The sequence below is a fragment of the Rutidosis leptorrhynchoides genome, chromosome 2 (assembly GCF_046630445.1).
Source record: "Rutidosis leptorrhynchoides isolate AG116_Rl617_1_P2 chromosome 2, CSIRO_AGI_Rlap_v1, whole genome shotgun sequence".
In the NCBI taxonomy this organism is placed as follows: Eukaryota; Viridiplantae; Streptophyta; class Magnoliopsida; order Asterales; family Asteraceae; genus Rutidosis; species Rutidosis leptorrhynchoides.
In genome coordinates this window covers 15,388,275-15,460,363 of record NC_092334.1, presented here as the reverse complement: position 1 = coordinate 15,460,363, position 72,089 = coordinate 15,388,275, and the positions used below count along the sequence as shown (strand labels likewise).

At 36.6% G+C, this 72,089-nt stretch overlaps 2 protein-coding genes across 2 annotated transcripts; both read left to right on the top strand.

Moving 5' to 3' along the window:
• Positions 1–20,587: 20,587 nt before the first annotated feature.
• LOC139887626 (probable receptor-like protein kinase At5g38990) lies at positions 20,588–22,487 on the top strand. Its single transcript, XM_071870701.1, has 2 exons — positions 20,588–20,742; positions 21,632–22,487. The coding sequence occupies exons 1-2, from the start codon at positions 20,588–20,590 to the stop codon at positions 22,485–22,487; spliced, it is 1,011 nt and encodes a 336-aa protein (XP_071726802.1).
• Positions 22,488–22,517: 30 nt separating this feature from the next.
• On the top strand, positions 22,518–56,393 carry LOC139890582 (calmodulin-binding receptor-like cytoplasmic kinase 3). The gene is made up of 6 exons (XM_071873471.1): positions 22,518–22,761; positions 23,589–23,848; positions 49,315–49,483; positions 49,685–49,774; positions 49,887–50,188; positions 56,018–56,393. Exons 1-6 carry the CDS (start codon positions 22,518–22,520, stop codon positions 56,225–56,227), a joined length of 1,275 nt encoding a protein of 424 aa, XP_071729572.1. The 3' UTR covers positions 56,228–56,393.
• Positions 56,394–72,089: the final 15,696 nt, after the last annotated feature.

Here is a 72,089-nt window from a genome sequence, read left to right as displayed (position 1 = left end):
GAATTAGGGAACAGACACCCTAATTGACGCGAACTCTAAAGATAGATCTATCGGGCCCAACAAGCCCCATCCAAAGTACCGGATGCTTTAGTACTTCAAAATTTATATCATGTCCGAAGGAGGATCCCGGAATGATGGGGATATTCTTATATGCATATTGTGAATGTCGGTTACCAGGTGTTCAATCCATATGAATGATATTTTTGTCTCTATGCATGGGACGTATGTTTATGAGAAATGGAAATATGAAATCTTGTGGTCTATCAAAATGATGAATTTTATTGTTTTATGATAAACTTATGAACTCACCAACCTTCTTGGTTGACACTTTATAGCATGTTTATTCTCAGGTATGAAAGAAACATTCCGCTGTGCATTTGCTCATTTTAAAGACAGTTTTTGGAGTCGATCATCGCAATGGAACCAGTTGTTGGTGACTTCGTCCAGATGGATTAGGACGGATCCTTTCTGTTGGTATCAGAGCGGTGGTCATAGCGAACCAGGTCTTGCATTAGTGTGTCTAACTAGTAGTCGTTAGGATGCATTAGTGAGTCTGGACTTCGACCTGGTCTGCATGTCAAAAAGTTTTGCTTATCATTTTGTGTCGAAAATTACCTGCTTATCATTCTTAAGGAATCATTTGATTTTCATCTTAAGTCTAGACACGTCTTACTGCATTTAGTGCATCGATAGTGTATAGACAAAATTCATATCTTAGCGTATCTGCTACTGTAGACTTTGCTTGACAGATTCCGTAGATTCCTCCGTAACTTATGGGATTTTAGTATTACATATGCATATATAAATTATGTATTGCAGGGTACTAATCTACATCCTACAATCTATTTCTTATCGAAAATCTTCATCTGATCGTACGAGATGAATCCCTTAACCCGTTCAAGTTCGTAGGATGCCGATAACTATTCCGATATGGATTTTCACTCAAGATCCGAAAGCCGTGTTACCGGAATGGAACAACTGATTAACCATCATCTATTCTGGAGGAATTGGGGCTGGGTTTGTGACCTCCTCAATCATTGAAGTCAAGAAGAAGGTGATCCTTTTCATCCACCACATTGCCCATTTGGCGAAGAACCTGAAGCACTTACCGGCAAACCTATTCGAAACACCATTTTCAACCTCATTTCCAGAGTAACTCGTCACGATTATATTCTATCAACAATTCTAAACCTTATTCATCCTCTCGTTCCGACCAATGATCAACCCGGAATAGTGGAAGAAGTCCACGAGCTTCGCACCCAAGTTATAGCCTTGGAAATTATGGTGCAAAACGTACCAGCTTCAGCAACATCATCGGCACCAACAGTACCATCAACAATCCATGCCTCAACATCTCATTATGTACCTCGAGTATAATCATCGTTCTACGTATCGTTCTACATCATTTATCTTCGTTCGACATGGCGATTATGTAATCTCTAAAATTTTAGAGATTATATACTATTGTTCTAACAGTAAATCAAATGGGATTAATATTATATTAACTCATTAAATCCATGATTACATCTGAAGAAAATATATAAGTATATATATATTTTCATAAGGATTGTAATTAAAACTTCTTTTGTACAAATTGTTAATGGTGAAAATATTTTAACGGGTAGGTAATACCCGAGGAATATTTATATTTCACATTAATGAGTTACACTGTACATTCTTCGAATCTGATTCAACGGTCATTTACTATCCTATTTACATCCACAGGTATACATATCTGTTCACCGCAGAAAAACCAATTTCATTCAATTTCATATTTGGATTTTGACCTATCAGAATCCAACAAGTGGCATAATGAAAAAATAATGGACACAATAAAAATTGATTAGAAAGAGACTAATTAACAATATAAAATTTTGTTAAGAAACCACGCTAACAAGATCCTAGCTAATTGTTCCTAGCTAACTAATTACACTTTATTTATCGCAATTTAATTATTGCAATCTACATTCTCGCAATTTTATTTATCGTCATTTAATTTCTGTTATTTACTTTACGCATTTTATTTATCGTCATTTAATTTCTGTTATTTACTTTACGCATTTTATTTATCGTCATTTAATTTCTGTATTTATTTTACGCACTTTAAATATCGGGACATGTATACAAGGTTTTGACATATCATATCGACGCATCTATATATATTATTTGGAATAACCATAGACACTCTATATGCAGTAATGATTGAGTTCTCTATACAGGGTTGAGGTTGATTCTACAATAATATATATAGTTTGAGTTGTGATCGAGTCTGAGACGAATACGGGTCACGATATGTATTAATTAATTCGAATATTATACATTAAACTATATATGAAATATTGGACTGTTAACTGTGGACTATCGACTGTGGACTAATAACATTGGACAATTAAAATGAAATAAAAATATTGATTATAATATATGAAACTAAACAACTCTTCAAGTTTGCCACTTGCTTTCATCTTAAACCTCATTTGTATCTTGACGATTACAATCTGCGTTCAAACCCTACATGATTCTTGAAAACACCTTAACCAAGAGGATGATCCAACCGCATGTTATCTACGAAAAGAAAGATTGATGCATATAGATATGCACCTGAAAACAATCAGAACCTGAGTAAACGTTTAACACGTAGCTGTGCTAATTCTTTTAGCGTTATTATTACCGAAAATAACTTTGCATCTGCTGTTTGAGATAGCCAGTTTTGTCACAGCTCCAACAAGACAACTTTGACTTTTTGTACGAAACAACCTTATTATAACGTGGATATATATACGCGTGCTCTTTTATTGTTACCAGGGAACCTTTCATATTCCACCATATTACCATCAGCGTTTAATCATCTAAAAACACAAATTTTCCTGAAACCACCTCATATTAATAACCGATGATTCAGATATCATAGCATTAAATGCAGAGGGAACAGAAAAATGGTAGATGGTCTAAACGACCAAAAGTTTGATGATAAAGAAAGGAGTGTTAGGATCGTTCGATAAAAAAATTGGGTATTGAAAAACAGATTGAGCTACTCATGAAGGAGACCAAGGACAAACACAAGGACCAAACCCTATATTCAAAGGATTCAGGTAATTCTTGTTCCGTTGAAATCTTTAGAGAATATCTTGCTCCGAGGTCATGTTAAAATCTTGCAGAAAATCTTTCTTCCTCAACCATCGAACTTATAAATTCCAAAATATCATTATAGATATCTTCGATATTTCTGAAGATATTTTCATAAATATTCTCATCTGAAATTATATACCTCCTCGTGTTTCCTGTGTATCACTATATTGGAAACATTCAATAAAAAATTTAGTACCGAAAAGCAGATTATGCGAAACTAGGAAGAAAGCCGTGGACAAATCACAAAGAATAAGTTTGACTTCAAAGAATCCAAATGATTCAATGTCTGCTAAAGTCTTTAGTGAATATCTTGCTCCTTACTCTAAACCCTTGCAGATAATAGTTTCTATCATCCTCTGATCTTAGATATTCCGAGATATTATCGTATCTTTCATTATAAATATCCTCCATATTTCTGGAGATATTTTTATAACTATACTTATCTGAAATCATTAATCTCTTCGTGCTATCAGTATTACATCATATAGAAACTGTTAGTTTCTATATTCTGTAAACTTTCGAGCTTAAAATATGAATGTTATTGAAGTAATGTTGGGAACTGATGCATGAGTTAGTATAATATAATGACACTTGATCAACGTGATTATATTACAGTAAGTCATGCTGAGTTTCTAATGGAACGTGATGATTCACAGATCATAACGTCATCATGTGCCATGTTACACGACTCGTTCATTCTACTTCACCTCCAAACATATCAAGAAAATATATTCTTGATAGATCTATTCTCAGTGATTCTAGTAATTTGACAAATCAAATCGTGCCATTACGATTTCATTCTTAGAACATTAACAATGTTCATTCCGAAGTTTATATCTGCGAATTTTGAACCATTACAAGCGGTGTTTAATCACAAGAAGAAGAAACGAAGGGACAAAGCTCCAAAATATGTGAGAAAATATAAAACCCAATAACAACACGGAGGTTACAAACCGTGGATATTAATACGAATAACAATATAAAGACATGGTATAATTAAGAATAGTATTACCCCAAGGTAATAGTAGGAGTAAACAGATTCTTCTGGTGGAAGATTGAAAAGAAGGATGACAGAAATGATAATTAAGAAAACATCAAGGATTAGAACGGAATTAAGCATTTCACAATCTTTTGGATGTATGGACCAAGAAAGAAAGTATATGAATGGTGAGAATAATAGAACGGAAGAGTGTGATTTATAAGGGAAATATCAGACAGAGTAATCGAGACAAATCACCGTATTTAATTATAGAGATCTTAATTTCCTTATTCGGCAAAGAATCAAATCTTATAGATTTTGAAGATTTTCTTTAATCCCTCGAATTCCGGAATTCAACCAAAACAACGTCAAAAGTTAAGACGCATCCTGTTTTCAAAATTCAACCCTGACCCTGTCAAAAGTTAAGATGAATCTTTACTTTCCTATTTCACTCATTGATGATAGCTTCATTCGTACTCTTCGAAGAAACGGATTATCTTTATCCATATTACTCAATGATGATAAAACTCTATTTATCAACTCATATTCGTCAGGAAAACATATTTATTGTTAGCCATGACGACCTCACTCAAATTTCGGGACGAAATTTCTTTAACGGGTAGGTACTGTGATGACTCGAGAATTTTCGACCAAATTTAAACTTAATTGTATATGATTTCGACACGATAAACAAAGTCTGTAATGTTGAGTCTCAAAAACTTTGAACTATTTTGTATATTCAATTGACCTTCGACCATTCTCGACGATTCACGAACAACTATATATAAATAGATACATACACATTAATTTGAAAATATTATTATTTGAAATAATATATGATTTAATTGTTGAAAATAAATATGAAAAATAATATGCGATGTAATGAAAACTATTATTATAAATATATAGATATATATTTATATATATAAATATGTATATAAATATTACTTGTAAATATATAAATTATATTAAATTCAATGGTTTAAAGATATATAATATAGTTATTTAATATTTAAACTTGTTATTTAAAACTCTTTATATATAGAAAGAGAATATATTAAAAATAAATGATTTCGAGTCTAATTAGTAAACGTCAGTAGCACTCGGTTGACGATTTGTTAGTTTTAATATAGATATTGTACATGTCCATGAAGGATTGAAATAAAAGTTGAACTGTAAATTGATTACGAAGATTTTAGATTTGTTAAAAATATTTTTACTCTTTTAAGATTAAATATTAGTACACCGTACATATAAATTGGTACAGAAAATAAATAATTACCGAACTTTTTTTGATCAGGTTTCAAACAGGTATTGAGTGAAATAATTGAATATGTTTACTCTAAAAATTTAGGATTTTTAGGAACACTTTATATTCTAACTGTTTAGCAATGGTCTCGATATAGCACAGTCCGTGGGAAAGTGTCGGTAATAAAGTCCAATTCTCTTACTGGATTCCATTTCAATTCTTTGTAGTACAATTATTAGGATATTTATTATAATATTATATATTACTACATTATTACATATTTATTATGATATATATATAAAAATGCATATGTACAATTATATGCAAGAACAAAACCACACCATGTGTAGTTTTTATTTTTCTTTCTCCTTCGAATAAACTCAACCATCGGCACCTTCAGCCTAGTCACAACCAGCCCGTCACCATGATCCGCCAGTCACCACCACTGACTATATATATTTCGATGGAAGAAATAAGCCACCACCACCGTACTGATATCCTCATCACCGAGAACACCATCTATCCCATCGACCACTATATTCACCTTCGCCGGACCACCACCTCCGGTCACCTCTGCTGCTCCAGCTATCCACTGCCTCCCATCACAACCACCATCCGCCACCTTTCAATCACCAAACTACCATAATACCCTTCGCCATTGTTGCTGCTACTCGAAAACTATCACCTTAAAGCAACCACATCATCATCAAGAATTACCTGGAACCACTATCGTTTATTTCTGTTTGTACCCGTTTCATATTTCTAATCGATATCTTCAAACCCCCACCTTAGTTTTGCTATTTTCTATCACCACTGTCAACCTACAAGGACTACAAAAATCATCCACCATTGTTGCCGTCTCACATACCACCATCTTTATTACGAGACTTTCCATCACTACCACGAACCACAAACACCAATTGTCTCCCCTTATATTTTTCAGTTTGATTCAAGATGTCATCACACCTCACGAATAATCATCACCTTCAATCCTGCAAACCAGAAACCCATCGAAATACTTCTGTACGAACTCCTTCTGCAACATTCTAGCTTCTGTTTGAAACCCCAACTAATCACCACCATGTTGTTGTAAAACTACTGCTACGCATAGTTTACTTCCGTTTCTTGTTTCTATTTGGACGCCAACCAAAAACTCATCACAAATCATCCCCGTATTTGCAAGAATTATTGCTGCTGCTTGCTTTTTATTTTCTGTTTCTAATTAATTGAATAATGATGATGATGATTCAAAGATGATATTTACACGATGATGATGATGATGACGTACAGGGATGATGATGACAACATGATTAGAGAAGATGACGACTTGATGATATTGAACCCGTGAATATGAGATAGCGAGTGTATTTTTTTTTCTTTCTTTGTTTCGGTTTTTATTAGATTAAGAAAAGTACCAGACTAAACCCTCAAGTGACTTGTGTATTTGGGCCGACTTTCCTTGGACTTCTATTGGGCCGAAAGTTATTATGTGTGTTGGGCTGAAATGAATAAGAAGATCATTAAAAATAAACGAGTTATAAATCTTCCAGTCGAGTTTGATATAGATATGGACGAATGGAGGAATGCTTTTGATCCAAGTATAATTATATACACTAAGAGATTAATAATTGTGATTGTGGTTAAAAGAATAAAAATAATAAATATATATATAGAAATGCTTATCGACATAAGTAGGGTTATAAAAATATTATGATTATGATCACAATCTCGATCATGAGCTTATTGTTGATAATAAGAAACATAATTATAATTATAAGTATAAATGTAATTATGATATAGGTATGGTTATTATAAAAATTTTATTTTTATAATAATAATAATTATTATTATTATTATTATTATCATTATCACTAATATCATCAGTAGTAAAATTATTATAATTATTATTATTATCAGTATTAGTATTATTAACAATACCATTATTACCTGAAATAATATTATTTTCAAACTTATCGTTTTTGTTAAAACTAATAGAATCATTAAAAATAACATCTTTACTATCATTATTATTATTAAACTTATTATCTTTATTATCATTTTGTTATCACTAAAACTATCTAAATTATCATAAAAAGATACTTTTATATAAACATACATTACGTCATACTTTTATTACTAAAAAGATATTAGCTAAGCTATATCAATTATTATATAAATATATACTAAACCTTAATATATAGTTTTTATTATTAATGATAGGTAATAGTTATATAAACTATATAAACTAAATATATTAAATTTATCTAAATACCATATAGTATAACAAGTATATTATTAATAACAAATATATATATATATATATATATATATATATATATATATATATATATATATATATATATATATATATATAATTGATCGCTTACAATTATGTGTATTAATATATCCACAAATGATATAGGTTCGTGAATCCGAGGCCAACCCTACATTTGTTCAATATCGTTATATGTATTTTTACTACAAAATACATTAGGTGAGTTTCATTTGCCCTTTTTACTCATTACATTTTTGGGCTGAGAATACATGTAAATGATTTATTAATTGTTTTACAATATTTATATGCGTGAGTTTTCATTATTCCCTTTTTAAATGCTTTTGCAATATATATTTTTGGGACTGAGAATACATGCGCTGCTTTTATAACTGTTTTACGAAATAGACACAAGTACGTGAAACTACATTCTATGGTTGAATGATCGAAACTGAATATGCCCCTTTTTATTAAGTCTGGTAATCTAAGAATTAGGGAACAGACACCCTAATTGACGCGAACTCTAAAGATAGATCTATCGGGCCCAACAAGCCCCATCCAAAGTACCGGATGCTTTAGTACTACGAAATTTATATCATGTCCGAAGAAGGATCCCGGAATGATGGGGATATTCTTATATGCATATTGTGAATGTCGGTTACCAGGTGTTCAATCCATATGAATGATATTTTTGTCTCTATGCATGGGACGTATGTTTATGAGAAATGGAAATATGAAATCTTGTGGTCTATCAAAATGATGAATTTTATTGTTTTATGATAAACTTATGAACTCACCAACCTTCTTGGTTGACACTTTATAGCATGTTTATTCTCAGGTATGAAAGAAACATTCCGCTGTGCATTTGCTCATTTTAAAGACAGTTTTTGGAGTCGATCATCGCAATGGAACCAGTTGTTGGTGACTTCGTCCAGATGGATTAGGACGGGTCCTTTCAATAGACATAGCCGCCTCAATAGTCTGGGGTTCACTAGACTCAACCCCGTGTTCAATCTTCTCGGACAAACCATCAATGTAAGCCTCAATTTTGCGGTCCTCATCCGCATAAACCCTAGGACACAGATAAGTTAACTCGAAAAACCTTCGTTCATAGGCATCTAACTCGGTGCCATGCATTTTCAAATTCTTGAGCTCAACCTCTAGCTTCTTAAGCTCACCCCGAGGTCTATAGCGGGTGATCAATCTCTCCTTAAAATCATTCCAGGCCAAACCATAAGCTACATCACTCCCCAAACTACTAACCAGATTGTTCCACCATGTCAAGGCACTATCCTTAAGAGTGCAACTAGCGAAACTAACTTTGTCCTCTTCACGGACCCGACTGACCCTGAAAATAGATTCGATTTTCTCGAACCATCGAGTGAGCCCTATTGGTCCTTCAGTACCACTGAATTCTTGGGGTCGACCAGCCATAAAAGTTTTGTGGGAGCATCCCACCTGGTTGTTGTTGTTGTTCACATTGGCGTTAACATTAGCATTTGCTGCCATAGCAGCAGCAATTCCTTTATTGATCAGGCGTTGCATACGCGCTTCAGTGGACTCTCTTGGAGGCATGATCTTCAAAATAGAATAACACATCCATTAGTACCAAGAATAATACTAGTGTCATAAAGAATAGATCAAACATGAAAAGATTAACCATCATAAATAATAGTTAACAAACACTATGAGTAATAACATGACAGTTATGATTGTTATAGAAATAACCATCACATGCATACATATTTTATGATAACATCATACAACATACATAGCACCTAACATACATGAACATATATTACGCATAATATAACATGCCAAGAGCCACAACATCAGAAATAAAACATGATAATGATAATAGATGTCATAAAAATAACCATCCATACATAATGAAAAATATCCCATAACAAAATCTTAATAAAATCCTCAGCAAAACGCCGTACATAACCCAAAATGTATGTATGAAAAGGACATTAAGTCTGATGAAATGGATAATCAATATGAATAATCACATCACATTCGCTTAGAGCGGGTGTGATAAGCTGGTCCAGCATGAGTCTCGGCAGGATCCTCATACTTACGCAACTTCCCTTTCACAACATCCAATTCTTCCTTCAACCCACGGACAGTGCTCTCGAGAGCCTCGAACTTAGCATCAACTTCTCGATCACGCTTACGGTTCCCATCCTCAACCTTAAACTTAAAACTGATGAATTCACCCATGTCGGCACGGATCTGGTCCATAACTTCATTATGTGGCAAAGTGCGCAAACAATCACTAAGGGCGTTAATACGTGTCACCTCATTATAAGCCCGGTTCATATGAGTAATGGTAGAAAAATAGTAATGAATAGGATCATCGATCTGGGGTTGATTAGCACGACGTCTAGCAGGAGACGGTGGAGTAGGAGCAGCAACGGAGTTATCGCTCGAAGTCGACATCTGCAAACAGCAAAACCGCAAACCACATACCAAAAAGATATAAAAGCTAATAATATAACTTATACGAAATGAATTGCATATTAATGCTATAGCAAAAGGTCGGGCTGTAGACTAGACTCTAATGCACCCTAAAACCACGGGTTGACCACATTAAGACCGCCTAGTTCTCTACAACCAACGCTCTGATACCACATGTGACGACCCCGTCAAAACACTTAACGGATCCGTCAGTTGGTCCCACAGCTTGATCGGACTTAAATGAATTAAATAAACAAAGTTGCATTCTTTTATTCCAAAAGTTTCCCAAAAAGGAAACAAACCAAAATATGTAGTTTTAAAACAACCAACCATAATAATGAACCAAAAGTTGACACAAAATCTTGCCAACAAACCCACAAGTTTAAATCATCCAAAAATAGAATGCAAGCTTAAGTTTCATAAATTGTTTCATAAAATCTGCCCAAATGCATGCAGACTCTTCTAAACACAGCGGAAGCATCACATAACTCAAGTACCTGTGAAAACATGCAAGTAAACTGTCAACACAAAGGTTGAGTGAATTATAGGTTTAAATAATAAGTAAACTTTAGACCACAAGATTTAAAAATGGTAGAAAACATTAAACATTATTCCATTATCAATGAGTCACCTGGTAACCACTTAACCCTTTATTTACCCTTGCCAAACACAATAAAAATATACACTTGGACAGTGTATCTACAACAAATTACGAAGTACTAAACATTCCGATTATAAATTGCTAGCGCGACTAGCTCGAAATGGGGTTGTCAAACCCGATAGATCTATCCATAGGATTCGCGTTCACCGGTAGAAACCAATGATTACAGTTACCAGACTAGGGAATATTTTTGTCCAACTCACAATGAATAATTAAATTTAACTGTTACTTGTGTCTAAACGTAAATAAAAATGCATGTAATCACATCTCAAAAATATACTTTGAAAAGTATGTAAAAATGGGACTATAACTCACCTTAAAAGCAACTGAAGAAACCACACAAACAAGCGAACAACAAAATAGAGTAAAGTGATCAAGAATGATCACAACGCCGACCTATAAATAAAGCAGGTTGATATAAATAACTAACTTAGGTCAAGTCTTAGTATGATAGCTATTGTACATGTTACAAGTAGACACAGAACAATACTCGGCAAGCATCGGTTTGACTGGAACAGCGTACGGACACATACTTTCTATTTTTAGAAAGTTTCTATTTTTAGCAGGTTTCCATTTTTGGAAAGTTTTCTATTTTAGGAAAGTTTCTATTTTTGGAAAGTTTCTATTTTTGGAAAGTTTTTAAGTTAGGAAAGTTTCTTTATTTAGAAAGTCAACAGAAGTCAACTGAAAGTCAAAGTCAACTAAAAGTCAACTTAAAAGTCAACCTTGGTCAAACATAGTCAACATTAATTTGAAAAGTGTAAATTATAATAATAACATAAGTTATAATGTTTATTAAAGTTAAAAGTGTACAATTAAGTCATAACATAAGTTTAATTAAATTAGAATGAATTATTAAAGTTAACATAAGTTGAAATGATATAATTAATATAACATAAGTATTTAATTAATTAATTAAATATTAATCATAATATAAGTATTATTAATTAATAATAAATTTTAAATCATATCATAAGTATTATTAATTAATACTGATTTATTAATCATATCATAAGTTTCTAATTATAATTATTAAATCATAAGTATTTAATAATTAAATCAAATAATAATCAAGTCTTATTATAATTAAATAATTATTTAATCTTTATTATAAGTCTTATAATAATATTCTCATAAAACTTGTAAAAACTATATGATGACATATATATGGTTATATATATAGTTAACATGATATTATGATAAGTAAACATATCATTAAATATATTAACAATGAACTACATATGTAAAAGCAAGACTACCAACTTAATGATTTTGAAACGAGACATATATGTAACGATTATCGTTGTAACGACATTTAATGTATATATATCATATTAAGAGATATTCATACATCATAATATCATGATAATATAATATCTTAAAATCTCATTTGATATTATAAACATTGGGTTAACAACATTTAACAAGATCGTTAACCTAAAGGTTTCAAAACAACACTTACATGTAACGACTAACGATGACTTAACGACTCAGTTAAAATGTATATACATGTAGTGTTTTAATATGTATTCATACACTTTTGAAAGACTTCAAGACACTTATCAAAATACTTCTACTTAACAAAAATGCTTACAATTACATCCTCGTTCAGTTTCATCAATAATTCTACTCGTATGCACCCGTATTCGTACTCGTACAATACACAGCTTTTAGATGTATGTACTATTGGTATATACACTCCAATGATTAGCTCTTAGCAGCCCATGTGATTCACCTAACACATGTGGGAACCATCATTTGGCGACTAGCATGAAATATCTCATAAAATTACAAAAATATGAGTAATCATTCATGACTTATTTACATGAAAATAAAATTACATATCCTTTATATCTAATCCATACACCAACGACCAAAAACACCTACAAACACTTTCATTCTTCAATTTTCTTCATCTAATTGATCTCTCTCAAGTTCTATCTTCAAGTTCTAAGTGTTCTTCATAAATTCTACAAGTTCTAGTTTCATAAAATCAAGAATACTTCCAAGTTTGCTAGCTTACTTCCAATCTTGTAGAGTGATCATCCAACCTCAAGAAATCTTTCTTATTTACAGTAAGATATCTTTCTAATATAAGGTAATACTCATATTCAAACTTTGGTTCAATTTCTATAACTATAACAATCTTATTTCGAGTGATGATCTTACTTGAACTTGTTTTCGTGTCATGATTCTGCTTAAAGAACTTCGAGCCATTCAAGGATCCATTGAAGCTAGATCCATTTTTCTCTTTTCCAGTAGGTTTATCCAAGGAACTTAAGGTAGTAATGATGTTCATAACATCATTCGATTCATACATGAAAAGCTATCATATTCGAAGTGGTAAACTTGTAATCACTAGAACATAGTTTAGTTAATTCTAAACTTGTTCGCAAATAAATTTAATCCTTCTAAATACACTTTTAAAATCAACTATACACATGTTCTATATCTATATGATATGCTAACTTAATGATTTAAAACCCGAAAACACGATAAACACCATAAAACCGGATTTACGCCGTCGTAGTTACAACTGGGGGCTGTTTTGGTTTGGATAATTAAAAACTATGAAAAACTTTGATTTAAAAGCTATACTTATGGGAAAATGATTTTTCTTATGAACATGAAACCATATCCAAAAATTATGGTTAAACTCAAAGTGAAAGTATGTTTTTCAAAACAGTCATCAAGATGTTGTTCTTTCGACGGAAATGACTATCTCTTTTAAAAACGACTTGTAACTTGTATTTCCAACTATAAACCTATACCTTTTCTGTTTAGTTTCATAAAGTCAAGTTCAATACGAAACCGTGGCTGCATAAATCACTCAAAACGGATTAGAAACGAAGAAATGGTGAGCAAAACAAAATTGGTAAAAACTACTCATTTTAGCTACGTGAAAATTGGTAACAAATCTATTCCAACCATAACTTAATCAAATTGTATTGTATATTATGTAAAAACTACTTATTTCGGTGAACATTTGAGAAAGGTGTTAGAAGTATTGAGGAAGGAAGAATTGTACGCTAAATTTTCAAAGTGTGCATTTTGGTTGGAAGAAGTTCAATTCCTCGATCACATAGTGAACAAAAAAGGTATTAAGGTGGATCCGGCAAAGATAGAAACTGTTGAAAAGTGGGAAACCCCGAAAACTCCGAAACACATACGCCAGTTTTTAGGACTAGCTGGTTACTACAGAAGGTTCATCCAAGACTTTTCCAGAATAGCAAAATCCTTGACTGCATTAACGCATAAAGGGAAGAAATTTGAATGGAAGGATGAACAAGAGAAAGCGTTTCAGTTATTGAAGAAAAAGCTAACTACGGCACCTATATTGTCATTGCCTGAAGGGAATGATGATTTTGTGATTTATTGTGACGCATCAAAGCAAGGTCTCGGTTGTGTATTAATGCAACGAACGAAGGTGATTGCTTATGCGTCTAGACAATTGAAGATTCACGAACAAAATTATACGACGCATGATTTGGAATTAGGCGCGGTTGTTTTTGCATTAAAGACTTGGAGGCACTACTTATATGGGGTCAAAAGTATTATATATACCGACCACAAAAGTCTTCAACACATATTTAATCAGAAACAACTGAATATGAGGCAGCGTAGGTGGATTGAATTATTGAATGATTACGACTTTGAGATTCGTTACCACCCGGGGAAGGCAAATGTGGTAGCCGACGCCTTGAGCAGGAAGGACAGAGAACCCATTCGAGTAAAATCTATGAATATAATGATTCACAATAACCTTACTACTCAAATAAAGGAGGCGCAACAAGGAATTTTAAAAGAGGGAAATTTAAAGGATGAAATACCCAAAGGATCGGAGAAGCATCTTAATATTCGGGAAGACGGAACCCGTTATAGGGCTGAAAGGATTTGGGTACCAAAATTTGGAGATATGAGAGAAATGGTACTTAGAGAAGCTCATAAAACCAGATACTCAATACATCCTGGAACGGGGAAGATGTACAAGGATCTCAAGAAACATTTTTGGTGGCCGGGTATGAAAGCCGATGTTGCTAAATACGTAGGAGAATGTTTGACGTGTTCTAAGGTCAAAGCTGAGCATCAGAAACCATCAGGTCTACTTCAACAACCCGAAATCCCGAAATGGAAATGGGAAAACATTACCATGGATTTCATCACTAAATTGCCAAGGACTGCAAGTGGTTTTGATACTATTTGGGTAATAGTTGATCGTCTCACCAAATCAGCACACTTCCTGCCAATAAGAGAAGATGACAAGATGGAGAAGTTAGCACGACTGTATTTGAAGGAAGTCGTCTCCAGACATGGAATACCAATCTTTATTATCTCTGATAGGGATGGCAGATTTATTTCAAGATTCTGGCAGACATTACAGCAATTATTAGGAACTCGTCTAGATATGAGTACTGCCTATCATCCACAAACTGATGGGCAGAGCGAAAGGATGATACAAACGCTTGAAGACATGCTACGAGCATGTGTTATTGATTTCGGAAACAGTTGGGATCGACATCTACCGTTAGCAGAATTTTCCTACAACAACAGCTACCATTCAAGCATTGAGATGGCGCCGTTTGAAGCACTTTATGGTAGAAAGTGCACGTCTCCGATTTATTGGAGTGAAGTGGGGGATAGACAGATTACGGGTCCGGAGATAATACAAGAAACTACCGAGAAGATCATCCAAATTCAACAACGGTTGAAAACTGCCCAAAGTCGACAAAAGAGCTACGCTGACATTAAAAGAAAAGATATAGAATTTGAAATTGGAGAGATTGTCATGCTTAAAGTTGCACCTTGGAAAGGCGTTGTTCGATTTGGTAAACGAGGGAAATTAAATCCAAGGTATATCGGACCATTCAAGATTATTGATCGTGTCGGACCAGTAGCTTACCGACTTGAGTTACCTCAACAACTCACGGCTGTACATAACACTTTCCACGTCTCGAATTTGAAAAAATGTTTTGCTAAAGAAGATCTCACTATTCCGTTAGATGAAATCCAAATCAACGAAAAACTTCAATTCATCGAAGAACCCGTCGAAATAATGGATCGTGAGGTTAAAAGACTTAAGCAAAACAAGATACCAATTATTAAGGTTCAATGGAATGCTCGTAGAGGACCCGAGTTCACCTGGGAATGAAAAGATCAAATGAAGAAGAAATACCCGCATTTATTTCCAGAAGATACGTCAACACCTCCAAATGCTTAAAATTTCGGGACGAAATTTATTTAACGGGTAGGTACTGTAGTGACCCGAACTTTTCCATGTTTTTATATATATTAAATGAAATTGTTATTTACATGATTAAGTGTTTCCAACATGTTAAGCAATCAAACTTGTTAAGACTTGATTAATTGAAATAGGTTTCATATAGACAATTGACCACCCAAGTTGACCGGTGATTCACGAACGTTAAAACTTGTAAAAACTATATGATGACATATATATGGTTATAAATATAGTTAACATGATATTATGATAAGTAAACATATCATTAAATATATTAACAATGAACTACATATGTAAAAGCAAGACTACCAACTTAATGATTTTGAAACGAGACATATATGTAACGATTATCGTTGTAACGACATTTAATGTATATATATCATATTAAGAGATATTCATACATCATAATATCATGATAATATAATATTTTAAAATCTCATTTGATATTATAAATATTGGGTTAACAATATTTAACAAGATCGTTAACCTAAAGGTTTCAAAACAACACTTACATGTAACGACTAACGATGACTTAACGACTCAGTTAAAATGTATATACATGTAGTGTTTTAATATGTATTCATACACTTTTGAAAGACTTCAAGACACTTATCAAAATACTTCTACTTAACAAAAATGATTACAATTACATCCTCGTTCAGTTTCATCAACAATTCTACTCGTATGCACCCGTATTCGTACTCGTACAATACACAGCTTTTAGATGTATGTACTATTGGTATATATACTCCAATGATCAGCTCTTAGCAGCCCATGTGAGTCACCTAACACATGTGGGAACCATCATTTGGCAACTTGCATGAAATATCTCATAAAATTACAAAAATATGAGTAATCATTCATGACTTATTTACATGAAAACAAAATTACATATTCTTTATATCTAATCCATACACCAACGACCAAAAACACCTACAAACACTTTAATTCTTCAATTTTCTTCATCTAATTGATCTCTCTCAAGTTCTATCTTCAAGTTCTAAGTGTTCTTCATAAATTCTACAAGTTCTAGTTTCATAAAATCAAGAATACTTCCAAGTTTGCTAGCTTACTTCCAATCTTGTAGAGTGATCATCCAACCTCAAGAAATCTTTCTTATTTACAGTAAGATATCTTTCTAATATAAGGTAATACTCATATTCAAACTTTGGTTCAATTTCTATAACTATAACAATCTTATTTCGAGTGATGATCTTACTTGAACTTGTTTTCGTGTCATGATTCTGCTTCAAGAACTTCGAGCCATCCAAGGATCCGTTGAAGCTAGATCCATTTTTCTCTTTTCCAGTAGGTTTATCCAAGGAACTTAAGGTAGTAATGATGTTCATAACATCATTCGATTCATACATGAAAAGCTATCATATTCGAAGTGGTAAACTTGTAATCACTAGAACATAGTTTAGTTAATTCTAAACTTGTTCGCAAATAAAGTTAATCCTTCTAACTACACTTTTAAAATCAACTATACACATGTTATATATCTATATGATATGCTAACTTAATGATTTAAAACCCGGAAACACGATAAACACCATAAAACCGGATTTACGCCGTCGTAGTTACAACCGGGGGCTGTTTTGGTTTGGATAATTAAAAACTATGAAAAACTTTGATTTAAAAGCTATACTTCTGGGAAAATGATTTTTCTTATGAACATGAAACCATATCCAAAAATCATGGTTAAACTCAAAGTGAAAGTATGTTTTTCAAAACAGTCATCAAGATGTCGTTCTTTCGACGGAAATGACTACCTCTTTTAAAAACAACTTGTAACTTGTATTTACAACTATAAACCTATACCTTTTCTGTTTAGTTTCATAAAGTCAAGTTCAATACGAAACCGTGGCCGCTTAAATCACTCAAAACGGATTAGAAACGAAGAAATGGTGAGCAAAACAAAATTGGTAAAAACTACTCATTTTAGCTACGTGAAAATTAGTAACAAATCTATTCCAACCATAACTTAATCAACTTGTATTGTATATTATGTAAAAACTGCATTCAAGAAACTTATTTCGTTGTAACATATTTGTATTGTAAACCATTATGTAATAGTCGTGTGTAAACAGGATATTTTAGATTATCATTATTTGATAATCTACGTAAAACTTTTTAAACCTATACTGATGAAATAAAGGTTATGGTTTGTTTTAAAATGAATGCAGTCTTTGAAAAACGTCTCATATAGAGGTCAAAACCTCGCAACGAAATTAATTAATATGGAACGTTTTTAATCAATAAGAACAGGACATTTCAACGAACGGTTTAGAGTTTAGGGTTTAGGGTTTAAGGTTTAGGGTTTGGTGTTTTGGGTTTATTCCATAAACCCAAAACACCAAACCCTAAACCTTAAACCCTAAACTCTAAATCGGGCTAAATTTTACTTCACAAAACATGAAAAAAAAACGTTCATATTCTTCACGAATAATATTATCTTGAATGTTATTTTTGTTGATCGTTTTCCCGCCTAAATAATAAAATTCATCACGAAGTGTCTCTTCTAAATGTTCATATTTTCGTGTGATCTTGATGCCGGAAAAAAAAATTCAAAAAAATGAAGAAAAAAAAATTTGCTTCCCCCCGCTTTCCCCGATTGATTACTTCCCCATTGATCCTGCACACACACACATACACACACACACACACATATATATATATATATATATATATATATATATATATATATATATATATATATATATATATATATATATATATATATATATATATATATATATGATTTCGAGCCTAATTTGTCAATGTTAGTAACACTCGGTTGTCGTTTCGTTGGATTTAATATAGATTTAATACATATTTATGAAGGTCTAAAATAAAAGTTAGTCCGTAAATAGATTATGGAGATTATAGGTTTGATAAAAATATTTTTATCTTTTTAGTTTAAATTTTAATACTCCGTACATATCACTTGAAACTAAAAACAAATAATGGACGAACCTTTTTGATTAGGTTTCACACAGTTAATGACCAAAATAAATAAATGTATTTATATAAAAATATGGGATTTTTCTGAATACTTTTATCTGTCACTGTTTAGCAACGGACTACGAAATATCACATGTGATAAAACTGTCGACAGATAAATTTAAAATTGGTGGATGCTAAATTTTATATATACACGTTTATGATTTATATTATTATTATTAATAGTATATTATAGTTATAGTTAGAGATAGAGATAGAGATAGATAATATATATGTGTATATATACATACAAATCACTTGACCACCAACTCAATCACAACTGCCACCACCACTCCCGGCTACCACCATCTTCACAACCACCACCACCTTCACCCTCAACCTTCCACCACCACCCATCGGCTACCACCACAATTGTAATCAGTTTTACTTCAATTGTAATCATTTTCAAATTAGAGACCTTTTTAAGTACCAAAGTGAAATCAAAGTCCTTTATAATAGGCAAAGAAAAAACGATATTCCATTTATTAGGAAATTGTGGCTTTAATGTTACCTTTTTAGACAATTTGCCCTGTATAAAAATATATGCTATGTATAATTGCAAGAAAAATGTTCTTTATACCTAATAAAGCGATTTTGAAGATTGTATGCATTCCAAATGAACTTTAAGAAACTTAAGCCTATATGTCGGGTTTTCTTTCTGGTTGTAAACCATCCCAAGATAGTACGGCATCTTGCGAGAGGTCACAGGTTCAAAATATTGGGGTGGCAGGAAACTGTCACGGACTATTTCGGATTGATATGTATATCAGACCCTCGCGAGTAACTCGAACAACAAAAACCTCATAACTTTCTTCCTAGTACTTCAGTAGTGGTACTAAGATACCTGGTCCAAAAACATGTTGTTTTACTTGTTCATACTAGATAAAAGTGGCGGAACTTGAACCCGACACAGATGAGGCGGATGCAAAAATTTAGTAAATTAATCATTTACAGCTGGGGAAATTACTAAAAAAAATCTTATTTTTTAGTAATCTTATTTTTAAGTGTAATTTTTTTTAAATCCAGCTAGGACGGGTGCCCCGCCTAGTCTATACTATCCTCCGCCCCTTTAGATAAAGTAAGAATCCACAGCATGTTGTACCTTGTGAATTGGTAGTTTTACCATGTCCAAAAGCATTATTTTGTTTTGACAGATCAGTTGGTATGTACCAGTTGGTTTTTAACCCACTCAACCCACTTTACATCCATGCATTCTCAAGTTGTACCTTATGCATTTAGTATGTATCCTGTTTAAAACATATTACGGAGTATTGCAAGTTTGCAACTGCCCAGACCGGACAGGAGTGGCACACCATTATGACGTACATTGTGCATAGATAGCTGTAAGTTGTCCAAAGATGATACCCTTATTTTCTTTCCTTGAGCTAGTGGTGTCAAAATGAGCGGCTCAGACATATTAGATGATGACAAGTGGTAAAAATGGGTACACTTTTTGTGCAGCCAAAATGGTTGGTTTGGTTAGGCGGCACAAACTGTATTTTTTACGCAACGTCTAAAGTTCGTGACTATGTTGGTGGTTGATTTCAGGTATTTGGGAAGTATAAAAATGGCGACATTATGGATCTGGTGACCCTCAAATGAAGGAAGCGGTAGACGGTGAAACATTTTCAAAGATGCTTGTTTTAGCTTTTCAATGTGTAGCCCCAACACGAGTGGACCGCCCGGAAATGAAGTCAGTTGGAGAGCAGTTATGGTTGATCAGAATGGATTATCTTAGACAAGGAAGAAAAGGGTAAACATGAGACTTATACTGTAACGTACAATCATATAAAAAGTATCAATAGGTGGTTGATTCCAAAATGGTTGCCTGCGGGCTTCATTTGTTGGATAAATATATCGTTTTTAATTGCGGATTAAAAGTTGTACCATGCGTGTAAATATTTCTTGTACTATTGTTTTGGTATCGATTAGGAATGGATGACATAGTAGAAGCAACATTATATTGAAATTTGGTTTATATATCTTTGTATGTAGATGTTTGAACTGTATTTTAACGTTCACTTGAATAATTTGGAGATGTTAGACGTAGGTTTGTTGAGGTTAAGGGTATAATAAATTTTAAAAAACACAATCTTCCACAAATACAATCCAAATACAACGATACGTTACTTATATTAGGTGGGCGATGATTCTTATACCAATATCTAGGCCTTGAGTTCAGAAGGTGTGCACATGAATACATTGTAACACAGGGCACAATGAATATTAAATGACATAAAATAGTCACTACTAATGTCGTGAATATATAATTCATATATATAACGCGATAAAAGTTGAATTAGAAAAGTAGGGTCGTTACAACGTTACCTAATATATATTGGAATCATGAAGTATGTGGTGGTGAAGTGTGTGGCGGTGATGTTGATTCACCGGAGTTAGCAAACCTCAACAGGATTTTACTAATGATCGTCAGCATCGGGGACTAATCGCGTAACTATTGCAAATCACGATGACCAACAAAGTTAAATTAAAGGTTTGGGCCTTTGGGGGCACCCTTGCAATATGTACAAACGAAAGTAACTAACCACATAATTTTTTATTTTTTTAAATTATTTTGTTTGAGTGACTTAGCTTTTCACTTTGCACTGATTGATCTTTTGTTTTTATTATGGCTTTTCTAGAACCTACCATTATTCAAAGCTTCAAATAATTGTAGGTAAGAGAGACTGTAAGGAAATTTTGTACAAAGTTAGAACTTATAACATATTGCTCACCAGAATTATGCAATCTGCAACTGGCGTGGCTGATACCTTGTCATCATCGACTTCAGCTTCTTTATGTAGACGTTTTACTCTTGAAGAGATTCAATCTGCAACTAACGACTTTGATGATGAACTAGTTATTGGTCAAGGAGGATTCGGAAAAGTATATAAAAGTCGAATTTCTATTGGTCATGTTTTGGCCATCAAGCGGTTGGATTGTATGTCCAACCAGGGTGCATCCGAGTTTAGGGCTGAAATCGAGATGCTTTCAAAGTTACGCCACTGTCACTTGGTGCCTCTGATTGGTTATTGTGATGCTGACAAAGAGATGATACTTGTTTACGAGTATATGCCCAATGGAACATTATATGATCATCTACACAAGGATGCTATTCCTTTAACATGGGTTGAACGACTCAAGATAGCAACAGGTGCTGGAAGTGGATTAGACTACCTTCACACTTGTTTTGGGGCCCGCCAAGGAGTCATACACCGTGATATCAAGAGCTCAAACATTCTTTTGAATGAGAATTGGGAAGCCATGCTTTCTGATTTTGGATTGTCAAAAATTGGTCCAGTCAATCAATCATTTGTTGATGCAAGTGTTAAAGGCACATTCGGGTATTTGGATCCAGAGTATTTCTATACCAGAAAACTGACTGTGAAAACAGATGTATATGCATTTGGGGTAGTATTATTTGAATTGTTATCAGGGAGGCTTGCCGTAGATGAACGCCAAGAAGAGGAGCAATGCAGTTTGGTCAGGTGGTCTTAAAAATGAGTGAAACAACGAAAATATGATCAAATGGTTGACCCTACCATACGGGGAACAATATCTTCCAAGTGTTTAAAACGGTTTGCTCAGATTGCCTATCGTTGTCTGCTTAGTGTTCCAAAAGAACGGTCATCTATGACTGAGGTTGTGGGATCACTCCAGGCTTTACCGGAAATACAAGAGAATTCAGACATTAATGACAGTTCACTAAGTGTAATGGGTTTCACTTGGAAGATCAATAAATATCTTGTTTATGCGACTAAACAAAACACTGGTATGCAAAATGTTTTTGTTATGTTCGTGTATAGGTGTGTGACCTATTTATTTTCTCCATGAATCGTGAATGGAAATCACTTTACAAAGACGATATTTCGACTCTAGAATTGTTTGGGTTCAAAATTTTGTTCTTGGACAAATCAAGAGAATAAAATAAGTTCCTGGCAGTTAAAACTCAATTCCTGTGTCTATAAATGTATTGTAATATTCATAATATAAGTGACAACCAAAATGGGCGGTTATAAAACAGTTTCAAGTCCGAAAACAGCTTCTCGATTTCATCGTACTCATGGTATTATTTTGACCCCGCTAGGGGCATCCCCCCACAACACAAAGAGGTTGCGACAAGGGGATGATAATGATTATAGTGAAATCGATAGAAAACCTAGCCCCTGTCCACTAATTCACCAATGCACTAAAATATATATGTATTATTCTTAAGTCTTAAATAAAATTTACATATTATTACGAGATAAAAAACCTATTGAAATCGTGCAACATATGTATAATTTTTTCAAAATTTAGAAAAGAGTTGTTGTATTATGTTTTGCTGAATTTAGGGCTTTCGTGTGACGTGCAGTAATTTAGTTACATCCTCGTCAAAATCTTTGTGCATAAGAGTTTTCATAGTTGGCTTTTTTTTCAAAAGCCGTATAATGTTATCGCTGAATTTTTTTTATATCTTTCATTCATCTCAAAATTATTTATTTGCTTTCACACGATGGCTGATATATGAGGAAAATTCTGATTCTATCTTCGAGCTTTAGAGTAATGTTTGCAAACTTTGTAAGCCTTTATTTTTACTATTTATTTTCTATTACCCAGGTGACACAAGTAGCATGAAGTGTGAACCTTCAACTGATGATGATTATAGTGATATCGATAGAGATTTAAGAATATTCACATTAGGTGAATTGAAACCTGGTACGATGATACACGGATCTGTTCATTTGACCATGAACCAGCTGGCAAAAGCTACCCAGAATTTTGCACCATCATTAAGGATAGGTGAAGGAGGGTTTGGAACCGTCTACAAAGCTCAGCTACCTGACGGTCAGGTTGTTGCCATAAAACGTGCACACAAGGTAATATGAATATTCATAGTGTCAGAGGTGGCAAGATGGTATTGTTGGTGATTTTAGTGTTATCAACAATCATTTTAGTTAATTGGGATTTACTAGAAAGCAAATGCTTATCGCATTAAGATCAATGACGAGTTTGGAGAGTGCGGAGTGCACGCTCGTTCGGGTTAATTCGATAAGGTCTTGAAAATTACATCATTTGATGAAAAGATAACCATGAATGGTTACATCATTTCATGAAAAGTGATGTTATTTTCTAATAGGTGTCAATGAAGAGTTGCACACTTTTATTGAAAGGTTGTGTCCTTTCATTACACCTTTCCATTTTCTATATATATGGGACTTTGCTTTCATTATACAAACAAGAAAAATGACATTCTCACTAATACTATAATTTGATCTCTTCTTGCCTAGAGTCAAATTGCGTTCTTGTCTTATCCCAATTAAGATTTCGTGTAACCCGAGGCAAGTAGGGTCGAAATACTTAATTAGGAAAGTGTTTCACGATTCAAGAATCAATCCGGGATTATCATTTACAACCCTAATTTCTAACAAACTAATTAAGTATTTTACGGATGGATAATCTTTGGATGCACCGTGGAAAAGACAGGGTATTTTGATGGAAAAGTTATTCCATGATTTTGGTATCCATATTGGAACGTGAAACATCAATTGTGTATGGAGAAAATTCTCAAGTTGTTGGTTCAAAGTGATTCGGATTTCATACTGCTATAGATTGCAAGTTATGTATCGTGCGTTGAATGAGATGTGGAATGGATTTCCATCATAGAGAAGGCCACTGAATGGATTTTCAGGTTCTTTCATATTTAATTTATTAAAATTCATACGTGAGTCTGTTTGTCCAACACTTATTTAAATGATACTTTTGGAATGTTTAATATGAATACATCTTTTGATGTGTTATTCCTTGTTCCAACAAGGGATAATAATATTAAACACTAACAAAAGTGTCGGTTACTCATTGGATGAATGGAAGTAATTGTACACCAACAATAAAATATGGACATAAAATAATGATTCTGGAAAGTGATAATTTATCACTTTGGTTAAATTCAACAAGAAACAGTCGGTGTAACAAAAGCAATATGCATATTTTCATTGATTGAATGCATATTTTCATTGAATGAACTTGTCGGTGGAAATAAGTTTATGGAATCATTACACTTTTTTGATGGACGATGATCTTAATAGTGGATGAATAAAGAAAAGCAAGTACGGTACGCAATTTCTATATTTTGAATTTTATACCATAATTTATAGAAATGCATGATTAACTTACTTAACAAATAAGCATGATGATAAAAATTTTGTTAGATTGGTTATATATCTAAGTCCAGGATGCGTACATAAACGTATAGTTATGTATGTGTCGGTTACCGTATATCTTTGCAATTAAGAATACCAAACGTATGTTGTCACTTGTATGTGTTGGAAATAAACTCATAGCAAGAAGAATCAACTTGGTTGTTTCTCTGTGGTTAGTTATTTTCATTTGATGTTAAAGAAAGTTGTGACTTTTAGAATTTGCAAGGGTGCAATGGCAACAGTTAATAACCATAGTCACAAGGGTTGACGGTATATTGTATGTATGCGTGTATGCGTGTAAAGTAATCACATACAAGTATACATGCGTGATATCATCATATCAATTGGGAATACATATGAACGCATGTGTATCATATGAATTCGATGATCCTTTTTCTCAATAATGTTACTCGTACCATATTAAGATATATAAGAATCTTGAATTAATTAATTTTTATATTGAACCGTTATTGCTGTAAATCGGTTACTTGCATGAATTGAGATTCACAGTTTAAATTAAATGTTGATATTACATCATTCATGTATATCAGTATGCATTTATATTGCATGTGAGTAACAATTTCATATTAACGGTTGTTGGTAGGATCACAATACATTATAACTATATAAGTTTTCATTGTGATGAGATCTAATAATCTAATACCGAAAGTTTAGATTATGGTTTGATTCATAACCAAAATCTTTAACGGGTAATTCACAATGATAATCCATAAAATAAGGATGTATTGAATCAACTATTAATCATGAAGATGATTCATCTATAAGTTGGTTATTAGACTTGGTATAGATAAAAGATTATGCATCTACAAGTTATTGAAATATTAGACTTGTTATGGATAAAGTATCTTGGATCAAAAATTGATGTTGAGATTATTGATGGTAAACCCTTTTGTCACTTCTTCTTTGTTTTAGAAGTGAAGTGACTTAAGTGTGTTATTCAGATAATCTTATTATCTAATGTAATGATAATATTATGTGCATAATGATAATGTGAATTCATTATCAAGGGTGTACAAATTATAAGTTTACATTGGTGAGTTGTGGAAAGTGGACATGTGCAATGACTGATCAATCAATTAATCTTGAGTACGCGCGCGGTTCTTATGATAAGATAAGAGTATAGTAAATCTTTTGATAAAGTTTACTATTTAAGTAAAATTGATTGAAGTCGAAAGAAATGTTCATTTAGATTTCAAATTATGGGATACACAATGGCTAAGGCATATAGTCAAATATATATGGAAAAGTCTAGACACTATTGCCTTAGACGGACTATGTTTCGTGAGTTGATCACGAATGAAGTGATATCTATGGATTTGTTGGGTCACAACAAAATTTTGCGAATCACTTGACAAAATGGTTAGCCTGAGACTTAGTGCACAAGTCGGCTATTAGAGTGGGATTGAAGTCCACCGAAATCTTCCAAAGTGAGACACCCAATTCCCTTCTAGTAAAACGCTAGAAGCTGAATTTCAATGTGGAAAGCTTACTTTCTGAAGATTGAAACACATAATTATTCTGATCCCGAGGTATGTGTTTAGACCGTAAGCTAAGGTAGGTTGAAGTTTATCTTCTTAATAGTTCTTTTGAAAAATTGCATATGCGGTTGCAAGATGTAAAAGAACTACCTATGTGAGCATGAAGTTTTGCCGCTTCAAAGGAGCTTTGGACTTAGCTGCAGATATGTTCACTGAAGGATTGGGACACATGGCTTATAATAGTGTCAAGTTAGTATTAGACGAATGTAAGAAACTGATGTGTGCATTACTCTCTCGTTTTCATATGGGTTGAAGGGTTTAATTTCTGAAACACCCCGATTCTCGAATTCTGGATGATGTAATATACTAAGATGAAAATTTAATTTCTGAAACATTTTCATTTATGCATTGGTTTGTTTTTTTTTTGTTCAAGTTTTAGTAAATTAAGGATTACACTAAAATGGGGGGGAATTGTTGGTGATTTTAGTGTTATCAACAATCATTTTAGTTAATTGGGATTTACTAGAAAGCAAATGCTTATCGCATTAAGATCAATGACGAGTTTGGAGAGTGCGGAGTGCACGCTCGTTCGGGTTAATTCGATAAGGTCTTGAAAATTACATCATTTGATGAAAAGATAACCATGAATGGTTACATCATTTCATGAAAAGTGATGTTATTTTCTAATAGGTGTCAATGAAGAGTTGCACACTTTTATTGAAAGGTTGTGTCCTTTCATTACACCTTTCCATTTTCTATATATATGGGACTTTGCTTTCATTATACAAACAAGAAAAATGACATTCTCACTAATACTATAATTTGATCTCTTCTTGCCTAGAGTCAAATTGCGTTCTTGTCTTATCCCAATTAAGATTTCGTGTAACCCGAGGCAAGTAGGGTCGAAATACTTAATTAGGAAAGTGTTTCACGATTCAAGAATCAATCCGGGATTATCATTTACAACCCTAATTTCTAACAGGTATCAGGTCAAAACGGTAATTTTTTGTACGGGTACACAAGGTGGGTATGGTTGACCCGAACTGCTTCTAGTCCAAGTTCCTATGAACAGTTTGCGCATTACTTAGAGTACTTGGTACTGTTTAAGCTATTTTTTTTTTTTTGGACTTTTTAAAGAGAGCCCAACTTGGAAGTACATCACCATGTAAAACACCGTTTTAAATGTGATTTGGAAAAATGAATGCATATATGCAACTATTTTTGCTACTCCACAAAAAGAGCAAAAGGTTGACTTTTGTAAGTCAAACAAACTGATTGTCAATCGCATAGTTGAAATGTAATCCTGTTATTAATGATACCGCAGCCCGCATGCGCATGTAACATACACACGGGCATGCGCTATGGTGCGTATGCGGGGTGCTCTCATGCGTCATGCGGCATGCGGATCCGTATCTGGCCCCTTTACGGCGGTTGCTTAGCTAACAAGCAAATATCTTTTCCATAATTATATTCGTGATTCGGGGGAGATGGTTATGGAAACGATTATCACTATCCTATGACGGTTCTAGAATTAGGGTTTGTCTATAAATACAAACCCTAATCGTCGTTAGCAACATACCACGTTACGTAGCCATCTTCTACCACACATCCTACGTAACTTATATCCTCTATCATCTTCTAAAGGTTAACAGGTTAGTTCTTTATTAACTGGTACCTACAACCTTGCTTGGGGCCTTCTGATCGACGGACGTCATCGAAGGTGGACTTAATCACTTGGCCACCCCGCCGACATCATCATGTCGGCCAGGGTTATTCACGGTAGCCGGACCGGAGAGCCACGTTCTAAGATCCTTAAACCCCTCCTTTACGTTGAGCAAGCATGTTAAGACCCCTCGGTTAAAATATGCATGATCAAGTGGTGCTTTCATTGAGAGTCGAATTAATTCAAAACTGTTTAATTGTTCTTTCTTTTTAGGTTTTGAATTATGATTCGCTATTTACAGAATTTTTTTTAATTTTTTCTTTTTAACAGTATCATGACTTCCGAGGAATCATCGGAGCATACTCAAACAGCAATTCAACACGCGCCGTCTGGTAGTCAGCAAACGCCAGTTTTGACTACGGAGGCGGCTGCTCAAGCAGGGTACACAATGTACCCCCCACCTGTATCCGGCGAACCCTTTCAGCGGTTTAAGCCGGTATATCCGGATGGGGTTACACCGCCAAGAGCAAACTCACCAGTCACAACCACGCGGTTGGATTTTTCATCGGTGGATCCAAGGGTTATCCCGATAAACGCTGGTGGCGAAACCATGGGACCACATGTAGTTTGCTGCGGCCAGGTACCTATTTACAGTACCACTGTTTCGATACCTCTGCAGACGCAGACTATTCAGCAAAACTCGTCGTTTACACCCCTGCAACCTTGGCAACCACCGCGCCCAGTTTCTCAATTCTTAACCCCTGCGGATGCGCAGGCGTTACTTAACAGCTGGGGATTTGGTGTCATTCCAGACGCAAACTCTCATTGGGCGCCAATAACAGCGCAACAACAAAGCACAGCGCAAACGGTTGGGCTCTTGAGTGTGTATCCTCAGTTTTCGCAGGCATCTGTGCCACAGGTCTCGCTCCCCTTACAACCTGTGTATTCGGCATCTTCAAGTAATCCCTCTTTGCCAACACCGCAGCCGTGGGTATATCCGCAGATGCAGGGTCAACCTTGGCAAAATATTCAGGGGCAGGCTAATCTTGCAGGGCAATTTATGCAGGCCGCACCCCCTGACATGGTTCACTTATTTTCGCAGCCTGACTTCGTTCAGGACATGATGCGGCGTTTCTTTGCGGGTTTAAAAGGGGATCCTGTTAAACCACCTTTCGAGCTACCGACTACTTTTGACAAATTTCCTCCGCACATAACTGCATATCCGTTTCCAGCAGCACCAAAGATACCTGGTACGCTAGGTACTTACAATGGTTTGTCCGATCCGGATGACTTTTTACAGCGCTTTGAGGGTGCAATGCGCACTCAAGGTTGGGTGGATCCGGTTGCGTGCCAAATATTTCCAATGACCTTGCAGGGCATTGCTCGCGAATGGTTCAATAAACTCCCGGCGGGCAGTATTGCCGGATTCATGGATCTGCGAACAAAGTTTTTATTGCAGTATCAGAACCAAAGACCACGCAAGCGCACTCACATTGAATGCCATGATATTACGAAGAAATCCAAGGAATCTTTGGGAGAGTATCTCACAAGGTATACTAATGAATGTTTGCGCATTCCAGATCTCAAGCCAGAACAACAGATATCAGGACTCATACATGGCATCAATTCAGAACGGCACCCAACGCTAGTCAAGCGTTTGCGTCATACGGTGCCAACAACTTACGCTGAGGCGCTTAAAGAATGTCACGATTATATGCGGAGTGGCGAAGATAACGATGTTCCCACAAACAGCTCGCGAAATGAAAAAAAGGATGATGATGACCGCTCACGAGATCAAAACCGCAGAAATAATTCTCGCGGGCGTTACCATAGTGGCGGTCCTATCAGAAGTGAAAAGGGGAGATCTAATGGCAATTATCGAAGCAATAATCAGCGCGGCATCAACAATCAGAACTATGCGCTTCTTAAAAGCTTATCCAAAACGCCCAAAGAAATTTTGGCGACGGAGCCGGTATGCGCGACCTTCGCGGTCCCAACTCCGCTTACAGAATTTGGTAAGCGGGATAAGACAAAGTATTGTGAATTTCACGATGATTACGGGCACGATACGAATAGGTGTAAAAACTTGATGGAACGGGTACTGGAGGCGCTCCGTGCGGGTAAGTTGGATCACCTCAAACCGCCAAAGAAAGATAAAGGGAAAGCCGCAGAAGAAGGGTCAAAAACTAAAACCTTCGCGTGGCAGAAAGTGGATAAGGCCAAAAATGCTGATTTAACCATTAACATGGTTGACACAGAGAAATTAGGTCAGCGAAGAAAGTATAACGATCATCAGGATTGGGAACTTCTTCCAATCACTTTCCCTCCTGTGATGTCAATTGACAGGGTGAATGAACCTATCATTATCAAGTGCCGCATTCCTTCTTGCGGGGTGCAGGTCAAGCGCATGCATGTCGACACTGGGAGCGGCGTTGACATTATGTACGAGCATTGCTATCAATTTCTTCCCGAACACGTGAAGGCGCAGCTACGTCCGTCTGATATCACGCTGTCTGGTTTTTCCGGAGAAAGCTCATGGCCCGTGGGACGGATAGAGTTATTAATAGAGCTCGAAGATGACAAGAATCCGCAGTTAATAAGGAACGAATTAGTTGACTTTTATGTGGTTCGCTCGACTTCGCGATATAATGCGCTACTGGGAAGAAATTTCATACGGCGTTTTAACATCATACCTTCGGTAGTGCACGGTTTGATTAAGTTTCCTACTAAGGGAGGAGTTGCCACAATGGCGTCACATCAAACGATTGAGATATGTGCGTCAGTTGTGCAAATTAACATCCCTAGCGTCGGGGAGCAGATTGCAAGCAGTGCGGTCATTGCTAATCGCTTGCATCCAGATAAGGGTATAAAAATCGGCGCAGGTTTATCAGCTGAAACCAAGGCTAAGTTACATGGTATATTGTCCGCAAACGCAGATGTTTTCGCATGGCGCGAATCAGATATGACAGGTGTCCCGCGGGACATTGCGGAACATAAATTGAATGTTAATCCATCGCTCACACCTGTTAGACAAAAGAAGCGGCATATGGCTTTAGACCGCAGTGATTGGCTATGCGCAGAAGTAGACAACCTTGTCAAAGCAAACATTCTACGCGAAGTGCGTTATCAAACATGGGTTGCCAATCCGGTGTTGGTGAAAAAGGCTGATGGTAACTGGCGAATGTGCGTTGATTTTAAAGACATTAACAAAGCATGTTCTAAAGACAATTACCCTCTCCCGGAGATAGACTGGAAGGTTGAATCTTTGTCTGGATTCAGATATAAGTGCTTTCTGGACGCATACAAAGGTTATCACCAAATTCTAATGGCTGCGGAAGACGAAGACAAGACTGCTTTTCATACGCCGCAGGGTATTTATTGTTACACAAAGATGCCTTTCGGCTTGAAGAACGCGGGCGCGACCTATCAGCGTGTAATTGACGCAGCATTCAAGCCTCAAATTGGCAGAAATCTTGAAGCGTATGTCGATGACTTGGTAATCAAAAGCAACACCGAAGAAGACATGCTCGCAGACATCCTAGAAACGTTTGCGTCTCTGCGAAGGATCAACATGAAGCTTAATCCGCTTAAATGTAGCTTTGGAGAGGAGGAAGGCAAGTTTCTAGGTCATGTGGTGACAGCGCGGGGTATCAAGGCTAATCCCAAAAAGATTGAAGCTATTGATAATTTACCATCTCCGAAAACAAAGAAAGATGTGCAGAGTCTCACTGGGAAGCTCGCAGCAATCACGCGGTTTTTGTCAAAAGCCGCAGAGCGTCAGCTACCATTCTTTAACACTTTGAAAAACTGTTTGAAGAAAAAGGATTTTGTCTGGACTCAGGAAGCAGAATCAGCCTTTCAGGAGATGAAAAAGGTGCTTGCAGAGTTACCAACACTTACTGCGCCAGTCCCTGGGGAGACGTTAACGCTGTACCTTGCGGCATCAAAGGAAGCAATCAGTTCAGTTCTCATCGCAGACCGCGAAAAGACACAAATGCCGGTCTACTTCGTAAGCAAGACGCTGACATCAAGCGAAGTAAACTACTCGCCAATAGAGAAGTTAGTATATGCGCTTGTCCATACAGTGCGGCGTTTACGCCGATACTTTCAAGCACATCCGATTGTGGTTCTAACTGATCAGCCAATCAAACAGGTACTGTACAAGCCCGAGATTTCTGGCCGAATGGCCAAGTGGGCAGTCGAATTGGGAGAACATGAAATAAACTTTTCTTCACGCAGTGCGGTTAAGGGTCAAATACTTGCTGACTACCTAGCAGAAATACCTGCGGATGTCGAAGCGTCAGCAGAACATCAAGATCCGCCCGCACCTGTTCTATCACCATGGGAATTATACACCGATGGTGCGTGTAGCGCATCTGGCGCAGGCGCAGGTGTAATTTTGACAGGTCCAGGCGGTGAGGAACATACGTACGCACTGCGGTTTAATTTTGCTGTCACAAACAATGAAGCAGAGTATGAGGCTCTGCTAGCAGGTATGCGCATCGCGCATAAGCTAAATGTTAAAATCTTGCACGCTTACGTGGATTCAAAGCTAGTATGCAATCAAGTCTGCGGAGACTTCGAAGCGCACGACATTGCTATGCAGCAATATTTATCGCTTGTTCATAATCTCGCTGACCAGTTCGAGGCTTTTCAAATCTCGCACGTAATGCGGGGGCAAAATAAGAAGGCGGATGCGCTAAGCAAACTAGCTGCCTTGGCTTTTGATCATATGGGTAAGAAAATTCTAATAGAGGAACTCAACGCAAAATCTATTGTCATGATGCCTCTAGTGGCACCGGTTGAGGAATCAAGCCCAACGTGGGCAATCATCGCTTTTTTACGGGACGGCACTTCACCCGCGGACTCCTCTGATGCGAAGAAAGTCCGCACAAAGGCACCGCTTTATGCCCTCGAGGGTGACGTCTTGTATCGAAGAAACTATTTGGGACCGCATTTAAGGTGCATAGGTCCGAAAGAGGCAGAGGAAGTTATACGCGAGGTGCATGAGGGTGCATGCGCCCTTCATTCGGGACACAGGTCCATTGTGTCAAAAATCATGCGGTTAGGTTATTATTGGCCTACTATGTACGCAGACACGGCGCGTATTGTCAAGCAATGCGAATCATGCCAAATACATGCACCTATCAGCAGGGCACCTGCGCATCCAATGATACCGGTCTCCTCACCATGGCCATTCTGCAAATGGGCGATCGACATAGTCGGACCATTCCCCAAAGGCCAAGGTAATATTGCCATTCATTTGCTAAATATGCTACTTACGTCATTATCTTACGCATACTCTGCACACGCAGGAAATGTCAAATTCTTAATTGTTGCAATCGATTACTTCACGAAGTGGGTCGAAGCGAAACCGCTGGCAACAATTTCAGGGAAAAGAGTGCGGAATTTTGTATGGGAAGACATTGTCTGTCGATTCGGCATACCCAATGAAATTGTTAGTGATAACGGTACACAATTTGCCGGCGATCCTTTTCGCAGTTGGTGTGCGGAGCTTAATATTAAGCAAACTTTTACTTCAGTTGCGCATCCGCAGGCGAATGGCCAGTGCGAAGTTACCAACCAGAATATAGTTGCTGGAATCAAGGCAAGGTTGGGTCATGACCGCGTTGGTTGGGTGGATGAGCTTCCAAAGGTTTTATGGGCGCATAGAACCACACCCAAAGCAAGCACTGGTGAGACTCCATTTAGTTTGGTTTATGGGTCAGAAGCTGTTGTACCCGCAGAGATTGGGGTACCAACGTTCCGCATACAAAACTTTGATGAGCAAAATAACTCTGAAGCTCTGCGGGAAAATCTTAATCTGCTTGAAGAACGCAGACTCTCTGCGGCTGTTAACGAAGCAAATAACAAGCAGAAAATCGCAAAGTATTACAATCAGCGTGTGCGTTCACGCACTTATAAGTGCGGTGATTTGGTTTGGCGCCAGAACTATGCAAGTCATGCGGAAGATACTGGGAAACTGGGACCTCGTTGGGAGGGCCCATACAGGGTAGCAAAAGCAAGCAACACCGGGGCATACCATCTAGAGACATTAGATGGCAAACCTGTGAAACGCACTTGGCATGCGACGTTATTGAAAAAATGTTACATGTAGCTAGATGGACTTGATCACTCCAATTTGTTTAGCACATTATTTTATTTTTCATCCTTTCGGATATGTCGCAGTTGTAATCATAATTAATGCCAAATAAAAATAATTACATGCGCATACTTTTGTTGTCCATTTATATTTTTTGTATGCGTTTCCTGCCTACTTAAGGGGTGTCCTCTAGCCCCCGTGCGGCAGAAGCCTGTTTGGTTACAAGGCTAGACAATAACGGCAGGCGAAGGGAATTGGTTTTCCCCTAGCCAAGCGCCACGCAGACTAGATGGCTGCAAAGTCGACTTTAAAAAAAAAAAAAAAAATACAAGCATTGGTTTGCTTGTGCGTAATCGCTCTCGCATTGGTTTGCTTGAGGAACTCCTAAGCATAAAAACATTGGTTTGTTTTTAGTTGCGTTTGCTTACCATACAACTAATAGTGCACCTCTAGTACATGACAAAGCAATAGCGCAGTAGCTTTTGAGTCTAAATTGTTAAAGGTAAGTTAAAATATTGGTTTATTTTACGCAGTACCATCCGCATACGCATAAGTTGTGGTTAACTATGCGCATGCGCATGCGGTTCATAATTTGTTTTGATTCGCGATATATAAACAAGGATATCACGCATGCATAACAGACAAACATATATACACATCCAAATAAATTATTACATAAGTAATTGTTTCACATGCCTGCCCAACATGGGACTTAGGGCTCCAAAATACATTTACAATTACCTGCCTAAGATTAGGGCTTACGGTACAAACTACTCTAGTAATCCTCCTTCAAAAACCCATCAAGCGGCATCGTCGGGTCAGCCGCAAACGCATTGATCAAAGGGATAGGGATGGACTTGATTGCCTCTTCCGCCTCCAGCAGCGCCGCGGCCGTTCCCTCCTTTAATTTCTTTTGGACAATGTCGGGGAACGGTGGAGTTAGGCCGCATGCCTGGATCACTTCCCGCACAGCCTTGTTCACCTCATGGTCCTTGACCGCATCGACATAGGCATTAAACCGGTCGGACACGGGCTCGGAGTCCATCACTTTCTGCGCAATTGCGGGGAGTGCGGTGCGCAGCTTTGTCATATCTGCCTCGGCCAGCTCGCGGTTGGTAACCGCATCGTCCCTCTCCCTCGTTACCTTTTCCAACTCCAGCCTCACTCGCTCAGTTTCCCCCTTTGCCTGATCAACCGCACCCACAAGCTCTTGATTCTTTTTTCTTTCTTGAATCAAGAGGGTCTTGGTTTCGGCCGCAGTCAATTCAACAGCTTTGCGGGCCTCCTCAGCAGCGTCCCTGTCCTTCTTGACCTGATCTACACCCGCCTGCAGCAAACCCAACTCCACCTCTTTGCGCAGTGCAACATCGTATAGGCTGGAGGATCGACGGGCTTGATCCGCAAACATCCCAAAGAATACCAGCCCGTTCTGGACAAAGGCGTTGAGCGCCTGGTTAAACGGCAGCACAGCCAGTTGCTCGCGGAACTCTGCTGGGAAGATTTGCTGCAAGAATGCAGATTGCTCCGCAGCATTTTCTGCGGAGGACTGGCAAAGTTGGCGGAGGTTGGCAACACGGAAGCTGCCTTGCGGAGGAGGTAATGTAGACTCAGACTCGACGGGGATCGCCTTGTCTTTGGATGTGGCAGTGGCCTGCAGCTCGGGGTTGACCCGCGGTGTTGTTGGCTGCGTCTCCTCCACATGCTCTGCAAAATACTCAGATTAGTACGCAGATTTTTCTACGCGGTATACATGCGAAAAAATAAACGCTCACCATTAATGGGGGGAGGTAGGTCTGCGGACCGCGGCTCGATGGCAACAAAATTGTCGTTGCGCATATCCTCCAGCTGCTTAGGAGTCTTCTTCTTCTTCTTCTGAGCCTCGGACGTCCCAGCCGCCTTGCGTTTATTACCTGACTCCGCCGGCATTTCCTCCACATGTTCGCTAGCAGCTGCCTGCTCTAGCTGTTTGTCCACATCCTGCTTGCGGAAAGAGATCCCAGCAATCTCCTCCGCGGTAAGCACCTTCTTCATCCTCATCTCTGCAAACAATAAACGCCTGCGTTAGAAAATATACAAAAATTTATGTAAGTACGCGTTTATGCTATTCCTACCCTTTCCATCGGGGCCAACTATGGCCGGCCGCACATCCTCCCAAGGCCAATACGCGGAGATCTTCCCCAATGTCATAACCCGTCCTTAACCATAAGAACGTGTTAGATAACGTATGATTTCATTGCGAGGTATTGACCTCTATATGCGACATTTTTAAAAAGGAAAACTGCATATATTATACATTACAAACCAAACCATTATTTTTGTTACAAGCTTTAGACAATAAAAAGATGATTATCGTTTAACGATAATCTTCGACTTACAAACTTTACAAATGATAATAACAACACGATTTCTAGCATATTTTACAACACACGTCCTCGGATATGCAGTTTTATTTTTGACACAAATATGAGTACGCATGATCCTGCTTAGATTCAACATAATGCAGCGGAAGCTTTAATTATCACCTGAGAATAAACATGTTTAAAAACGTCAACATAAAGTTGGTGAGATATAGGTTTAGTGCGCAGCAATATATATATATAGACCACAAGATTTCGTATATAAACATTTCAATAAAAATATTCTAAGTGGTTGAGCACTTGGTAACCATACTTAACATTTTCACGTCGCATATTCCCTTTAATATGAAATCTTACTACACTGTACCAAGTGTAGTCACGAAACGAAGTACTGTGCAACCGTTGAATACTGGTCGTCCAGTCCGGTTGGGGTTGTCAGGCCCGATAGATCTATCAACAGGATTCGCGTTTACAATACCGCTGTAAATAACAGTTACCAAGCTACAGGGAAGTATGCCAGGGGTACAACTCAACGTAGAATATATTTTTCAGTTACTTGTGTCCATAACGTAAAACATAAAATACATGTATTCTCATCCCGAAATATTTAGAGTTTAAAAGTGGGACTATATACTCACTCTTGTCTTGATGATATATATATTTTGACTCGGTCTTCCGGTTGATATCACAAACCTATCCATATATAATATATCAATATGTTTTCATTTTAAAACAAACGTTATATATATATATACTTGTTATACTTTTAATATTTTGAATATTTCCTTAGTCCGTAGTTAGCATTCCGATGTTAGTAATTCAATTTTTAATGGTTCATTTTTAGATGTTTAATATACCCGCAATAAACAAAACCCCCAACGAAATAAATAAAACCCCATCGTATATGTATTGGTCGAGATTAATCTTGACCCATGGTACCGGTGTTGTCAAATGACGTGTTGCGTACATAAAGTACCGGTGTTGTCAAATGACGTGTTGCGTACAAACATGGGATCTTATGATTAATCTTCTCGTGTTGTTTACGGGTGATCCTGAACCATATAAAATTGAATTATAAGTACATATATATAAAATATCATGTTATCTTAGAAATATGTGATTTATATCATTTTTTTCCAATTGATCCCGTAGTTGAAATGATCTAGGATAACCAATTTTGTTTCGGTCATAGTTTCTTCGTTACAAATCCGTTTTCGTTGATTCAAATTGCCATCTTCTTGGATCGAGTTCTTCTTTAAGACTATGAACTGTAAATACCTTGGTTTGTATTCAAAATCATACGGCATAAGTGAAACATTAGTGAAACATATGAAGTTAAACATTTTTGTTACAACAAAATCATTTAATGACCATTTTTCTAAAAAATACTTATACTTTGAAAAACCAAGTTTTACCTTGTTAAATTAGCATATACATAAGTTATATTACAGGTCTTGAAGTATTTTAAAAGTTAAGTTAGAAGGATCTATTTAGTTTGCAAACAAGTTTGAAAACATTCAAACTATGTTCTTGTTGTTAAAATTTTATACCATAAAATAAGATAGCTATATATATATGAATTGAATAAGGTTATGAATATAGATTCTACCTCAAGTTCCTTGGATAAGTTTGCTGTAAAAGAGGAGTAAGAAGCTAGAATCAAATGGGTGATAGAAGTGGATGAAAGATTGGAAGTAAGTTGGTGTTCTTGGAGGGTTTTCTTGAAGTGTTTTTGTATGCTTTTCTTATGGTGTTTTAGTATGGTTTTTGAAGCTAGATCTTTATGGAACTTTGCTGGATTGTTATGGAGTTTAGAGAGTAAGAAAGAGTGTGTGTTTTTAGTTAAGAGATTGAAGTAAAAATGAATCAAAAATGATGATACATATATACTCCTAAAAATGTGATCTTTAAGGATAACATGACAAAATTCTAGTTTGTATTTTTGTAATTAGTCTTGCAATGATTCAAAAGTAATTACCTAGCTCTAAGGGCATGAATAATGGCTGGTTAGGTGGTGATTTTGATGTGTATTTACTATTAGTAAATACGTATAGGAGCTAGGTATGATACGAGTACAAATACTCTAAATATACGTATAGAAATTTTGTGAAAAATGGAATGAGGATTCAAATATAGCTATCTTTTGTGAATACACTTATATGATTTTATGTATTTAAGTTCTTAAAAGTGATTAAATACATTACTTATACAATATATGTATAAACATTATAGTCTTAAGTATTTAAGTCAAATAACGTTACGTATTGTTATCGTTTTGAAAACTTAAGTTAGTAGTTTCAAAATACACATATAACTTGTTGTTATTAATACAAAATGAGATATTAAAACATTCATTAATCATGTTAAATATGTATATATACATATATATACACAAACGTATAATTATCATATATTGTATAGTTCGTGATATCATCGGTCAAACTAGACGGTCAAACGTTGTATAAAACTCTTTTCGGAAATATAAGTCTCGACAATTTGGATTGATTATCATGTTGGCAAGGTTTAATTTATGTAAATATTAATCTTATAAGTATAGTATGATCGAAAAAAAATGCGGGTCGTTACATTACCTCCCCGTTAAATAAATTTCGTCCCGAAATTTTAAAATTGTACCTATTTTGCGTCATTGAGAAACAAATGCGGATACTTTCGTTTCATCTGATCCTCTCGTTCCCAAGTAAACTCGGGACCTCTTCTAGCATTCCAACGAACCTTAACAATCGGTATATTACTCTGTTTGAGCTGTTTAACTTCACGGTCCATGATTTCGATTGGTTCTTCGACGAATTGTAGTTTCTCGTCGACATGAATTTCTTCAAGAGGAATGGTGAGGTCTTCCTTTGCAAGACACTTCTTCAGGTTTGAGACGTGAAAGGTATTATGTACTCCAGCGAGTTGTTGTGGTAACTCGAGTCGATAAGCTACCGGTCCAATGCGTTCGATGATCTTAAACGGGCCTACGTATCTTGGGTTCAGTTTACCCCTTTTGCCGAAACGTATTACACCTTTCCAAGGTGACACCTTTAGCATAACCATGTCCCCGACCTGAAACTCTAATGGTTTCCTTCGAACATCGGCGTAGCTCTTTTGGCGGCTACGGGCTGTTTTCAATCTCTCCTTGATTTGCACTATCTTCTCAGTCGTTTCATGTATGATCTCGGGACCAGTTAAATGTCGATCTCCTACTTCATTCCAACAGATAGGAGATCTACACTTCCTTCCGTACAATGCTTCGAATGGCGCAGCTCCAATGCTCGCATGATAACTATTATTATACGAGAATTCTGCTAACGGTAGATATTTATCCCATCCGTTTCCAAAATCGATCACACATGCCCTGAGTATGTCTTCGAGAGTCTGAATCGTTCTTTCACTCTGTCCATCGGTTTGTGGATGATATGCGGTACTCATATCCAACCGAGTTCCTAGTGCCTCCTGTAGTGATTGCCAGAATTTTGAGGTAAATCTACTATCACGATCGGATATAATGGAAATAGGTATTCCATGCCTTGAAACAACTTCCTTTATATACAATCGTAATAGTTTCTCCATTCTATCCGTTTCCTTTATAGGCAAGAAATGTGCAGACTTGGTGAGACGATCAACAATCACCCAAATGGTGTCGTATCCCCAGGCAGTCTTTGGTAACTTCGTGATGAAATCCATGGTAATACCGTCCCATTTCCATTCTGGAATTTCTGGTTGTTGAAGTAACCCTGACGGCTTCTGGTGTTCTGCTTTAACCTTGGAACAAGTTAAACACTCCCCAACATATGTTGCAACGTCTGTTTTTAAATTAGGCCACCAATAATGCGTCTTAAGATCTTGGTACATCTTTCCAACTCCAGGATGTATCGAATATCTTGTCTTATGTGCCTCGTTCAATATCAACTTCCTTAATCCACCCAACTTCGGTACCCAAATACGATTTGCAAAATATCGAATTCCATCTTCCCGCATAACGAGTTGCTTCTCATACTTCTTCATTATTTCATTTCCTATATTTTCTTTAGTAAGTGCTTCTCGTTGAACTTCTTTGATTTGTGAGTTGAGATTCATGCGAATTTTTATGTTCATCGCTCGTACTCGAATTGGTTCTCGTTCCTTTCTGCTTAGAGCGTCGGCCACCACGTTCGCTTTCCCGGGATGATAACGAATTTCACAATCATAGTCATTTATTAACTCAACCCACCTACGTTGCCTCATGTTCAGCTGTTTTTGATCGAAAATATGTTGAAGGCTTTTATGATCAGTAAACACAGTGAATTTAACCCCATACAAGTAATGTCTCCACATCTTCAATGCAAACACGACTGCTCCCAGTTCTAGATCATGCGTCGTATAATTTCGCTCGTGAATCTTCAATTGTCGGGATGCGAATGCAATAACTTTCTTCCGTTGCATAAGAACACAACCAAAACCTTGTCGCGAAGCGTCACAATATATTTCAAAATCATCGTTCCCTTCTGGTAACGATAAAATAGGCGCCGTAGTTAACTTCTTCTTCAGTAATTGAAATGCGTTCTCCTGCTCCGAGGTCCATTCATATTTCTTCCCTTTTTGCGTTAACGCTGTCAACGGTTTAGCTATTCGGGAAAAATCTTGAATAAACCTTCTATAATAACCGGCTAAACCCAAAAATTGGCGTATCTGCGTTGGTGTCTTAGGAGTCTCCCATTTTTCAATGGCTTCAATTTTTGCTGGATCAACCTGAATTCCTTTGCTACTAACAACGTGGCCAAGAAATTGTACTTCTTTCAACCAGAAAGCACACTTAGAAAATTTAGCATAAAGTTGTTCTTTTCTCAACAACTCCAGTATCAACCTTAAATGCTCTTCATGCTCTTGCTCACTCTTGGAATAGATAAGAATATCATCAATGAAAACGATAACAAACTTATCTAAATACGGACTACAAACTCGATTCATGAGGTCCATGAATACAGCTGGCGCATTCGTCAATCCAAACGGCATAACCAAAAATTCGTAATGACCATAACGTGTCCGAAAAGCAGTTTTCGGAATGTCCTCTTCTTTGACGCGTAGTTGATGATAGCCCGATCTTAAGTCGATTTTTGAATAAACACATGATCCTTGCAATTGATCAAATAAGTCATCAATTCTCGGTAGTGGATACCGATTCTTGATAGTTAACTTATTTAATTCACGATAGTCTATACACATCCTAAAAGATCCATCTTTCTTCTTAACAAACAAAATTGGAGCTCCCCACGGTGAAGTACTCGGTCGTATGAATCCACGGTCCAGTAATTCTTTTAACTGACTTTGAAGTTCTTTTAACTCGGACGGTGCAAGTCTATATGGAGCACGAGCCACTGGTGCAGCTCCTGGTACTAAATCTATTTGAAATTCTACCGATCTAAATGGAGGTAATCCCGGCAATTCTTTCGGAAAAACTTCAGGAAAATCTCTTGCCACAGGCACGTCGTTGATGCACTTTTCTTTCTTTTCGATTTTATTAACATGTGCTAAAATAGCGTAACATCCCTTTTCTAAACACTTCTTGGCTTTCAAACAGCTAATGAGTTTTAGCTTTGAATTACCCTTCTCTCCATAAATCATCACTGGCATTTTATCCTTACCAGGAATACGAATTGCCTTCTTAGCACAAACAACTTCCGCTCCTATTTTGGACATCCAGTCCATGCCGACTATTACATCAAAACCTCCCAATTCTACGGGTATTAAGTCGATTTTAAACGTTTCTCCAGCTAAATTTATTTCACAATCACGACAAATTTTATCGGCTTCAATTAGTTTACCATTAGCTAACTCAATCAAGTACTTAGCATCTAAAGGTAATGATGAACAATTCAATTTAGTGTAAAAATTTATACACACGTAGCTTCTATCGGCGCCAGTATCAAATAAAATAGATGCTGATAAGTTATTAATGGTAAACGTACCCGTAACAAGCTCCGGGTCTTCTCGTGCCTCTCTAGCATTAATAACAAACGCTCTTCCACGTGCAGGTCCGCCATTCTGATTCGGGCACTGACTCTTATAGTGACCTTGTTTTCCACAACCAAAACAAGTAATGGTAGCCAAAGCAGTTCTATTTGCGTTGGTGGCAGGAGTCTTGTTGCCATTTGTAACGAGAGCCTTACAATCTTCCGCAAGATGACCTTGTCGATTACACTTGGTGCATAACACACTACAGTAACCAAAGTGATGTTTGTGGCAACGGTTGCATAAAGGACTTTGTCCTTTGTAACCAAAGCCTGAACCGCTACCCGCACCTTTCGGGGTTTCTGGTTTCTTAAAAGATTGCTGTTGGTAACCTCGATCATAATTTCCGTTCCACTTCCTTTTGTTACTTGATACCTTCACCTCAGTAGTGAATGCTTTCTTATCCAGAATGACCTGATCCATTAACTCGTTCGCCATGGTTATAGCTTCATGAATTGTCTTAGGTTTCGATGCTGTAACATTTGCCTTGACCTTCTTGGGCAAACCACCTTTGTACATTTCAATCTTCCGTGCTTCGGTTGGAACCAATTCAGGACATAGCAAAACTAATTCCATGAATCGCTGATTGTAGTTGGTGATTTCAGTACCAACCACCTTCAAACTTCGTAACTCATCTTCTAACTTAATAACCTCATTCCTTGGACAATACTCGGTGATTATCATTGCTTTGAATTCTTCCCATGGAGTATCATAAGCTACATATCCTCCTACCGCCTTCACATAATTCTTCCACCATGTGAGTGCACTATCTTGTAAAGTGCACGATGCAAACTTGGTCATGTCTTTTTCATCACAACCACTGATTTTAAACACCGTCTCCATCTTTTCTATCCATCGGGTTAAACCGATCGGCCCTTCCGTTCCACTGAATGATGAAGGCTTGCAAGCTTGGAACATCTTGTAGGAGCATCCTACACGAGGATTTGGATTAACTGCAGCAGCTCTTGCAGCCTCAACCCATAACATTCTGTCGTTCACTCGCTGGTTGATGAGTTCCTCGAGTTCTTGTTCCGTCATTCGATTTAATCGCGCCATTTCCTAATGAAAGAAAATAATTATTCACATGGATTATTATAGATGTAGTGTGTATTTATAGTACATTATAGCTTATTAATAATATGAACTAGGTATTATTATAAAAGCCTTTTCTTCTTATTAGCGTTTTATAATTATATCTTGGGTAGTACCTACCCGTTAATGTTCATACTTAATAGCTTAGTACAGAATCAATTACTACAATCTAAATAATACTTAACCATGGAAAATTATTGCATTTCATACTTCAATATTTTACATATGCTTATCTTACATCGAACATTAAGCAAACCACACTATTAATATTATACAAAACATTATTCGGTTCCATGGTTTGACACAGCAGCGCATCGTTTGATCTATTTTCTAGGACGTTTAGACACAAAGATTTGCTTAACGCTTATCCTAACTGTCTGCCTATATTTTGGCTGTGGGACTGAAGAACTGGATGCCGGGACAGAACGAATAGGAATAGCGGGGATAGGGGTGGTAGTGTTGAGTGGAATTGGTGCCACATCATTCTCATTAAACTCGGGATTTGGATTTTCTAATTCATTAGCCTTTCGTTTCTTTCCTAGTTCGAACTCGTCTTTTGTAATTTCCTGTATTTCTTCCTCGGGTTCACTTTCCTCCTCGGGTTCACTTTCCTCCTCGGGTTCACTTTCCTCCTCGGGTTCACTTTCCTCCTCGGGTTCACTTTCCGGGTTCTCTATAGTTGGTTCATCCGGAATTTGTGAGTCTTCCCCAAGGATATCATTTTCGTCATCGGACAGGTTAATGACTGGAACGCCATCTGAAGATTCTGATTCGGAGTCGTTGATTGTGATAACAATTTTTGAGCTCGACATCTATCACACAACAACTAACCCATTAGTACTTATATAATATTTACATATAAATTTTAACCAACAGTGATAAGCAATGGTTTTTTTAAAATCAGACCCGGTCAAAGTCCAGACTTTACTAATGTATCCTAACGACTTATCAGTTAGACACACTAATGCAAACCTGGTTCGCTAAGACCACCGCTCTGATACCACATGTCATAACCCGTCCTTAACCATAAGAACGTGTTAGATAACGTATGATTTCATTGCGAGGTATTGACCTCTATATGCGACATTTTTAAAAAGGAAAACTGCATATATTATACATTACAAACCAAACCATTATTTTTGTTACAAGCTTTAGACAATAAAAAGATGATTATCGTTTAACGATAATCTTCGACTTACAAACTTTACAAATGATAATAACAACACGATTTCTAGCATATTTTACAACACACGTCCTCGGATATGCAGTTTTATTTTTGACACAAATATGAGTACGCATGATCCTGCTTAGATTCAACATAATGCAGCAGAAGCTTTAATTATCACCTGAGAATAAACATGTTTAAAAACGTCAACATAAAGTTGGTGAGATATAGGTTTAGTGCGCAGCAATATATATATATAGACCACAAGATTTCGTATATAAACATTTCAATAAAAATATTCTAAGTGGTTGAGCACTTGGTAACCATACTTAACATTTTCACGTCGCATATTCCCTTTAATATGAAATCTTACTACACTGTACCAAGTGTAGTCACGAAACGAAGTACTGTGCAACCGTTGAATACTGGTCGTCCAGTCCGGTTGGGGTTGTCAGGCCCGATAGATCTATCAACAGGATTCGCGTTTACAATACCGCTGTAAATAACAGTTACCAAGCTACAGGGAAGTATGCCAGGGGTACAACTCAACGTAGAATATATTTTTCAGTTACTTGTGTCCATAACGTAAAACATAAAATACATGTATTCTCATCCCGAAATATTTAGAGTTTAAAAGTGGGACTATATACTCACTCTTGTCTTGATGATATATATATTTTGACTCGGTCTTCCGGTTGATATCACAAACCTATCCATATATAATATATCAATATGTTTTCATTTTAAAACAAACGTTATATATATATATACTTGTTATACTTTTAATATTTTGAATATTTCCTTAGTCCGTAGTTAGCATTCCGATGTTAGTAATTCAATTTTTAATGGTTCATTTTTAGATGTTTAATATACCCGCAATAAACAAAACCCCCAACGAAATAAATAAAACCCCATCGTATATGTATTGGTCGAGATTAATCTTGACCCATGGTACCGGTGTTGTCAAATGACGTGTTGCGTACATAAAGTACCGGTGTTGTCAAATGACGTGTTGCGTACAAACATGGGATCTTATGATTAATCTTCTCGTGTTGTTTACGGGTGATCCTGAACCATATAAAATTGAATTATAAGTACATATATATAAAATATCATGTTATCTTAGAAATATGTGATTTATATCATTTTTTTCCAATTGATCCCGTAGTTGAAATGATCTAGGATAACCAATTTTGTTTCGGTCATAGTTTCTTCGTTACAAATCCGTTTTCGTTGATTCAAATTGCCATCTTCTTGGATCGAGTTCTTCTTTAAGACTATGAACTGTAAATACCTTGGTTTGTATTCAAAATCATACGGCATAAGTGAAACATTAGTGAAACATATGAAGTTAAACATTTTTGTTACAACAAAATCATTTAATGACCATTTTTCTAAAAAATACTTATACTTTGAAAAACCAAGTTTTACCTTGTTAAATTAGCATATACATAAGTTATATTACAGGTCTTGAAGTATTTTAAAAGTTAAGTTAGAAGGATCTATTTAGTTTGCAAACAAGTTTGAAAACATTCAAACTATGTTCTTGTTGTTAAAATTTTATACCATAAAATAAGATAGCTATATATATATATGAATTGAATAAGGTTATGAATATAGATTCTACCTCAAGTTCCTTGGATAAGTTTGCTGTAAAAGAGGAGTAAGAAGCTAGAATCAAATGGGTGATAGAAGTGGATGAAAGATTGGAAGTAAGTTGGTGTTCTTGGAGGGTTTTCTTGAAGTGTTTTTGTATGCTTTTCTTATGGTGTTTTAGTATGGTTTTTGAAGCTAGATCTTTATGGAACTTTGCTGGATTGTTATGGAGTTTAGAGAGTAAGAAAGAGTGTGTGTTTTTAGTTAAGAGATTGAAGTAAAAATGAATCAAAAATGATGATACATATATACTCCTAAAAATGTGATCTTTAAGGATAACATGACAAAATTCTAGTTTGTATTTTTGTAATTAGTCTTGCAATGATTCAAAAGTAATTACCTAGCTCTAAGGGCATGAATAATGGCTGGTTAGGTGGTGATTTTGATGTGTATTTACTATTAGTAAATACGTATAGGAGCTAGGTATGATACGAGTACAAATACTCTAAATATACGTATAGAAATTTTGTGAAAAATGGAATGAGGATTCAAATATAGCTATCTTTTGTGAATACACTTATATGATTTTATGTATTTAAGTTCTTAAAAGTGATTAAATACATTACTTATACAATATATGTATAAACATTATAGTCTTAAGTATTTAAGTCAAATAACGTTACGTATTGTTATCGTTTTGAAAACTTAAGTTAGTAGTTTCAAAATACACATATAACTTGTTGTTATTAATACAAAATGAGATATTAAAACATTCATTAATCATGTTAAATATGTATATATACATATATATACACAAACGTATAATTATCATATATTGTATAGTTCGTGATATCATCGGTCAAACTAGACGGTCAAACGTTGTGTAAAACTCTTTTCGGAAATATAAGTCTCGACAATTTGGATTGCTTATCATGTTGGCAAGGTTTAATTTATGTAAATATTAATCTTATAAGTATAGTATGATCGAAAAAAAATGCGGGTCGTTACACCCAACCGCAGCATAACATTACCATACGAACGGTGCACCAGTTGTGCGTTGACGCACTGCTTCAACAACTTTTTCTCCTCGTCATCCAACGCTGGCATCTTGTTCACATCTTTTTCTACCTTCTCGCACCAAATGAGCGTCTGCGGGAAGCCAGTGCCTACTACGGTCTGGTCGACGAAGAAAAAAGTTTCTTTCCAACTTCCCGCATTCGATTTCGGGGTTTTTGTGAAATTTTGGCGTGCGAAGAAGGTGAACCAAGATTTATGGTGGTTGGCTAAGCGGAATAGGTGGCAAAAAACCTTCACCAATGGTACTGTGTTGAGTGCAACACACCACATCTCGAATAGAACGATTTTGCCTATAGCATACGGGTGCAATTGCCCTAGCCCTACTTTGAAATGATCTAGTACGCCTAAAAAGAAGTCGGTGGGTGGAACCCTAAAATTACCATGCTTAAAAGCATGTTCGTAGATCGCCACCTTATTCTCTGGTGGCTGATGGGCTCGCTGGCTAGGCAGTGGTGGTACCGGATTGTAACCCGCTAGAGGGGGGTATTGCTTAACTAAGTGGTCGATGTTTTTCTGGCCTATGTTGGACTCTACATTCTCTACGAAAGTTTCATTAGCTTTGGTCATTTTTAGATGAATGGAGAACGACTGACCTTTAAATGACGATCGGAATATGACGGAGTTGATCGGAATTGATAGGATTTGGAGGCGAGAGCGTATTTGGGAAGCTTGACACCGGAAAAGTGAAAATGTGTGTGATTTGGGGCTATTTATAGGCAAGATTGGGGGAGCGTGGGTTGGAATGGTGTGATCGTGGCCATACACGTGTAATGCAATCGACGGGTTGCATTTGCTGATCGCGCGTGGTGTCAGTTAAGAATGATTACAAACACGCGCGTGGTTCGCACGCGCCTGCGGCACTGTTACTTTATGTCTTGTCAGCCGAATGGGCTTCTGCGATTGTGACAGGCATCGAGGCGCACGCAAGGACATTAAATGCTCGTCGTCCTTTTGTTTTCTCTTTTTCGCTTAATAGTTTGATATCATATGACTTGCGTCATATAACATCAAACTGGGGGGACTTAATGATACCGCAGCCCGCATGCGCATGTAACATACACACGGGCATGCGCTATGGTGCGTATGCGGGGTGCTCTCATGCGTCATGCGGCATGCGGATCCGTATTTGGCCCCTTTACGGCGGTTGCTTAGCTAACAAGCAAATATCTTTTCCATAATTATATCCGTGATTCGGGGGAGATGGTTATGGAAACGATTATCACTATCCTATGACGGTTCTAGAATTAGGGTTTGTCTATAAATACAAACCCTAATCGTCGTTAGCAACATACCACGTTACGTAGCCATCTTCTACCACACATCCTACGTAACTTATATCCTCTATCATCTTCTAAAGGTTAACAGGTTAGTTCTTTATTAACTGGTACCTACAACCTTGCTTGGGGCCTTCTGATCGACGGACGTCATCGAAGGTGGACTTAATCACTTGGCCACCCCGCCGACATCATCATGTCGGCCAGGGTTATTCACGGTAGCCGGACCGGAGAGCCACGTTCTAAGATCCTTAAACCCCTCCTTTACGTTGAGCAAGCATGTTAAGACCCCTCGGTTAAAATATGCATGATCAGTTATTATGCAGTATGAAGTAAATTTTGATGCTTTACGAAGTGAATTTAGAAGTGAGGTTGTATTTGGGAGATATTGTCATCGGAATCTAGTGGAATCTCTTGGCTACGTTGATGATGGAATGGAGCTCGTTATCATTAAAGAATATGTTCATAATGGTACACTTAGAGAACATTTGGATGGTAAGATTTATTATAAGTTATTTAGCACCCTGATTTACCATTTTTTTTTGTAACATCAACAATTTATTAAAAAATTACCCTACAAGCAAGACGCTAGGAAAGGCACACCAAAACTGATTTAATTAGCGTTAAACGACCCTGATTTACCATTTTATCCCCTCAAATTGGCAAAAGTATCAATTTAGTTGTTCCCTGTTTCAGGTGTTCATGGAAGTTTTCTGGACTTCAGTCAACGAATTGAAATATGCATCGATATTGCTCATGGCTTAACGTATCTCCATCTACGGGCAGGTAATCCATAACCTTCGTTGTAATGTTTGTGTTCTCCATATCCAAAATCATATCATAACTTTACAAAAAACATTCAAAGACTTTCAGTTCTTACTTTCTTGAGTTTAATTAGGAGACCAAATCATCCATGGCGACGTGAAGTCGACACATATTCTTCTGACCGAGAGAATGAGAGCAAAAGTGGTCGATTTTGGATTTGCAAAATTTGGTGATGAAGAAACTGATAAAACACATGTTGTGACCAAAGTAAGAAGGGGAACAGTTGGTTACCTTGACCCCATGTATATGAGAACATTCAAAGTCACACCAAAGAGTGACGTTTACTCTTTTGGGGTTCTACTTATTGAAATTTTCACCGGCCGTCGCCCCGTTAAGTCTAAGAGGTCTCCGGATGAAAAGATGACAATAAGATGGGTAAGTTTCTTGTTCTTAATATGCTTCTTGATATGGAAAATGAGTGTGCTGGACGCGTTAGGTAGCAAGTCAAAACATGTAGTTTTACTTCGGTCGTGTTATGCTGACCTAAGAAACTTTTAGTCCAAAACTATTTAGAAAAATGGTCGAATAGCCCAAAAGGTAACATAAAAGTTACAATTTCCCAATAAAGGGAATAACGTTTATTTCTTTGTCCATAAAAGACTTTGATTTCAATGTAGTGCTTAAAAAGTCTCTGATTTGAAAAAGGTTGCAATTGAGGTAAAAATTGACCCATGACATTTGTTAAAAGTTTTTATTGTTGATATGTATTTACATGTCATTTTTTCATTTACTGACTAGGATTTTATCATTTTTTTATTTAATGACTAATCTTCTTCTTCAACAAAAATTATAAGCATCATCATCAAATTCATAGCAGCAGAAAGTAATGTATATTATTGCCAGCGATTCATATCATCAAACTACATTCATAATCACAGATTCATAAGCATCATTATCATAAAATTTTTATGTCATAAAATTGCCATCAAATTAATAAACACAGATTCATAAGCACCGTCAAATTATGTTCATAGAATTTCCATCAAATTTGTTGAGAAAAGCGACACCGAATTATAGCAAACCGCTAGTAATAATTGAAATAGCGACAATAAAGAGACACCGAGATTTAACGTGGAAAACCCCAATAGGGTAAAAAACCACGGGCAAGGAAAGAAACTCTTCACTAATAAGAATAATAGGAATTACACTTCTCTCTAATTACAAGGATAAGTACTAATCTTTATATCTCTTGTAATTAGGAGATTAAACTACAAACTCTCTTTTATTCTTTTAGTACATGGAAGAAAGAAGTGATTATTGGACAATGAAATGAATTAGCTTCACCTCTTATTTATACTGAATGGATATGGGGTTGGTAAAGTATGAAAACTCATATTTGTCTACAAATTGTAGGCACCTAACATGCACGTATCAATTTCCATATTGTTGTTTGACTTTATATTGCCACCTACCATCCATGTTTGACACTATCAACCATCCATATTTGACAATCTCCCACTTGAAGATTTGATTGAAGCTCAATCAGTCTTCACACGATAATCCTTCCTTGCCAATGATGTTACTTACGTCTCCGCTAGGCCGCATGAGGAACGGCACCAAATAAACTTGTCACGGTTGATTGACTTTGTTAGAAAATCAGCTACATTATCGTCAGTATGAATTTTCTGCATATCCACGGTTCCTTCTTCTACTTTCTCACGAACGAAGTGATACTGAACTCGTATATGCTTTGTCTTTGAATGAAATGCCAGATTCCTTGCAAGATGCAAGGCACTCTGGTTGTCACAAAATAGAGTGATATTCTTTTGTTTGTGTTCGAGTTCCTCCAACAACATCTTCAACCATACTGCCTCTTTAGTAGCTTGAGTAGCTGCTACATATTCTGCCTCTGTTGTTGACGTCGCCATAACTGACTGCAGTTTTGAAACCCAGCTTACTATTCCACCACAAAGTGTGAATACATATGCAGTGGTAGATTTACTTTTATCGATATCACCTGCATAATCTGAATCAACATACCCTTTGACTATAAATTTCGGTTCCCCATAACATAATGCAACATCTAAGGTACCCTTGATGTATTTAAGGATCCTCTTTACTGCATTCCAATGCTCTTTACCAGGATTCGCCATGTACCGACTAACTACTCCCACTGCATGTGCAATGTCTGGTCTTGTACATATCATTGCGAACATTAAACTTCCCACTGCTGATGCATACGGTACGCGAGACATCTCCTTCCTCTCGTATTCACTGCTAGGACACATAACGGAGGATAACTTGAGATTAGTAGAAATTGGGGTTGAGATTGGCTTACTATCTTGCATATTGAAACGCTCCAAGATTTTCCTCAAATAATTCTTTTGAGAAAACCAAATCTTCCTATTATCTCTGTCTCGGTGAATTTGCATCCCTAGAATCTTGTTTGCGGTATCCAAGTCTTTCATTTCAAACTCCCTAGCCAATTGAGCCTTCAGCTTATTAATACGATCTTTGTTGGGGCCTGCAACCAACATGTCGTCTACATATAACAGCAAAATGACAAAATCATTGTCCCCAAACCTCTTGAAATATGCACAAGGGTCTGCATAAAGTCTGTTATATTCAAGGCTCATTATGAAAGAATCAAATCTCTTGTACCAGCATCTCGGCGCCTGTTTGAGACCATACAGAGATTTCTTTAACCTGCAAACCAAATTCTTTTTTTCCTTGTAGTTCAAAACCTTCTGGTTGAAGCATATAAATTTCTTCTTCAAGATTTCCATGAAGAAATGCAGTTTTCACATCTAGCTGCTCTAGATGCAAATCAAATGTAGCACACATCGCTAGAACTACTCGAATTGTTGTAAGTCGAACCACAGGAGAAAATATTTCATTAAAGTCTTTACCTTCTTTCTGAGCATATCCTTTAACCACCAGTCTTGCACGATACCGCTCCACTTGATCATCGCCATTTCACTTGATCTTATACACCCATTTATTTTCAATAGGTTTTCTACCTTTCGGCAATGGCACAAGTTCCCATGTTTGATTTTTATGAAGAGCTTCAATTTCTTCCTGCATAGTTGTCATCCACTGAGATGCATCTGAATGATTCAGTGCCTCGCGAAGAGTTGTTGGCTCTCCTTCCTCTGTTAGAAGACAAGATGCAACATTGCTTTCCATAATATAATCTGAGTGCCACCCTGGACGTTTCCTTTCCCGATTAGAAATACGAGTCGCTAGAGCTTCATCAACGACTACTTGATTTTCATCGTGCTCTGGTACTGCTTCAGAAGAATCTTTATGAAATTCATTACCCACCTGTATTGGTATAGTTTCTTTTGAAGTGCTAACATCTTCAAGATCTTTGTCTTCTGTAAAGACAACATCTCTGCTGATGACTACTTTGTGGGCAGTGGGGTCCCACAAGCGATACCCCTTAACTCCATCAGCATACCCCAAGAACAAACACGTTCTGGACTTCGGATCCAACTTTTTCGTTTCTTGAGAATTGTACATTGCGTACACAGGACTTCCAAATATATGAAGGTCAGAATAATTAACTGGTTTTTCAGTCCACATTTCCATCGGCGATTTCAACTCAATTGCAGTTGATGGTGACCGATTTATCACGTAACAGGCAGTACTTACTGCTTCTGCCCAGAATGATTTTCCCAAGCTTGTAGTTGCCAACATCGCTCTTGTTCTATCTAACAAGGTTCTGTTCATCCGCTCTGCCACTCCATTTTGTTGAGGAGTGTATGCTGTTGTGAACTGCCTTTTGATACCTTCTTGTTTGGAAAACTTATCAAATTCATCACCAGTGTATTCTCCTCCATTATCTGTCCTCAAACACTTGATCTTTTTACCAGATTCAAGTTCAACTCACGCTTTGTAAACTTTGAAAACTTCAAACACATCTGCCTTTCTCTTGATCGGGTACACCCAACATCTCCTAGTGTAATCATCAATAAATGATACAAAATACTTTGCTCCTCCTAGGGATTGAACTGGTGCTTGCCACACATCAGAGTGAACCAATTCTAGAATCAATTTACTTCTAGAATTTGATGTGTTAAACTTCAGACGATGCTGCTTGCTGATTACACAATGCTCACAGAAAGGTAGCGATACCTTTGTAAGACCAGGAATAAGATTTCTTTCAACAAGAATCTTCATACCTTGCTCAGACATGTGTCCAAGCTTTTGATGCAGTGTCATAGCAACTTTATCACTTAAACTATTCGAAGCAACAGATGCTTCCGATTCCTGTACCGTCTCGCCTTTCAGAATGTATAAATTAGCACCCACCTTTTCTCATTTCATAAGCACAACCGAGCTTTTCTTGATTATCATGATCTTCTCATGTATCACCATCTTACAACCAAGATCATCCAATTGTCCTAAAGACAATAAGTTCTTCTTCAAACCCTCCACGTGTCGCACACCTTGAATAGTACGAACTGTACCATCATGCATCTTCAAAACGATATCTCCAAGTCCAATAATCTTTAGTTCATGATCATTGCAACTGTATACAGATCCTCCTGAGATACGTTCATATTGTTTGAACCATTCTCTTCTAGGGGTCATGTGAAAAGTAGCTCCCGAGTCAAATAACCAGACATCGACAAATGTCTTTCTGCCTTCATTTGCTACCACTGCCTCACTAACCAAAGCAGTCCCATCATCTGAAGTGCTTGCAATATTTCCCTGAGGATTTGAGTTATTTAAACTCCGACAATCCTTCTTCAGGTGACCTTTCTTGCCACAATTGTAGCATGTATAGGTCTTCTTCTTTTTAGACTTCGGTTTACCATTATTGTGACTCCCACTTGGGCCACGTTCCGTTGATCTCCCTCCTGACACCAATAAGGCCTCCACTTGTCGTGAACCGGCCTGTTTGTCCTCCTTGTTATTGCGTCGATTTTCTTCTTCTAGAATAGCAGCCGCAACTTCATCATAGACTAGATACTCCGAGAGAACATTATTGGTTAAGTTAATAATGAGTTGATCATACGAGTCAGGTAGACTCTGAAGTAAAAGTTCAGCACGTTTTTTTGGCTCTATATTGCAACTTAATGAAGCGAGTTGAGAAAATAGAGTATTCAAAGAATTAATGTGCTCATTAACTGAAGTAGATTCATTCATGTGTAGCGCATAAAGTTTCCTCTTAAGGAATATCTTGTTGTGGAGTGATTTGGTCTCGTACAATTTTACGAGGTGATCCCAAATCTCTTTCGCCGTCTTCTTTTCTTCTATGCTAGACAAAACGCCGTCTGCTAGTGCCAGATGAAGATTTGCGATAGCCTGACCGTCCATCTCTTCCCATTTTTCATCCGTGACTTCGGCGGACCGTCCACTGATAGCTGCCAAACACTTATCCTTTCTCAGGATAGCTTTCATATTTAGTTTCCATAACGAGAAATTACTCCCGTTGAACTTTTCAATTTCAAATTTCGTAGACATTGCTATAATCACAATCTTCTTTTCGACAATACTATTTTTCTAAGAAATAGTACCCGGGAACTTTTATCGAGTGAAATTAATCTTACTTATTTTCTAATGTGGACGATCCACTCCCGTGGCAACCACAGAGCATACGATAAGTAGATTAATACACACTAGATATTAGAACCTTAGCTCTGATACCACTTGTTGAGAAAAGTGACACCGAATTATAGCAAACCGCTAGTAATAATTGAAATAGCGACAATAAAGAGACACCGAGATTTAACGTGGAAAACCCCAATAGGGTAAAAAACCACGGGCAAGGAAAGAAACTCTTCACTAGTAAGAATAATATGAATTACACTTCTCTCTAATTACAAGGATAAGTACTAATCTTTATATCTCTTGTAATTAGGAGATTAAACTACAAACTCTCTTTTATTCTTTTAGTACATGGAAGAAAGAAGTGATTATTGAACAATGAAATGAATTAGCTTCACCTCTTATTTATACTGAATGGATATGGGGTTGGTAAAGTATGAAAACTCATATTTGTCTACAAATTGTAGGCACCTAACATGCACGTATCAATTTCCATATTGTTGTTTGACTTTATATTGCCACCTACCATCCATGTTTGACACTATCAACCATCCATATTTGACAAAATTCATATGCATCATCATCATCATAATCATCGAATTTATGTTTTCATTTTTGTACAGCATTTATGTTTAAACACCATTTTTGTTCAGCATTTTTGTACAACATTTATGTCTAAAGTTCGTGACTATGTTGTGTTGATTTCAGGCATTTAGGAAGTACAACGATGGTGACATTATGGATTTAGTCGACCCTCATATGAAGGAAGCTGTAGACAGTGAAATAATTACAATGATGCTTGCTTTAGCTTTTCAATGTGCTGCCCCAAATCGAGTGGACCGCCCAGATATGAGGGCAGTTGCAGAGCAGTTATGGGTTATCAGAAGTGATCATCTTAGACAAGGAAGAAATGGGTAAACTTGAGAGTTATACTGTAAAAAGCTTGACGCTACTTTTACTTGTTCCCATCAACTTTTCATGCTTAGGTGACTTTCATGCATTGTTGGTGTAACGTACAATCATATAAAGCATGTACCATGATTTAGGTCAAGTATCAAGAGGTTGTTAATTCCAAAATCGTTGCATGCGGGCTTCATTTGTTGGATAAATATATCTTTTACTTACGGATTAAATGTTATACCATGTGTGTATTAGTGTATCTTGTATCACACCAATACTTCACTTAAGAAATCTCCCTTCATTACCTAAAACACTACATAGCATATCACTGGTACATCTTTCTAATCGGCCGACAAATATGTTGAGAAAAGCGACACCGAATTATAGCAAACCGCTAGTAATACTCGAAATAATGACAATAAAGGAACGCCAAGATTTAACGTGGAAAACCCCAATAGGGTAAAAACCACAGACAAGGAAAGAAACGCTTCACTAATAAGAATAATAGGAATTACACTTCTCTCTAATTACAAGGATAAACACTAATCTTTATATCTCTTGTAATTAGGAGATTACTCACTAACTCTCTATTTAACTCTTTTAGTACATGAAAGAAAGAAAATGATTTTGGTACGATCTTAATGTGCATGTATGATGATGTATTTATAGTACTTGTGATGGCCAAAATTGTCAAACATGGAAGGCAATATTAAGTCTTCTTTTACCGACCATACCAACCCACCAACTATTCAACACCAACCATTCCTCATTTATTATTCAACAATCTCCCATTTGAAGATTTGATTGAAGCCCAATTAATCTTCACACGATAATCCTTCCTTGCCAATGATGTTGCTTACGTTTCTGCTAGGCCGCACGAGGAACGACACCAAACAAACTTGTCACGGTTGATTGACTTTGTTAGAAAATCAGCTACATTGTCGTCAGTATGAATTTTCTGCATATCCACGGTTCCTTCTTCCACTTTCTCACGAACGAAGTGATACTGAACTCGTATATGCTTTTTCTTTGAATGAAATGCCGGATTCCTTGCAAGATGCAAGACACTCTGGTTGTCACAAAATATATTGATATTCTCTTGTTTGTGCCCGCGTTCCTCCAACATCATCTTCAACCATACTGCCTCTTTAGTAGCTTGAGTAGTTGCTACATATTCTGCCTCTGTTGTTGACGTCGCCACAACTGACTGCAGTTTTGAAACCCAGTTTACTATTCCACCACAAAGTGTAAAAACATACGCGGTGGTGGATTTACTTTTATCCATATCACCTGCATAATCTGAATCAACATACCCTTTGACAATAAATTCTGGTTCCCCATAACATAATGCAATATCTGAGGTACCCTTAATATATCTTAGGATCCACTTTACCGCATTCCAATGCTCTTTACCAGGATTCGCCATGTACCGACTAACTACTCCCAATGCATGTGCAATGTCCGGTCTTGTACATATCATTGCGAACATTAAACTTCCCACTGCTGATGCATACAGTACGCGAGACATCTCCTTCCTCTCGTAGTTACTGCTAGGACACCTAACGGAGGATAACTTGAGATTAGTAGGAAGTGGGGTTGAGATTGGCTTACTATCTTGCATATTGATACGCTCCAAGATTTTCTTCAAATAATTCTTTTGAGAAAGCCAAATCTTCCTATTATCTCTGTCTCGGTGAATTTGCATCCCTAGAATCTTGTTTGCAGCACCCAAGTCTTTCATTTCAAACTCCCTAGCCAATTGAGCCTTCAGCTTATTAATACGATCTTTGTTGGGGCCTGCAACCAACATGTCGTCTACATATAACAGCAAAATGACAAAATCATTGTCCCCAAACCTCTTGAAATATGCACAAGGATCTGCATAAAGTCTGTTATATTTAAGGGTCATTATGAAAGAATCAAATCTCTTGTACCAACATCTCGGCGCCTGTTTGAGACCATACAGAGATTTCTTTAACCTACAAACCAAGTTCTTTTTTTCCTTGTAGTTCAAAACCTTCTGGTTGAAGCATATAAATTTCTTCTTCAAGGTTTCCATGAAGAAATGCAGTTTTCACATCTAGCTGCTCTAGATGCAAATCAAATGTAGCACACATCGCTAGAACTACTCGAATTGTTGTAAGTCGAACCACAGGAGAAAATATTTCATTAAAGTCCGTACCTTCTTTCTGAGCATATCCTTTAACCACCAGTCTTGCACGATACCGCTCCACTTGATCATCGCCATTCTGCTTGATCTTATACACCCATTTATTTCCAATAGGTTTTCTACCTTTCGGCAATGGCACAAGTTCCCCTGTTTTATTTTTATGAAGAGCTTCAATTTCTTCCTGCATAGCCGTCATCCACTGAGATGCATCTGAATGATTCAGTGCCTCGCGAAGAGTTATTGACTCTCCTTCCTCTGTTAGAAGACAAGATGCAACATTGCTTACCATAATATAATTCGAGTGCCACCCTGGACGTTTCTTGTCCCGATTAGAAATACGAGTCGCTGGAGCTTCATCAACGGCTACTTGATTTTCATCGTGCTCTGGTACTGCTTCAGAAGAGTCTTTGTGAAATTCATTACCCACCTGTATCGGTATAGTTTCTTTTGAAGTGCTATCATCTTCAAGATCTTTGTCTTCTGTAAAGACAACATCTCTGCTGATGACTACTTTGTGGGTAGTGGGGTCCCACAAGCGATACCCCTTAACTCCATCAGCATACCCCAAGAACAAACACTTTCTGGACTTCGAATCCAACTTTGCCGTTTCTTGAGAATTGTACATTGCGTACACAGGACTTCCAAATATATGAAGGTCTGAATAATCAACTGGTTTTCCAGTCCACATCTCCATCGGTGACTTCAACTCAATTGCAGTTGACGGTGACCGATTTATCACGTAACAGGCAGTACTTACTGCTTCTGCCCAGAATGATTTCCCCAAGCTTGCAGTTGCCAACATCGCCCTTGTTCTATCTAATAAGGTTTCGTTCATCCGCTCTGCCACTCCATTTTGTTGAGGAGTGTATGCCGTCGTAAACTGTCTTTGGATACCTTCTTGTTTGCAGAACTTATCAAATTCATCACCAGTGTATTCTTCTCCATTATCCGTCCTTAAACACTTGATCTTTTTACCAGAATTAAGTTCAACCCGCGCTTTGTAAACTTTGAAAACTTCAAACACATATGTCTTTCTCTTGATTGGGTACACCCAACATCTCCTAGTGTAATCATCAATAAATGATACAAAATACTTTGCTCCTCCTAAGGATTGAATTGGTGCTTGCCATACATCAGAGTGAACCAATTCTAGAACCAATTTACTTCTAAAATTTGATGTGTTAAACTTCAGGCGATGCTGCTTGCTAATTACACAATGCTCACAGAAAGGTAGTGATACCTTTGTAAGACCGGGAATAAGATTTATTTCAACAAGAATCTTCATACCTTACTCAGACATGTGTCCAAGCTTTTGATGCCATGTCATAGAAACTTTATCACTTGAACTATTCGAAGCTACAGATGCTTCCGCTTCATGTACCGTCTCGCCTTTCAGAATGTATAAATTAACACCCACTTTTTCTCCTTTCATAAGTACAACTGCGCCTTTCATGATTTTCATGATCTTGTCTTGTATCTCCATCTTACAACCAAGATCATCCAATTGTCCTAAAGACAATAAGTTCTTCCTCAAACCCTCTACGTGTCGTACACCTTGAATAGTACGAACTGTACCATCGTGCATCTTCATAATGATATCTCCGATTCTAATGATCTTTAGTTCATGATCATTGCAACTGTATACAGATCCTCCTGAGATACGTTCATATTGTTTGAACCATTCTCTTCTAGGGTTCATGTGAAAAGTAGCTCCCGAGTCAAATAACCAGACATCAACAAATGTCTTTCTGCCTTCATTTGCTACCACTGCCTCACTAACCAAAGCAGTCCCATCATCTGAAGTGCTTGCAATATTTCCTTGAGGATTTGAGTTATTTAAACTCCGACAATCCTTCTTCAGGTGACCTTTCTTGCCACAATTGTAGCATGTATAGGTCTTCTTCTTTTTAGACTTCGGTTTACCATTATTGTGACTCCCACTTGGGCCACGTTCCGTTGATCTCCCTCCTGACATCACCAAGGCCTCCACTTGTCGTGAACCGGCATGTTTGTCCTCCTTGTTATTGCGCCGATTTTCTTCTTCTAGAATAGCAGCCGCAACTTCATCATAGACTAGATACTCCGAGAGAACATTATTGGTTAAGTTAAAAATGAGTTGATCATACGAATCAGGTATACTCTGAAGTAAAAGTTCAGCACGTTCTTTTAGCTCTATATTGCAACTTAATGAAGCGAGTTAAGAAAATAGAGTATTCAAAGAATTAATGTGTTCATTAACTGAAGTAGATTCATTCATGCGTAGCGCATAAAGTTTCCTGTTAAGGAATATCTTGTTGTGGAGTGATTTGGTCTCGTACAATTTTACGAGGTGATCTCAAATATCTTTCGCCGTCTTCTTTTATTCTATGCTAGACAAAACGCCATCTGCTAATGCCAGATGAAGATTTGCGATAGCCTGGCCGTCTATCTCTTCCCATTTTTCATCAGCGACTTCAGCGGAACGTCCACTGATGGCCGCCAAACACTTATCCTTTCTCAGGATAGCTTTCATCTTTAGTTTCCATAACGAGAAGTTACTCCCGTTAAACTTTTCAATTTTGAATTTCGTAGACATTGCTATAATCACAATCTTCTTTTCGACAATACTATTTTTCTGAGAAATAGTACCCGGGAACTTTTATCGAGTGAGATTAATCTTACTTATTTTCTGATGTGGACGATCTACTCCCGTGGCAACCACAGAGCATACGATAAGTAGATTAATACACACTAGATATTAGAACCTTAGCTTTTGATACCACTTGTTGAGAAAAGCGACACCGAATTATAGCAAACCGCTAGTAATACTCGAAATAATGACAATAAAGGAACACCAAGATTTAACGTGGAAAACCCCAATAGGGTAAAAACCACGGGCAAGGAAAGAAACGATTCACTAATAAGAATAATAGGAATTACACTTCTATCTAATTACAAGGATAAACACTAATCTTTATATCTCTTGTAAATAGGAGATTACTCATTAACTCTTTATTTAACTCTTTTAGTACATGAAAGAAAGAAAATGATTTTAGGTACGATCTTAATGTGCCTGTATGATGATGTATTTATAGTACTTGTGATGGCCAAAATTTTCAAACATGGAAGGCAATATTAAGTCTTCTTTGTACCACAAAATGCATGTGCCAATTGACCATACTAACCCACCAACCATTCAACACCAACCATTCCTCATTTATTATTCAACAAAATACAGTATAACTTATACTGGAGCCACCGTTCTCCACATCAGCCATACCAGATGAGATGTTGTTTTTAGTCGGAAGACAACTACCCACCACCACCGAGGGACCACCGAAATCAAAACCACTAGTTTCAACATTTTTGATACGAATCCATCACCTAAATTGGACGGGAACACGGGTATGGATGCACAATTAAGGTTGTTAGGCAAGCAAACCCAAAAATGAAAGGGAAAATTTGAGGTAGGGGTTAAGATTCGTGATGCGGATGTGACCACGAGCTTCAAATTTCAAATTGATAAACTTGAATTTATTTGGGACACAATTGGATCCTTGTTTATTCAGCAATTATGTTCTACATTAGAAGTATGTGTCAAGAGTGCATCAACTTTCTTAACGGTTGAATTCTCTATGATGTGTAGAAGAACCAGATTTGAAGTCAGCTTCTTACTCAGCAAATGACCTAAGGCTAGCTTACAACAATCGGGTCAGCATGTCAAGCTTCATATTCCATGTGGGCAGCTTTGGCGTCCACAAGAATGATGAATAACGTAATATGGGATCCTTTTAGTTTGAGTTTTGATTAGACTAATAATCTACTCAGATTGGATGGATGTTTTAAAGTTTATTTTGCAAGAATAAAGTTTTGAAGTTTTCGATGGCTAATCAGCTTGGAAGACAACCAGCAAGGGTTGTTACAAATTAATTCCAAGGCAACTTTAAACGAAGACCTGGTTAAAATGGGATGAAAACCAAGTTCATTTAGCTGGGCTTGATCTGGTTAAGTTTACTCGGCATTGAAGGGTAAGAAGATGGATCTTAAGAGTGAGCTGTCATGAAGAAAAGCCAGCACAACGTTGAATCAGCTCAACGAAGGGCGAACAATAAGTTGAACCAGCACAACATTGAATAAGCTCAACGAAGGGCCAGCAATTAGTTGAACCAGCTCAACAAGAGCCAGCTCAAAGAACATATGATCAACTTTCAACTTTAAGGTTACTTAAGAGGCAACTTCAAATGAAATTAGTTCGACCAGCAGATGAACCAGCAAAAGATCTTACTTTAACCAGCATAAGTTGTTAGTTCAACCAGCAAGAAGAACCAACAGAAGTTATTAGTTCAACCAGTACGAGAGATCTTTAAAGCCAGCACATAAAAGTGATAGCTCAACCAGCATGAGTTTTACTTAGCCTACAAACTAATCACTTAGCGACAATGGAAAACATCTTTGCTGAAAACCCGTTCAAAAGTTGGTGTGAAAAACTGGATATAAGACAAACTTTTACATCAGTAGCTCATCCGCAAGCAAATGAACAAGTGGAGGTGACCAACAAGGAAATTTTTGCAAGAATTAAAACAATGTTGGGATTAAGTCAAGACGGATGGGTAGGAGAAATGCCGAATGTGTTATGAGCACATCGAACAACGCCAAAAGGAAGCAAGGAAGCACTAGGAAAACGCCATTTAGTATGGTATACAATGCATAAGTTTTGGGGTTAACTGCCCCAAACCGCTATCTACTCTTATTTAGACACTTTTGAACCAACTAACTTTATAAAACCCTCAAGAAAGCATTAGAGACACGAATGGTCCATTAGAAACAACAATCAACAGCAACGGCCCTTGAATTCCAAGTTATTATCATAAGTGATCCCTTAACAATAGAAAGTGTGCAAACCTGCACAAAACTTATGGAAGACATCACAAATTAAAAAATAACAAATACAACCAAAAATAAGATTGAATTATTATATAAATTAAATAATGTAGACGTATTTCATATATATTTTTTGGAGGAACAAAAACTTGCTATTTAAACGTGTTAAAATACGTGTTCCATATTTTTTTTTACTGAAAATATAAAATAGTTATACACGTGTTAGAAACTACTATGTTTACGTGTCCCTTCGAAACACGTCTAAATATAGAGGTCTAAAAATCAAAAAATGTAGTAGTACGTACGCATACCATTGCTATGCTTGCTACGGGTATGTGTAATACCCACGTGAATCGATTCCCTTGTTTTTTTGTTTCCTAGTACTAGTATGTAAGACACACGTTGGTATTCGTTTTATCTAGTGAGTGTTTGAAGTTAATATTCGTTTTATTTAATATTCGTTTTATTTAGTGTCAGGGATGGATCTTTGGGGTGGCAGGGATGGGCAGTGGCCCTCCAAAATTTTATGTTCTTAGTGTAAATTTTATATTATTTGAATTTAAAATATAAATATTTTATATAATAGCCCCTACTAGATTTTAGAATTTCTTTTTAATGTAATTGATAAGTTTTTGAAATGATTTTGGCCCTCCCACTAAAGTTGTTCAAGATCCGTCCCTGTTTAGTGTGTTGAAATTAATTAATACTAGTATTGAATGACAATTGATATAAAGAGTCTCGATGGTTGTAATTAAGTGGTGTCTTTTATTACTTTCAACTCGTGTGACTTCTTATCTTCATAACTGAAAGAGTTTCAAGTTTCAAGTTAATAGATTAATTGTCATTAAAATGTAGTTTTGCTACTTTCCTTCTCCACTATAATAGAGTTTATTTTCTTACGAAAAAAATGACACATATGAAACTTGTTCACCAAAACACAAGTACAGGATTCTTTTAGAAGCATACATGTTGCTTGTAAGTAATTTACACATAAGCATTATTTTTTGACAACTTTTAGAGAACAAATGTTCGTGTCAACTACCATTCAATGAATTTTAAATATTCGAGTCCGGCATTACTACCACTTTGAACGCTGAACAACGAGAAACGTATGACGTGCATGCAACGAATTTTTTTTTAAGAAATCGTGTCTAGCATGAGCCTCAAATATATTTCTTGGTATTACCTGGCCTTCTGATTATTATCCCCATCTACTAACATGCACGACCAGAATCGTAGTTTCAGTTATTTCTAACATGCACGACCAGAATCGTAGTTTCAGTTATTTCGAATCGTAGTTTTGAGTTTGCCTTCACACTACAACCGGTCCCTCAAGTTCGGCTTACTTTACACGACCCCTCGAGTTTTCACTTTTGCTGGGGTAGAAAACGTAATTATATAATTTTATTAAAATAAAAGAAACTAATTCCACCCGAATTTTTAACGGGCCCGAACTTTTCGCTCGGTGCGAGTTAAATCGTTCTGAGACCCCCGTTCAACTCGAAAAAAATCTGATGAACACAACGGGACTAACTACACGCGTAACGGACATCGTTAAAAAAAAAAACTAAATAACGGGCCCTATATTCTCGCTCGGTGCGAGTTAAATTTTTCCGAGACCACCGTTCAACTCGAAATAATTTTACGAACACAACGAGACTAACTATACACGAAATGGACACCGTTAAAAAAAACACTAAATATTTCGGGCTGTATTTCATACATATACATACATGTTCAACAAACAGCCCAACCTACTAGATATATTAGGTACCAAACAACGTATACTCAAATTCGACCGCGCGTTGAATACAAACGCAACAACGCGCGGTCGAATTTTTTTCTTAGTTCTACTTATTTACGGAGTATCTATTTATCTTATCACCTTCTGATAAGTACATGATAATTACTTTTATCCTATATGTGGTTTATAATTGTTCCATATTTATAATTTTAATTCGTTATTACAGCAAATTTTATTCGGTATGAAACTTTGTTTCCTACATCTTAAAACATATTATTTGTTAAAATGTATTGTAATATGTTTGAAAAAACATATACTTATGTTGGATGTAGTCTAAACTGGTAAACGAATCCGAGCTTTGCGGCGGAAAGTATTGCATTTTCTTTTGCATTTACCAAGAAATAAATAGTTAAAATACAGCTCATAGCTGAAAACGTAACTATTTTTTTTAGTAATACAAATATAAATTTTACTTGTCTGTATATGAAAATGGCTTAAAGAAGAATATTATATATTAACCAAAAAAAAAAAATGTTGCATGACTAAAATTATTTTAGTTAAAGTGTAAACACTAAAATTATTAGTTATGTATTGCAGAGTAAATTAAATTATACTAATATCATTAGTTATATTAGTTATAATTTTTAAAGAAATGTAAAGAAAACAAACGTACGTGAAGCATCTTGTGCTAGTGTAAGGGGGCCTTTTTTATCATTTGATGCAGCCTTTAAGTTCATTAAGGGGGCCCTTTTTTATCATCTGATGCAGCCTTTAAATTCATTATTGATTTTTGATTCTTAGAAAAAAAAATATTAAATATCAAAACAAATGTGAAATGCCAAGTAGGACCAAATGGAACAGTACCATAATTTTGAGTGAGACTATCATTTCTCAAAAGAAAAACACAGATATTGATTGAGATTTTTAAACTAGTAGGTTAAAAAAAAAATCCTATTTTGTAGACGCCGATAAATGAACACATAGGGATGTCTAGTTGGAGAACTTGGTCTTTGAACAAGGAAATAACTAATTAACATTAACTATAATAGCTTTGTGTAATCAATTCATTAATTAAAATAGCTTTTGTGGAAAGACGAATGATACTCAAATATTTCACTCATTACTGTGGCACTATGACTTGGCTTTGCACGTACTAAGAGAATAAAAATCCTTAACTTTGTTAATTATCTCTACGTTTTACTCGGTAGTTAAATAAAGTAGTCTTATATCTTTTCCGTATTGAATTTTTTTTTTTTTTTTTTTTTGGAAAGGCAGCTAATATTAAAAATAAAAATAAAATATGTACAGAGAATGCCAGAGGTAGGCATGTTAATTTACAACCAGAGCCTAAAACTACACTGCAGAACTATACACTGCAGAACTAATATACATTGCATCACAATTTAAAGCCTACAAAATATGAAGCATAACATTAGCCGATGCCCGTTCTGACCGCACAAAGTGAATCAAATTCCAATGGATTTGTTAGCCAATTAGTCCAATTTATCTCGAAGCCTTTGACTCTATTTGAGATCCACAAGTGACTCGTTAGTTGAATTTCACTCAATAAAACCGCACTACACTTTTTGCTTCTTTTAAATACCACGTCGTTACGATGTTTCCACAAGATATATCCGACCACCCACTCGACCGCTTGCCAAAGAGACTTTCCTAAATTAGACTTGAAAGCGTACCCATTACCCTTGAACATTTCGGACAGGTTGAGATTTATCGGAAACCCAATTTGCCACCATTTATAGACTTTATCCCATACATCACGTGCACTTTTACATGTAACAAGTGAGTGTTCTGTTGTTTCTAAGCCATCATCACAAATCGGGCACCTAACCGAGTCTAAATCTAGTCCTCGTTTATCAAGCTCTACCCGACAAGGAATCCTACATTTACTAGCTCGCCAAACAAACAACCCGACTTTCGATGGAACTAATGAATTGATAAGAGTTTCATGAAAAGTTGGACCCTGATTATGTGCATTATGTGTAATTAACGAACATAAGACCTTAGTTGACCATTTACCATTTGAGGATAATGACCAACACCATGAATCAGGCCCTCCATTTTTGAATGTAACCTTTGCAATCTCGTCTTCCATTTTCTTCACCTCTAATGATAATCTGCCTGTTAAATTTCTCGACCAATTCCAAGAGTAGCATGAATTACTCCCGCCTGCATTTTGTATCCTTTCGCTAACCAGTGCCGATTTGTTGCCTTCGATTCTGAATAATCTTGAGTACCTGTTCTTGAGTAAACCGTTACCGCACCACGTATCTTCCCAAAATAAAGTGTGAGAACCGTCCCCAATGACTTTTCTGAAGGAAGAAGAGAAATCAATGCCTAAAGCATCAATTTTCCTGCCCACCTCCAGAATCGATTTCCAGGTTGAATTACGACCTTTCGGTTTGCAATTTGAGTTTAGACCCAACCCACCATCCCGCCCGAATATGCTTTTGATAATACGCACCCAAAAAATGTCCCCGCTTACATGGAATTTCCACCACCATTTCCCAAGAAGTGCAATATTTTTTGAATTTAGAGACCCCACATTTAGACCCCCCTCACTATAAGGTAATAAAATTGACTCCCATTTGACCCAAGATATTTTTTTTGACTCACTCGACCCTCCCCAAAAAAAACGACTTCTCATACCTTCGAGTTTTTTGATGATGCAAGAGGGAGCACGAAAGAGAGAGAAGAAGTACAATGGAAGACTGCTCAAGACTGATTTAACGAGTGTCAAACGCCCACCAAATGACAACGCACATGCTTTCCAATTGGCCAATCTTTTATTGAACTTATTTACCACCGGTTCCCATTCAATTAATCTTTTCATATTGCCACCAATAGGGAGCCCCAAATAACTAAAAGGGAATTTTTCCATTTTGCAACCAAGCCAATTCGCCGTTTCATTAACTTCACTTTCAGGTACCCCGATACCTAGAACACAACTTTTTTTTAGATTCACCTTAAGGCCGGAAGTTTGCTCGAAACATTTAAGTAATTTAACCAAATTCCGCAAGTTTCTTTTACCCCATTCGCCAAAGAAAACTGTGTCGTCGGCGTATTGTAAATGAGAAAGTAGTGTTTTATCTTTCCCGATTTCCACGCCCTTAAACAATTGTGACTCGATGGCACTTTTAATCATGACATTCAATCCTTCGGCTGCTATGATAAATAGGTACGGAGATAGGGGATCGCCTTGCCTTACTCCTTTCTCCAATTTAAATTCCTTTGTAGGTGCCCCATTTACTAAGACCGAGACATACGCTGATGAGAGACACGCCTTCATCCATTTAATCCACCTACTACCAAAACCCATGAGTACTAATGTTTCAAAAAGATACTCCCAATTCAGACTGTCAAACGCTTTTTGGAAATCCGCCTTAAAAATGAAGCTTTTTTTACCGCTACCGATTAGATCGTTTATAGACTCATTTGCCACCAGTATACCGTCCAGGATATGTCGGCCCTGAATATACGCACTCTGTTCTTCACCAACAACCGAGGATAGTACTTTTCGTAAGCGTAGTGATAATGCTTTGGAGAGAATTTTATAATAACTCCCTATGAGGCTAATGGGCCGGAAATCGTCAAGGTGTAACGGGTCGTTTTTCTTTGGTAAGAGCGTAATGAAGGACGAGTTACATCCTTTGGAAATCTCACCATTTTCCCAAAAATCGTGGATGGCTTTCATGAAATCTTCTTTTATAACTTCCCAATACATTTTATAAAACTTTATACTAAACCCGTCCGGACCCGGCGACTTAGAACTTCCACAACTTCTAATGGCCGCGAGAATTTCAGTTTCGCTGAATTTATCTTCGAGAAAGTTAACTTCGTTGGAATTTAATTTTTTAAAACCATCAGTATCCATCATAGTATAAATTCTATTGCTTTGCGAAGAAAAAACACGCTTGAAATGATTGAAGACTTCATCTTTTACTAGTCCCGGGTTTTCACACCACGACCCGTTCACATTCAGACCTCGTAATGAATTTTTGTTCTTTGATCTATTGATGAATTTTCCGTATTGAATTAATATAATAATTTTCTTTCGTATTTCATCGTCAAAAACTAATGAAATAAAAAATGGATCCGGTACCTTTACTCCTACTCAGAGATAACTTTCGTTACGTTCTCTATTGAGAAGGTTATTTGACATAATATGCTCATTGTGTCATCAATTATCGTTTAATTTTATATGTCTATTGTTTTGTATCTCCTTTTGATACCGACTTGTTACCATTTTTTTTTTTTTTTTTTTTTGAACATATGGTACACAAATTTCTATTAAAAATGCGGCTCATTTAATTTAGTGCAAACAAACATGGGGCTTATTTTAATAGATATATGAGACATATATCTATTATAAGTGGCAGGTGAAAGTATTTAATAAACATGGAGTATTTGCAAGTGGCATGGATGATTTACCAACTCAACCCACTCCGAATTTCATTCCTTTCTTTTGCTTTTCCTTGTATCATGGCAAACTTTATCCATGTTTTATGGCTTTTAAAAGTGTGATGAGTGTGTTGTTAATCATGTTGTTTGTTCCTTTATCTTGTATTTAAGACGATTGAAGGTTGTAATCATTTTGTATTAAGTAATTCAATCCAACACGTCAAGCTTTCTTTCTTTTATATTCTTATTGTTTTTTAAAACCTCTCATTTACAGTAAAATAACTTGTATGTTTTTATATGGTATCTAGAGCTTGGTTCTAAGATAAACTATTGTGTGCAAATACTCAAAGTTTACTCAAAGTTCCTAACTAGTTCTCTTGCTATCAAAAATGGAAGGCTCAAATGGAAACAATGGTGGTATGGTCAATGGAATGGAGAAACTTGTAGGCAACAACTACAAGTATTGGAAGATGTGTATGGAGGCTTTTCTTCAAGGTCATGATCTATGGGAACTTGTGTCCGGAGGTGAAGCCATAATTCCCATAGAAACTCTAGAGAATGTAGAGTCAAGAAGAAAATGGAAAGTACGATGTGGAAAGGCTCTCTTTGCATTGAGAACTTCAATTAGCAAAGAGTTCATTGAACACGTTCGTGATATTACTTCTCCAAAAGAATTATGGGATACTCTTGAGAAACTCTTTTCTAAGAAAAACACCGCAAGGTTGCAATTCTTGGAAAACGAGTTAGCAATATCAAGACAAGAAGGTATGAGTGTTTCCGAATATTTTTTACGGGTCAAAAATTTATGTTCTGAAATTTCAGAGATTGATGACAAAGAGAAAATTAGTGAAGCTCGTTTGCGAAGATATCTAATTCGCGGTTTGAAGAAAGAGTATGTCCCGTTCATAACCTCTATTCAGGGGTGGGCTACTCAACCTTCGGTTGAAGAATTGGAGAATTTACTCTCTAATCAAGAAGCTTTGGCCAAGCAAATGGCTAAAGGATTTGAAAATGACGCAGTTTTGTTTTCAAAGGGAAAGAATCACAAGAAAGGTTCTTCAAGCAAAGAAAAAGAAGAAGAGCAAACTAGTTACAAAGGTAATTATGAGAAGAAATCTCTTACATGCTACAAGTGTGGGAAGGTTGGTCACATCAAGAGATATTGTCGTTCCAAAGTCACAAAAGCAAACGTGGCTTGTTCAAGCAACGATGATGATGAAGTCAAATGGGAGCAATGTTTTACCGTTGATACGGTTGTCAAGAAGAATCAATGGATTGTTGATTCGGGTTGCTCTCATCATGTGACCGGTGATGGAACTCTTCTTCATGATGTTAGAGATCACAATCAAACTCAGTTGTAATCACGGCCGACAACTCCACTCATCCGGTGAAAAAGGAAGGTAATGCTATTATTGATGTTAATAATGATACATTTACTTTGGAAGATGTTTATCTTGTTCCTAAATTGACCAAGAACTTAGTTTCGGTACCTCAAATTACCGAATGAAAGTATGTTCTTTTTGGTCCAACGGATGTGAAAGTCCTTGAGAATGTCAAGGAGATTGTGGGTGATGTTCTTTTCACGGGAGAAAAGAAAGGTTCTTTGTTTGTGTTGTCCGCAGGTGAAGCTTATGTGAAGAAAACAAGCCAAACCGACAACGGAGCTATTTGGCATGCAAGACTAGGCCATGTGGGATATCAAATGTTGCAAAAGATATTTTCACATAAGCTAGTTGATGGAATTCCTCAACTCAAGAATGTTCGTGAAGAGGTGATATGCCAAGGATGTCAATATGGAAAGTCGCACCGGCTTCCATATAAGAAGTCAACAAACCGAAAACAAGGTTTACTTGACTTGATTCATACAGATTTGATGGGGCCAACAAGAACACCAAGTTATAGCGGTCATTGCTATGTCATGGTGTTAATTGATGACTATTCTCGGTTCACTTGGGTGAAATTCCTAAAGGAGAAAAGTGAAGCCTTATCAAAGTTCATAGAGTTCAAAGAAGCGGTAGAATCAGAATTTGGGAGAAAGGTAAAAGCTCTTAGGAGTGATAATGGTGGAGAATTCATGTCAAATGATTTCTTTACTTATTGTAAAACAAATGGTATCTCTCGCCAAATGACTTGTCCGGATACTCCACAACAAAATGGGGTTTCAGAAAGAAAGATTGCTTACCTTGTTTCAATATGCTTATCTTGGTTACATGACAAAGGGTTGCCTAGGGAGCTATGGGCGGAAGCACTTCAATGTGCTTGTCATGTGTCCAATCGGTTACCATCTTGGCCAGGTACACAAAAATCATCTTTTGAGCTAGCTTATGGTCAAAAGCCAAATGTAAGCTATTTTAGGGTGTTTGGTTCTATTTGTTATATTCATGTTCCAAAAGCCAACCGAACCAAACTTGACCCAAAAGCTCGAAAGTGTATTTTTGTTGGTTATGATTCTCACAGAAAAGGTTGGAGGTGTATGGATCAAGAAACAAACAAGTTTACCACTTCAAGAGATGTGGTATTTGATGAAGTGTCTTCTCAATTTTCTGAATCAAGCAAAAATGGTGAAGAAAATAGAGATTACAAATTTATGTTTCCTAGTTTCGACACTCAAGAAGAAAATGAGAATGATGGTGTTTCTCAAACTCAAGAAGAGACACCTAGTGAAGAAGTACCAACTCAAGTTAGAA

Coding starts and splice junctions, on each gene's coding strand:
- LOC139887626 (XM_071870701.1), top strand. CDS start 20,588: ATGAAGGAAGCGGTAGACGGTGAAACATTTTCAAAGATGCTTGTTTTA. Junction 20,743..21,631: donor CTTAGACAAGGAAGAAAAGG/GTAAACATGAGA, acceptor TGGCTTTTCTAG/AACCTACCATTATTCAAAGC.
- LOC139890582 (XM_071873471.1), top strand. CDS start 22,518: ATGGTTGACCCTACCATACGGGGAACAATATCTTCCAAGTGTTTAAAA. Junction 49,484..49,684: donor ACTTAGAGAACATTTGGATG/GTAAGATTTATT, acceptor TCCCTGTTTCAG/GTGTTCATGGAAGTTTTCTG. Junction 50,189..56,017: donor AAAAGATGACAATAAGATGG/GTAAGTTTCTTG, acceptor TGTTGATTTCAG/GCATTTAGGAAGTACAACGA.